Genomic DNA, 72,089 nt, shown 5'->3' on the forward strand with positions numbered 1-72,089 from the left:
ATAACATCATAATATGACACCTGGCTGCTATTACAGATAGGCCCAAGTTCCTGCACTAATCCCTTGACATGTAGAACAGTTACATTTAGTTATGATGTGAATATGAATGCAATGTGGGGATGATGTCAAACTCATAACGTCATAATATGACACCTGGCTGCTATTACAGATAGGGCCTTACTACACTAACCTCTTGACATGTAGAACAGTTATATTTAGTTCCTGGGTTCCCACTAGGTCCAAATAATATGGGGTCCAGGGGTCCAGTTGGACCCCATAATCTGCACAATTTGATGTGAATATGGATGCAATGTGGGGATGATGTCATAGACATTATTCCACTATCGATAAACACCCTGCAGGCACATATGAAACAATCTGAAATGTTGGGGGGGGGGGGGGTGAGAATGAAGGTTTGTGGACTTTCTTGGGGAGACTGAGTGGGTTCTCCCCTTGGAGACTGGAAAATCTTGCAAAATTCTATCTGAGAATTAACATTGCAATTTTTTTTAAAGTTTTTGCTCTACACTGATATCATCAGTGCTACATGCAACCATCCACAGCATTATTGAGGGTAAATAGCTTCAGTGACAAGCAGGTCCTCATACAAAAGTACATTATTATACATAGGCCTACGGCATCAAATATTAAACATTTTTTACAAAATATACAAATTAAAGGCCTATTCAGTGATCCCATTGCAGCGAAAGTGTAAAAAATAACAGTTGTATATAAATTACTTAAAAGTGAAGAATAAGTCATTAAAATCAGGTATTAAAATTGTTAGCAGGTATTTTTGAAATGAGAAAAAAAACTGGCAAAAAAGAAAAAAAACCAGCAGTATTGACAAAGTTGAAGCCCTATTCAAATACATATGTGGCTAATTTCTTTACTTAACGAGAGAAATAATTTTACAGATTCATGTAAAATGTCTTATACATGGCTTTCCGCTTAACCACTTGCTATGTTAGCATATCTATGTCACAAAGAAAGGTACCAAACTCTGAATTTTGATGATTTTTACGATGCTCTGGATCAGCAAATCACTGAATAGGCTTTTAAATAAAATAGGATCAACCAACTTGAAATATAAACAAAAAAAGTAACAGTAACAATATGAAAATGGATTTAATCAAAATACAAGATACATGCTGTGAGATTCCAAGGTCATCGACTTGTAGCCACAGCGCAGCATCAGAGATGTGATGAGTGGGTGTGGGATGGCTTCCCCCTAATTCCCCCTGGACTCATAATTGTAGCATCAGCAAATCACTACACATTTACCAGGAAACATTTTAAAGTGGACAGTTTTATGACCTCTAATTTGTTGTAAAAATTATTATCAACCCCACATATTTGGGACCCCTTTTCTAAAGAAAGCAATCTGAAATGCTGGGGGGGGGGGTGACAATGAAGGTTAATGTGGACTTTCTTGGGGGGGGCTGAGGGTTCTCCCCTTAAAGAATGAAAAACCTTGCAAAATTCTATCTGTGAATTAACAATGCAAGAAAGTATGTGTCCATAATAGTTTTATTTTTTTCTTCAGTGACAAGCCCTCATACAAAGTACATACTATAATATAAACACAGCCAAATTAAAAAGTCTCCACTAGTTCCATCCCCATCTATTCAGAGTCTGATAAGTTTAAGGCAAAATAATTTATACAATAATTTTCTATACACTTTCCTTCGAAGGTTGATACCAAATTTGATATCAAAAGTTTAATAATCATGAGCATAGGAACTGTTCGCGCAATTTAAAAAATGACATAGGGAGTTGTATCACGCAGCTGAGCTAGCGTGAGTGCCAAGAAGTACGTTGCCTGAATAGGCCGACAGGTTAATCGATTATAAATCAGATCTTCTCAACATCTACATATCTACACGCATCTGAGAGGTCTAATTTCATTGTCATTAAAGGTTATACCCATGCATGTCAAAATGCAAATCAAATACCCAGTACTTTTAATTGTGCGCAGGCAAGTGTACAATGAATTCCTGTACGGGTTGCTTTGGGCCGCATAATAAGCTGATACCATGCATTGGCTTCTGCGTTTGCATTTTTAAAATTACACAAATCAGCTGACAAATTTCCAAACAACGGTTCCTATGCTCACGATGATTAAACTTTTGATATCAAATTTGGTATTAATCTTTGAAGTAAAGTGTATGAAAAATTATAATATAAATTATTTTGCCATAAACTCATCAGACTCTGATTCAATGGGGATGGGACTAGTGGCGACTTTTTAATTTGGCTGTGTTTATGTATATATTATATAACATAACATAAATATTAAAAATTAAAGATAATAGGATCAAGCAAAAATACAAGATACATGTGAGATTGCAAAGATCATGATGAACGTACTTGTAGCCATGGTGCAGAATCTGAGATGTGATGGATGGGTGTGGGATTGCACCCCCAAATTTACCCCCCAACTTATAATTATTACATCAGCTACCAGTAATCCCTACACATTACATGAACACATTTGGATACATTTATGACTCCCCAATTTTGTAAAAATTGTGACTCAAATATTTGGGACCCTCTTCCAAAGAAAATGACAGCCCCTTGCACCGCACAATATTGTGCTTGTCATATATCCACATGTAATAATACATGCCAGAAACAACTTGAGAATTAACATGGAAGAATTGTAATAGAGATGAGTCTGAAATTCTACTATTGAAGGGAAATTGGCATAAAATACTGCTGTACTAAGTTAGTTAATGAATCTATAAATTATGGCAATATTTAGCCAAAATTAAGCTGAAATTTACCCCCCTATTATTGCATTGATTTTTTTATTCTCCTTTTTGTGATTTAATTAAAACATTTACCCCACCCCCCCAGATTTTCACACCACCAACAAGGTATTTATAAACACTTATAATATTCTGACCCCCCTATTATTGCATTGGATTTTTTATTACCCTTTTTGTGATTTAAAACATTTTAACCCCCACCCCCAGATTTTCCAACCACCAACAAGGTATTTATAAACACTCATAAGATTCTGCTATCCCCTTTAAAACCATAAAATGCCATGCTGATATACAAGTTAACAGGCCTACTGCAATTTGTATATCCTCACATTATCATCATCAAATTGCCCCACAGCTAATAACCCTTCAGATGTCACTGATAACATCCTGTAACCCACATACCCTAAACCATGAATGATACAACCAGAGTTGATATACTCTGGCTTGCCTTCTCCACCCCATGTGTATTTGTACATACAACCCTTCCTACCCTGATCACAAGCAGCATACACATCCCTATTCTTCCCAAAGGAAACACCCCTGAATTTCCACCCATCAGGACTCATTATTGTACACATCTCCTTACAATCCTTCCTGTCCACACCTACTGACCACACTACAATCTTGTCACCACGCATTACCACCATATATACTCTGCACTCATGGTGATATCCCATGGTATGAAATCCAACTGTACATGGAATTGGTGTGTTAAATCTGACAATTTGCACACTATATATGATTTGACTAGATACATTCCAATAACAGCAACACTGGCATTAGCTGCAATACACCATGGGGATTTACTCTCACTTCCAATCTTGTATTTGTGGTTGTGTTTTCTTGATTCCCTACATGGCATTATATAAATATAAGGAATGCCATCACATATCACCAGCATATCATCTGCCAATGACTTGCTGATGGCTACACCATAGATGTCCCTCCCTCCCCACTCATCAGATTGTAAAGTGTATACCAGCTTAGACGTGTCTTCACCCACCTGGTAAACCTTCACACATCCCTCCAGACACACAGCCAGGTGGCTGTCACTAACCATACGACATGCACGTACATCGCCAGCTGCAGGGTCTACGGTGTGCTTGTATCGCCATGTCATATCTGTATAGGAAACAGATAAATACATGCATTATTTCACATTGATATTTGTATTAAATCATGAAATGTGTCAACTATATATTTTATTATAATACTCCTAAATGATTTTATCAATGAAATCATAATTATTATAATCATAATAACATAATATTAGTAATAAAAACAATGCAATAATAATAAAAACAATGAGATTTACTGGTAATCATTCTGCCATCTCCTTTTTTATTTTATCAGTGCACAGTATATATAGGAATGCAATAACATATTCAATGTAATTCATGAATTAAAAATATAATAACAATAACATCAACATCAACAACAACAACAACAACAACAACAACAACAACAACAACAACAACAACAAGTATATTTTTTTGATTCCAAGGATGATGAGCTGATCATTTGATGTATTGCATTGTGGTCTTGTAGAAATGGCACAACAATAATATATTTATTATAAGGATGATAAGCTAATCATTTGATGTATTGCGCTGTGGTCTTTTAGAAATGGCACTTTATAAATACTATTACAGGGAGTGGTAACTAGGTGAATAAAAAAAAAACGAATTCAAGAAAAGGCGAGTTAAAGAAAAGGCTGAGTTACCCCCACAGAGATTAGGTTTTTGTCAATTACGGCGAGTTACGACAAAGCCATCAAGCGCCACGGGCGAGTTACGACAAAGCCATCAAGCCCCACGGGTGAGTTACCACAAAGCCATCAAGCCCCACAGGCGAGTTACGACAAAGCCATCAAGCCCCGCGGGCGAGTTACGACAAAGCCATCAAGCCCCACAAGCGAGTTTCGAGAGTTACGACAAAGCTATCAAGCTCCACACGCAAGTTACTACAAAGCCATCAAGCCCCACGGGCGAGTTATGACAAAGCCATCAAGCCCCACGGGCGAGTTATGACAAAGCCATCAAGCCCCACGGGCGAGTTATGACAAAGCCATCAAGCCCCACCGGCGAGTTACGGCCACAATATTCTCAGCAGGGGTTACTCTTTATTCTCTGCAGGGGGTAACTTATCTAACTCATTGCTCATGCAGTGTATTATTTACATATCCTCGTTTTGTATTATAAACGCATCCCAAAAAGAAAGTATCCAGTTTGATTTTGGTCCATAAATCAAAGATGGGGTCTCAAATCAAGACCTACCAAAAGTAAGGTATCGATGAATTTATTCCGCACATTTTGATACCTCATTTGTCCAAATCGATGCAGAATTGATGACACAATGATCTTTTAAATGCAATCACCTCAATTTTAAAAGTTGCAGTAATCCCTATGTGTTTTCCTGCTTCTCAAGATTCTTCAACCATAAAGGTACACAATTACAGAGACGGTATAAGACTGTTTGACTTCACTTCATGTGTTTTATTCAATACAGATGCTCTTTTACTCCTTTCTCAATGTTTTACCATTCACTCTTCACAGTCAGTATCTGGTATGTCCTACTGCTGCATCAATGACTGCCAGCCAGACATCTGCGGCGCATGCTCTCAGCGTTACGTCTGATTCGCCCAGGCCTTGATCTATCGCTGCCCATATTGAACGAGTTGAGTAGCAGGACCAAATCAATATAAATTTACTGCAACTTTTTAAATTGAGGCGATTGCATTCAAAAGATCATTGTGTCATCAATTCTGCATTGATTTGGACAAATGAGGTATCAAAATGTGCGGAATAAATGTATCTGTAACATACTTTTGGTAGGTCTTGATTTAAGACCCCACATTTGACTTATGGACCAAAATCGAACTGGATACTTTCTTTTTGGGATGCGTTTAGAATTCTCCGTATTTTTGATTTTGTAATTATTGTCTGATTATAAATTTATATTGTCTGACCTGGAGCTCTTGGGAGATCAGTGCCTATGTATTGGAAGAGCTTGCAGAACAAAGACAGAATGAAAGAATGAATGAATAGAATATTATTGATAAATGTAATCAAACCAACCTGGTGAGGCTGCTGCTGCCATTACTTTGCCCTGATCATAAACACCTGTCAGTGTAGAACCCCCCTGAATCTGGGCCACTAAGCCACTGTCACTTTCCGATGAAGCCACTGTATCCTGAATCTTCTTCTTCCCCATTGGTGTAGCTGTTTTGGTGTTGTCTTTAATACTCAAGGCTTCAAGACTTGCCCAAGCATCACTGCCCATTCCACTATCAGTTGCACCAGAACCTCCGGCTCTTCTGCTTCCTGAAAGAGATATACAAGAAAGGAGTACATGAGATATTGCTGTTCATATCACAGATCTGTATTAACACGGTCAGACCAAACTAGACGGGTACATATAGTCATAAGAGGTACATGCATGACAGCACAATTTCCAATTTCCTATCAGCATGCCTTAACCATTTCTATTGATGATAACTGGGAAAATGTCTCCATCAGCATTATCTTCCCTGCAGAAGCATACATTCCAGCATACTGTAATATTAAAGGTGACTTAGTCACAAACTAGGGCAATTTTATGACAAGTGCTCATTATTCAAAACCAAAAATAATTGTATCTCAAAACGCTGCCTTATGTGATTTTTATCATCATTGTTATATTTCATATTAATACTTTATATTTTAGTCTTCTTTCTTTCTTTCTTTTATGAAAGGACATGAGATTGCAATATTATTGTGATAATACATGTACCTCAAAATAAATAAAGTTAGTTTTACAGTGTACAAATGTATCGCATCACAATTAGTTGACAATAATAAAAAAAAATCATGCCAGGCAGCCTTTTAATATACACCAGTATGTAATGCAGACGACAACTTTTAATGCACAAAAGCAAAAAATCAGACAAGCAGTCCGAATTCCATTCTTCCCGGATGGGAATGTGATGTTTGCCTGTCAATTTTGAAATTAGCAATAAAAATTGATGAATAGGCCTTATTGCACATAAAGATGAATTTTGATAATTTATACAAACCATGCCTGTTTGTTCCTTCTTTGAACAATTGGAATAATCTAAATCATACATCATTTTCTTTGAGTGGATATCATACAGTCTTTTACAAGTGCAGTTTGTCCACATGCTTGTGGTAACAGTAATAATGTCACTTCCAAACTTGAGGTAAAACGAAGTGTCACCTTTTGAATTTTAAATTTCATTGAGTAGGTTTCAAATTCAACATGGGCTGATACAATTTGACATCAGGGTCCTCTATCTATTTTGCTCAAAACTGAAGTGGTTTGAGGAAACAAAAGAGCTACTTCTTCACACCAATGTAAATATCACACTTTATTTTAAATGTCATTAAAGGAGTATTTTGTGATCCTAGCATCCTCTTCTTATGAGATTTTTCAGTAGATATCCACGAAAAAAGCTTGTTCCCAAAATTTCAGTTGATTCCGATTTTGCGTTTGCGAGTTATGCATGATTATGTGTATTTCGCTGCTAATTTCGTTCTGGTATACAACGAAATTCAAATTTCACGATATCTTTGCTAAACGAATTAATCTGCAAGTTTGTACAACATAAACATTATGTAGCCAGAGGTTTCCAGTGATCTAAAATGTCAACTTTTTTGAGAAAAGTGGGAGGATGAGGCTGTGGATCATGAAATGTCCTTTTAAGTGCACATGCTCATCTTTGTTTTTATATTGTTTTTATATTTCTGGATTTTTTTCCCTTGCAAAATGTTTATGAGTTGTTATGTTTTATGTTTTCTGAAAGCAGCTTTATACATACAGATCTTTCTTTGGAAATTTTTTGTTGCCACTTACTTCAACAAGATCCATTTGTTCTAATATTGCTCTGTCTGCTTTACGCAGGCCACGCTCATTATATCTGGCTTCAAACAACTCGGTAACAGATTTCACGACATCTGTAGAATGATAATAAAATAATTGTATGGCATCACACTATAGCATTAAATTTGTTTGGTCTTAAGTTAAGGGCTGGGGTATTAACGTTTGGACAGTATTCATTTTGGAACATTAGAGCACATCAGACATATCGAATTGCATTCTGAATACAAAGAATGTCATTCTGATATCAAATAATTTTGATTTTTTGAAATTCGCAATTTAATACACATTTTATGGCAAATCATTAAAATTGATATTTTGATATTTAACAGTACTTGAAGTAAACTTTATAAATCTGATGATTTATACTTAAAGTGTATGTAGGTGGGATGAAAAGTCGACGATCAATTGAAAATTTTGACCTTTCGTATTGAACACCAAACAAAAATAAGGTCTTTTTGGGAAAAATCCATATCTTCAATATGAAAGGTCAAAATTTTCAATTGACCGTCGGCTTTTCCTCCCTGCTACACACACACTTTAAGAATATATCATTAGATTTATATAATTTACTTCGAGGACTGTTATATATCAAAATTTGAAAAATATCAAATTTTTATAATTTGTCATAAAATTTGTATTATATTGTGATTTTCAAAAATGAAAATTATTTCATATCAGAAAGACATGCTTCGTATTCAGAATGCAATTCGATAGGTCTGAGGTGCTCTCATGTCCCACAAAAAATACTGTCGAAATGCAATAAACGCTCATTTTAGATCCCTTAAGAAAATGGAAAAATCAACATATAGAGTACTTTGCACAACCATTCATCAAAAATGAACATTTTTATAAGCCTTGATGTACATATCAATGTCTTCAAGTATCTACAGTTTGAGACACAACAACATCCCTTAACACTGTGTATACTTTCAGTCATCTGGGATTTGACCAATTAGTAGATAATTAAATCTGGTCAACCAGAAAAACTCACTTTTGGTCAGATGGAATCGATTGACCTCGGATGACCCTAAATCATCCACCCAGCTGAAGGCCAAAGGTTTTGGCCGAAACGTCAGTGATTCCATCTGACCAAAAGTGAGTTTTTCTGGTTGACAAGATTTAATTATCTACTAATTTAACAACATCCCTTGTCTGCTAGATATACCTTGAATGTGCATCTGGAAAAGTTATGCCCTGTCAGATGGGCTTTCCTGCCGCTTGCCGCAGCGGCAATGATAAGCCTTGATTGTATCTGTTTGTCTGCAATGCGTGAAACCAGCATTAACCTCTTGTGTTTTTCATCACAATGAAAATAAAAATAGCATGTGATTTTAGGTTATGTCCTGGATGAAACAGATGGCTGCATTGAGGACACAGTGCATATGTTTAATATTGTATATAGTTACCTTTGAAGCTGGGTCTTTGCTTTGGTTCAGCAACCCAACACTTCTTGATGATATCTACGAGTTCTGATGGGGCTTCAGGATGTATGACTTTCAAGTCTGGACGGTGTCCTTGGAGAACCCATAGGCCAATAAGAGCATCATTGGCAACTGAAAAAGTAACAATTAAAAATGTTAATATCATCCAGGTACTTCTGATGAGTCACCCCGATAATAAAAAAACACACAGTGATTTCATGCATACACACATGTATAAACCCACGAGCACATATACAAGAAATTGGTGACCACGGTGGCCCTAAGACACCCCTTAAAAACCATTTTATCATCAATGCACCTCAATATGCGCCTATATATAACCATCACAACCAGAATCAGCACCCTGAGTTTCTTACAGGTAGACCAGGGCAATTAGCAGTAAGTTCCTTGTCCAGGGGTATTTCAAGCTAGCTCAATTTGTCAAAATATGACACTGTGGGGTGGGGGGGCTCAAACTGTTGTGCCCTTACACACCAGAGTCTAACTGAACTGCTAATACATGTATGCTAAATCCACCACATTTAATATTACAACTTGAACCGCATTGACAGATAAGACCTTATTTGTATGCATTTCTCATTTGTAGCATATGTAGCTGAAATGCGAATTTAAAATGCTATTCAAGGACTGAAAAAAATCAAATTTAATTAATAACTAGAATTACGTGGTTTCTAATTAAGGTGGCCCAAGAACAAAAGTTCATAAATACAAAGATTAAAGAAGTGCAGATAGCATACCAACAGGCAAAGTCCCAGTGCCATGTATGCTGTGAGAATTTCCACATTATGAGGGCCGATCGTTCTATCTACCATGTCTATCACAGTCACATTTATGTGAAAGAGTGTTGCGTACCCTTGCATAAAGCAAAACATGAATTACATGTGGTAATAGGTGCGCAGTGGACATTGCAGTTTCATCTGTCACACCTGATGGAACAATTGGCCCTCAGTCTATATGGTCCTTGAGCACCACCTTTACCTTAAGGTTTACATAGTGTCTTAAAGCTATAATGGATCAGTCCACTTTTGTCATGAAAAGTCTTATATTTTCATTTTCAGTCAATTTTACAAGTTGACCAGAAATGACCTTTGACCTTTATGTGATCTTGAACACTTTCATTACACACAGTCCTTGCCCCATAGCTATGACCCAAGTTGCAACTCTTCACACACACACAAATTGTACGACTTTGGTCTCCCTTTGACGATCTAAAAACAACCCAATATTTAATCAGAATTACTTACATTTTTCCTGCTGCGCCATGCATCACACCCACTGGTAATTTCATATGTAGTAATGGCAAACCTAAAGAAGAAAGTTACATCCAATGTGTAAAAGAACAGCAAGCAAGGGTGAAAATAAGTGGGGACGGGGGCCCTTTAGCCCCCAGAAACCCTGAAATGGCCCCTGGTCTCATCTAAATTTAAGCTGACCAGGGACACTTTTCTTCAGAAACTGGCCCCTGGTCACTACACCCAAAAATCCAATTCCATAGCCATTATGCATGATGAACTTATTCAGAACAAATACTGGGCCCTTGTTGATTAGAAGTGGCCCCTGGTTCCATGTTGAATGAAGTGAACCAGGGGCCATTTTGTGTAAAAAGGAGCCCTGGTTCATCATTTCTTATTTTCACCTGTGACAGCAAGAATGAAATTTTATGGGGAAAAGCTGAAAGTGGCAAGGTTTCCCTGGATAAATGCTTGTTGATTGAAACAGATTTGAAAATTAATTACATGGCTAAAATTGGGGGGGGGTCTCGATTTTGGTTCTGGTAGTGATGTATGGCTGGGATTTCAAAACCATACCCCAAAATATACCATTTATTTTACCAAAATATACAAATTTTCCCTTATTTCTGTTAAAAATTACAGTAAACCCATTTTGCCCAATCCTGGAACATTTATGCAACTTTTGCGGAAGAATCTTCACTTTTTCTCATTTTGGGGGAAATTTTTGGGAAAAACACACCATCTCTCAACCAGTTTTCTGTAAATTGAAACCCAAAGTTATACCAAAATTGCACCCCTAATCTACCGCACATCCCTTGCCACTCTGAACCCCCAGAATTTCTTTGCACATTAATTATTTTTAATATGGTTAATATTAATATTTTCTGTTATTTTTTTTTATGGTGATTAAAAAATGAATGAATGAATGGGGGTCAGTCCATGTCATAACAGACTGAGTGTACACCCACCCTCTTGGATTATGCTCTCCTTTGGCTCAGGGGTACCTTTCATGGACCCCTAGGTGAGGTCACAAGAAAAAATTCAAATTCAATTTCGTTTCGAATGGCGGGCCATCTAAGTTTGGCGACCTTGACCAAAATTGGGAATTTAAGGTGTCCAAATGACAAAGCGCTCTCTTTGAGAGGCATTTTCTTCTTAATTAAATCAGTTGTGACCCTCTTTTTGAATGTGGTCACTCACTGGCTGTGTCTGAAATGCCCAATGCCAAAAAAGATTGATTTGAATTTCGTTGGGATTTCAGAGGGGTCAAAATCAGCACTTCATACTGTTCAATCAAATTATCTTTGATTTTGAAGGACCCATGATAATGCCACAGTGCACTTATAGGTCCTAATTATGTTCAGAATGGATTAACCATGTGCCAATGTCTATGAGCAATTCAAAAAAGAGACATTTCTAGACCCCTACAGAATTTTATGCCCCCTAAAGTGGTTCAGCCACAAATGGCGCTTAAAATCGGCAAATTTTGACACCTAATAACTTTAGGTGTACACCAGATATGAATTTCTAGTCTTTTGCATCTGAAAGAATGTAGTCTAATGTTACTAGGAACATAAGATTTGTTTTGTATTTTTGTGTTTTGATACTTTCAAAAGGTCGTTGACCTATGAACATTTTTCATTCATAGCGCCTCCTGAAAGGTCTGACACATAACAAACTATACATTTTTGGAATCCTCATGACCATACGAGTAATTTGATATATTACTTGACATAATTGGGAGCATTCTGAAAATTTGACCCCATAACCTGTACTTTGCATGTGCATCGTTGCCAGGAAGTGCATTTTGACCCCTTAAAAATCCATACAGAGGATTAGAAAGTAGTTTTTCTTATTACTTGACTCAAGAGCAACTTGAAATATCAGGATAAATAATACAAATGGCTATAAAGTGATCAAAATATAAAAAATATCATACTAAAATTGGCATTTTGTACCGTATCCTGTATGCATGGTATGTTAGGCAAAAATGACTATTTTTGAAGGCGTCAACCTAATACTAAAACACAAAAAATACAAAGCAAATCTTATGTTCCTAGTAACATTAAACTACATTCTTTCAGATGCAAAAGACTAGAAATTCATATCTGGTGTACACCTAAAGTTATTAGGGGTCAAAATTTGCCGACTTTAAGTGCCATTTGTGGCTGAACCACTTTAGGGGTGGCCTAAAATTCTGTAGGGTCTAGAAATTTCTTTTTTAATTGCTCATAGACATTGGCATATGGTTAATCCATTCTGAACATAATTAGGACCTATAAGTGCACTGTGACATTATCATGGGTCCTTCAAAATCAAGATAATTTGATTGAACAGTACGGTGCTGATTTTGACCCCTCTGAAATCCCAAATCGAAATTCAAATCTATCTTTTTGGCATTAGGTATTTCAGACACAGCCAGTGAGTGACCACATTCAAAAAGAGGATCACAACTGATTCAATTAAGAAGAAAGTGCCCTCAAAGAGAGCACTTTGTCATTTGGACCCCTTAAATTCACAATTTTGGTCGAGGTCGCCAAACTTTGATTGCCCGCCATTCAAGAAACGAAATGGAATTTGAATTTTTTCTTGTGACCTCACCTAGGGATCCATGAAAGGTACCCCTGAGCCAAAGGAGAGCAAAATCCAAGAGGGTGGGTGTACACTCAATCTGTTTCGACATGGACTGACCCATGGTCTAACTAGCGGCACTGTATTAGCCAGGACAATGCTAATAGTATTCTGAACAGATTGTTTCTTTAGCATTTTCAAATTCAAAGATCTAAATAAATATTACGGAGCATTCATGCCTCATCATGACATCTCAAAGAAATGATAAAAATAACAAACTGGCAGAAACATTATGATTATCTTACGTGTATATATCCCAGAATTCATCTGGTTCTGTAGCTTTAGGGTTGGAGGCTTCAGGTGGGATGTGAGACCGTGTTCCAGAAACATGTGCCTTTCGAAGGGATGACTTGCTGCTGACTGCTAGGCCCAAGTCTCCAATCTGTTGATGAAATTAAAAGCATACTCAGATCAACCAGGATGTTTCTGTAACAGAAGGATTAGGCCTACAATGAGATATTTGAAGAGCAAGGTGGTCTTTGTAAAAAATCATTTGGGGGCATGCAGGAGCTATTTGAGACAACAGAAAATGTGATATTGTTGACCCAATTTTTTTCCAGCAGTACCGAAAATCTGACAAGGGCCCTAATTGCATTGGTTTGCTAACTTAACCCCCCAAAAAACTAAAACCAACCCCCCCCATGATAAAAACTGTTAATGTGTCTCTTATTATTGAATGTGTTTGTCACTGAGTCCTAAAAATGTTGAATACATGTTTCTGGATACACAAGACATATTGCATTTCTTGCTATCGCACTTGAATAGCATAGCCAGTTGTTGAAGAAAAATTTAAATTGTTGTGCCCCTAACCATCTCTTTAAGGTGGTTCGAAAGGCAAGGTTTAGGGAAATCATGAATTCCAACATTTTTGCAAATATCTCCAAAACCTTTCATGATACAATCTCAAGTTGGCTTCTGACCAATCACATTAAAAGTTGGTTTTTTCGCAAATCACTTCATTTTTCCCAATAGAAGCATACTCACATGTTGAGTCATGTTCCTGCACACCTCCACTGATTTTCCCGTAAAAAAATCCCAGTGGAGGGGGGGGGGGGCTCAAAGTGAAATTTTCGTTTTTTGGCCACAGATTCCATATTACTTACAAACTTTTTACTTACAAACAATAGCGACTGCTTGGTTACCATGGCAACGGTTTTATTACCTTCATAACATGGCCAACATATCCCTACATAAGCACAAACTCACTTGAGATTGTATCATGAAAGGTTTTGGAGATATTTGCAAAAATGTTGGAATTCATGATTTCCCTAAACCTTGCCTTTCGAACCACCTTAATCTATTCTTTTTCAGGTGCTTATGAAAAAGAGTGTTCATTACATAATTATATCATTGTACGTACCTTTGCATCAAATGCGCTGCCCACAAACACATTTTCTAGTTTCAAATCGCGATGTATAATCGGTGGTTTTAGGGTGTGGAGATAATTCATGCCAAATGCTATATCTTCAACCATTTTGATCTTTCTTGCCCAGCAATCACACTTCATGTACTTCTTCTCAAACTCCTTCAGTGAGCCATTCTTGAAGTACTCCATGACGATGCCAACACCTCTAGGATTCTTCATCAAACCCATGACTGTAACCAGATAAGGAGATGACAGCACTCGCAACATCCTATCTGCTTCTTTTTGGATATCAGCTGTAAGGCTGTTTAATATTAAAGAAAACATAAAGATAACCTTTCAATAAGCAAACTTTTACACTATCTTAATCACATAACATAGCACAGTGATGCCACTTGCACACATGCACTCGGGCACATGCATTAACATTAGCCAATGTCTATGGGGTGTTCACAGATTTGGGGTCAAAGGTCATTAAAGGGTCATTTCAGTCTGAAATTTAAAAAAAAATTCAAAAATTAAATTCTGTCTAAAGTTACATAGTACAGCGACGACACTGGCACATAAGCATTGCTATTAGTCAATGTCTATTAGGTGTTAACAAATTTGGGGTCAAAGGTCATTAAGGGGTCACTTCCGTTCCAAGACAAAAAATCTTCAAAATGCTTCTTCTGCCACAAACAACAAAGCAGAGTGATGCCACTTGCACACATGCATTGACATTAGCCAGTGTCTATAGGGTGTTCACAGATTTGGGGTCAAAGGTCATTAAGCCAGGTCATTAAGGGGCCACTTCCGGTCTAAAATAAAATACAGTCAACAATATTTTTAGCCAGGAAAAACATAGCAGAGAGCTGGTATGTTCACACATGAATTGTTGTTATGCAGTGCATATGTCATATTTTCTTATTTGGGGTCAAAGGTTATTAAGGGGTCACTCCCGGTCCGGTCCTTCAAATTGCCACACAGAACATAGCTGACTGTCGCTATTTGCAAACATGTTCACATGTGCATTGACATTAGCCAATGTCTATGGTGTTTTCACATATTTTGGGGTCAAAGGTCATTAAGGGGTCACAACACGGCTGTGTTCGTGGTCTTAGACCACAGCTATGTCTAGTTCATATCTGTTTAGCAGAGTTGATATAGTCATTGTATATACTAGATTATTCATCTTTGGTAATCAACATCTCTTTTAAATGAAAACAACCTGTGTTTCCTGCACTGCTATTGGCTAGAATTCAAATTTATTTGAATACAATTCTCACCATGCAGCCAGAGTGTACCAGTATTAGATTTCTTTTGGACGCTACTTTTAAGCATAATAAAATTATTTGATTTTTTTATAAAGTTATCATACCCTACACAAATATGCATGTATATCATACCCAGTGTTATTTTTTATTATTTTACTTGACAAGAAATTACTTACCTGACTCCTGTCAGTTGCTTCACAGCTACTTTCCCCCAGTTGACATGTCTGGCTAAATACACAGCTCCAAAACCTCCTTGTCCAAGTACCTTGCCAAGGGTGATGTCTTTGTTATCAATAAGGGTCAAACCTGGTCCAGGTGTAGATGCCATTTTGTTTGTTCTGGTCTAAAATAAGACATAAATAAATGATGCATTATTTAATAGTCAACTACACAAATAGAATCAAAGGATCAGACTTTTAGTTGCCATCAGTGTTCCTAAAACTTTCAGTGCCAAAGTGCAGCAAATTGGCTCGCCAGGCCATGTGAAGGACTCACAATTACAGGTAGCCCAATTTTTGAGACTCCAAAAACCACCCAATACTGGATGTTTGGGCAGTTTTACCCAAATCAGAGATGTCACAGGCTGACCCAAAAAAATCCTGAACTTGCGAAGCGTAACGAGCACAGCGAGCGAAGCTCTCGCGCAACACGGCCGGGGGCCCGCTTAATGGCCCCTGGTGGGGTCCAGGGGCGAAGCCCCGGTAGGGGTCGAGGGGGCGAAGGCCCCCGAAGCCAGATGGTTTCTGCACATTTAGCACCACAGTAAAGGCCATTTCAGAGGATAAAAAGAACAGTTCAAAGCTCCTGGCTTGTTCTACACTTTTAATAAAAAGTGCTTCCTTCTTCCAGAAAACATGCTTTAAAGTTTTCAGTTTCCTATACTTTTATGTACAAGTTAAAAAAGTTTTTTGGCTTTATTACATGGACAATATGGCTGATGTTGATATATGTGAAGCAGAGAGATAAGACAATAATTAACCTTTTTTGTGCTTGGCATCCACTGCCTCCCCCACCCCACCCCACCATGGGCCTTGACAGTAGTTAGAATTTCAGGACAACAAACATTGTAGCAGATGTAGCACCCCAAAAGAGACCATTTTTGACATAAAAACCTGTTTTAGACATTTTTTTGAAAAAATGCTTCCTTCACCCTAAAAAGGTGGTTTTAAATGTTCAGTTTCCTATACTTTTGTTTCATGAGAGACATTCTTCAAAGTCTTTTTTCCAGCCATGGCTTAATTCCGAATTGTCACCTAATTTGGGTGTACTTTGTCTTGGGTCCAATCTCTATCATGGAAAGTTTGCTATATCTTTCTAAATATAATGATTGTTTGTTCTAGATTTGTGTTTTAGCGTTTCATATTTGAAAGAACTTATGTTTAATTGCAACATTTCAAACTACAAACCCAAACTGGGTGCTATGATGTACAAGATTGGGCTACGAGTATGCATTTTACCAAGTTAGCAATAGGTATTTCCTTCATGTTGCCAATGCATGACTTTCTTTATTATACTCAAAAATGGATTTTATTATACATGTACTAGAAAGTTGTTTACGTGCATATAGGCTCCTTCACAGTCGGTTTGTGTTGTGTATGTTTACAACTGAGCCACATATAGACTGGGTTGCCGGGACTACCAGACAAAGAATCTGTTTTTGAGTTTCAGTTTTACTGATAAGATGGCTAATTGAAAATAAACACTTATTTTGTAAACAGATAATGCTCTGTGGTTATTTATGGATGGAAACTTAGGAAATTGCTATTAATGAAATAATTAATATATTAAACATACATTTTGCTTTGTTAACGATTAAAATCTGCTCAGAAATAAGGTTTTAGAACATTTTGAACAATTTTGCTCTATGAAAAAGGATACAATTGCACCCCTGCTGATCTGACTACTGATAAGCTGTCAACAAGCATTGACAAGTAAATTATGACCACTAATTAAACAATAATAATGAGCATTATCTGACCATTCCCTGATCTGACCAGAGCTGGGTATAAATAGTGCACTACTACCAACACTAATTGATGTTGGGAGTGACACTAGTCGTCGAGGGGGTGGGGGTACCAGTAATTGGGGTAGATAGTGGCTTTGGTTTTATACATTTTTAGTACGTGTAGAGCAACCGGAATCCCTGGGATTGAGAAATCAGTCTTTTTGATCAGGCCAATGAAAGTCGATTTTGAGTTTCCCGTCACCGCCCTCACTTCATTTTCTGACCCTCATTTGAATTCATTATTGTGACTATTTTTAATATACTGTACTTTTGAATCTCATTAGGGCTAAACATCCATCTTCAAGTGAGTGAGTGGCAAATAACAACACATTTTACATTCGTGTTAGTCATATAACGAAAGGCAGAAAAATAATGAATAATGAAAAAGTTACCTCACTTGTTTTCAGAAATTATGTGACGGGAAACTCAAAATTGACTGTTAGTGGCCTTATGATGTGATTGTAACTACCAGTAAACTATACATTGCGAATAAATATATCTGAAATTAATTACCATGCTTCAATATCAAGGTTAACAGTTACTGATAATAGATAATTGGACTGTCATGAAATGTGGTTGATATGAAATCCCTTAATTAAGCAGCAAACATTCTTAAGGTTATCTGAATATAGATTGTTGGATTGTTGTAAAACAAGTATGAATTAAATGTAGACCAATTTAGCACACATTTTCCAATTTAGCTTTCGACATGAAAATTTTGAGTATTCCTAGTATGTCATTGGTGGTATTTACCAATAAATGCCAATATTTCGCACCCGTTAGTTGTGCCAAACATTCAAATTTACTAGCTTTCCAAGTACTTGCAATGCAAAATTATGAAACATGATCTTCATCCATGGCGTTGTCTTTTTAAAGACATTTCTTGTTTGGACTAATAACATGGCCTACATGACCGAAATTGATATATATAATGCGCAATTTAAAAACAATGATTCATTAAATTTTTGACCCCCCTCAACTTCGAGTGTGTGGGAGGGGGCCACATGGGGGGGAGGGGGGGTACTAGTGTGCATGAAGAATACATTTTATGATAAGAGTAATTTGTTAAACATATAGAGTGATGTCACTAGCACTACAAATTGGGACTAAAATAGTAGGCCTATCCCAAGGGAAATACATAGGTCTACACACACTCACCCACCCCAACCAACCTCCCCCCCAAGTCCACCCGACAGCCACTTAAAGCCAAAGGATACAGCTAAAAGGTTCATATCAAACCTGTTGACCCAAGTTTGCTTCCATTTAAACTTAAACATGACTAGACTTGATATTAGAGTATACATAGGCCTATACGATCAGTCCAGCATCATCTCAAACGTCATCGTTCATTACTACACATTACATACTTCTTACTTGGGTAATATTTATTGAGGAAAAAGAGATGAGTTTTTGAACGCAAAACCCAACACAATCAGTATAGCCTGCTGGTCCGATAATGGACTAAAATTCATCAATTTTGGGCATGAAAAGGTGTTCTCAATAATGTAAATCATCCAGTCAGGGTTCTAAGGAATTTTCATTTTAAAATTGGAGATTTTCTCATATCCGAAACTGAAAATTCCGAAATGTGACATCTCTGTTAAGCATTTAGCTCTTGGTCCAGGGCCACTCCAAAATTTAAAAAAAAAAAAATTAAAAAAAAAAAAAAAAAAAAAAAAAAAAAAAAAAAAAAAAAAAAAATCCGAATTTTTTTTAATCCCTAAAATCCGAAATCCGGATAAATCCGGAAATGTGACATCTCTGCCAAATTTAGAAGGTAATCAGCCAATTAGGCGAAAAAGCACCAGCTTGACTGATAAAACTTCCGGGACTTAATGGGAAGTTACAGACCGATCAATATAAAATGGTCACAAAACCCATTATTATTGCAATTGGAACTTCAGAGCAAAATTTAAAAGAAAACACATCAAATTACTGCCGCACATGAAATTTGCAAAAGTAGCCCAATTTCAGGCAAGTAGGGGCATTTGAGTAGGGGGAAAGTGATCGCCAAGTAGCCCAATTAAGTGCCGAGTTGGAATCACTGGTTGCCTTTTGATTTTACTGATAGCACACTACAGCACATGTATGCTTGGTTAAGTAGATAAAATGTGAATTGTTACAATTCTTCAGTCATGAGTTTCAGAGTTCATATGATTCACAATTTACTGTTTTTTTTAATGTTAATAAATAAGTCTGATGACTCTGATCCTTTAATTTTGTTCTCATCTCTGATGCTGCATGATCAGGATTTTACAAAAACTACATTTCCTTAATATGTGCCTAACAATTGTTTGAAATGTTATGACATATGACCATACGGGGATGTGCCGCAAACATGGGTAGCATTTTCAGTCTTTTGGTATACCAATGGCTCCCTTTTAGCCAATTCTGGTATTCGGGTTGGTCCTTTTTTCAGAATGTTTTCATTTTTTCCCAGAAAATAGCACAATTTTGCCTCACTGTAGCTTAAAGTTTAGAATAGTTTAGTATATTCGATGGGTTCAAATTTCTTGAAAAATTAGTATACCGATGGGTCCACTCTCAAATTCTCAGCGCCACCCCCCTACCCAAACCAAACTTGAGTACCATCCTTTGGCCCTAATGATGAGTGCATGCACATGTGCTTATATTTATGAAACAAATCATAGTGGGGTGCACTGTTTAGGTTTTTCAATCACCCATTCATAACAATGAGCTTGAAGTTGACACTCACGCCAAGGTCTTAGCCAGCCATGCATCCACCCGTCTTTAAGACGGGCTAATCTAATTTTAGACAGGTGGATTTAGAATGGCATGCACGCAGTTGGGCGCAATGCTTGCACTAGTTGTGCGTTGTGTAATGCGTGACTGGCGCATGGCCGCATGCTTATGTGAATTTACGCGAGTGTGAGTTTGGACTTTATTGATGCGCGTAGTAACAAAAGCCGAATAATTTTCGCCTTATAAGCCGACCAAACTTAGTGCTTGACACGCAAGTGGTCTCAGGTTCAAATCCCCACCAAAAGCATACAACTTCATTCCTTTGCATATTTTCCTTTCAATCGCTAAAAAGCCCTTGGGATGCTAGGGTTAGCACTTACTGTCCTTACAATGATTTTAAGGACAGAAACCCAGAAAATGGAAAATTACTTACCACTTTGGTTCTATGTTATGTTAGGAATGTTGCACAGCCAATATATCCAGTATAACTATGAAGTCAAACTGCAGATGGTAACAAAGAAACAAGAGAGCAAAATTTATTAATATGAATCAGTTATCATCTTATCTTTCATTACTGTGCTACTCGGATGCAGTGGCGTAGCGTCATAGGGGCACGGTGGGGGGGTGGGGTTGGCAATCGATGAGTTTGGACAAGTTTTAAGTTTTCACTATTATTGTTTAAATTATTGCTTTAAACATATAGTGTTGGGTGTCCAAATCAGAAGCGAGGGGGGGTATTTATCTATACACGGGGGGGTGGAAAATTTTGCAAAATGAAGGTCCATTTACAATTACCTAAAATTTGTAGGTCTTTGGGGGAAAAATGTGTACCTTCAAAATGAAAGGTCAAAATTTTTAAATGCTTGTCATCTTTTCCTCCAAGCTGCATACACTTTCAAGTACATATCATTAGATTAATAAATTAAGTTTCCTTTGAGGACTGTTAAATATCAAAAATAAAAAATATATCAAATTTTAATAATTTGCCAATGCCATAAAATTTGTATTATATAATTCCAAAAAATAAATCAAAATTATTTGATATCAGAAGGACATTCCTCGTATTCAAAATATAATTTGATGTCTGATGTGCTCTTATGTCCCAGAAAAATACTGTACAAAATGTTGTTATTTCAAACACATGCTGTCACCCAAAGACCCATTACTTGTCCACTCCACCTGTCACACAAAGACCCTTATTTTTCAATTTGAACAGCAACTTTTATTTTATGACTGATTTTGTTACATATATTGAAATAACTAAGCCATTTGATACCATTTACAACTAGAAAATAGAAATTCAATGTTAAAGGCTTCTTTCTTACTGCCCCTTACTGTCAAAATATTAGCCCTACACCTGTATCCATTTTATATTGAAGTGAGCCCCCCCCCCCTTTTATTTGGCTCTCACCAAATGCCCCTTACTGTCAAAGTGTCAGCCCTACAGTTATATCCATTTTATATTTTCTATAACCTGTAAATACAACAAGATTACACCCGTAAGTGCATCATCAAGCAAGAATCTGGTGAAATTCTAGCATAATTAGGCAATGAAATGGATGGAAGTATTTAGTCATAATAGGTTTTGTCCATGAAATTTAGCGATCGTCACTGCATGACTGACATGACTGATGCACAAGTTTTAAGCTTACTCACACGATATGCATTTTTATCAATTTTTCACTGAAATATTGGAGGGGGCGTTTATTAGAGGGGGAGCGTTTATTACAAACAATACGGTACTATGACAACCATATGTCTGATTTGCAAATACTACCATACTTGAGTGTTTAAAGGCCCCTCCTCGAAGGCTGGAATAGAAATATTTGTCTGAAATGAACAGTTAACATTAGTACTGAAGGAAAGTTAAGATTTTTTCCATCATAAAAAAACGTGTTTATTACACCCATCAAACAACCTAACCTTATCATAAATCCATCATTTGCGTTCATTTTAATGATAAAATTTTTACCCCAGGACCAGAAATAAAAAATTACCAGGGGGGTTGGTGAGGCCCACCATTGGTTTCTACAGTAAAATCCATGATTTTCATTTTGCTCTTGTAAAATTATTCCAAGAGCTACTAACTTTGTTACCATTAGTTAGGCTGAAATAGTCATTTCCTTTTATATTTAGGAGAAAATTTGGTGAAAATTACATATTCGTAGAATTTTTAGCCGAAAATCAATTTTGCCTATATACTTTTGTACATAGCCAGAATTTCCTAAATTTGCATGGAAGTGCTTACATTATCATTATGACATCATAGCGACATTATGTGGGGAATGTTTGTACTTATTTTGGTACCACTGGATAGAGGAGACCCATAGCTATAAATTGGTGCTAAAAACGGTATATGACGCTTATAATTAGAAAATGGGGGGGGGGGGTGAAATAAAAATAAAAATAAATAATCCCCCTCTCCGTTGTCTGTGTTACAAAATAAACTACATTTGCGGCAGCTCTGCAACATGTGAACCATGTTCATGGTTTTGTTCACATATGAATCACACTCATATCCCCGCACCCGTATATCATTTGGCTCACTGTCCAAAAAGTTACAGAAAAGTTTTGTTAAATAAATCCATAAATTTAACAGAAATCATGAATGTGATTTATTCATGTCAAGTCCATACTTTTGCATATTTTGGGGTTTACTTTTCATCACATTTTGTATCGGGGTGACATTTCAGATTCCCAGCTTCACACTTCTCTACTAAACCAATATCAAGATTCCCCATCGTCCAAGGTATATACCGATAATACTGTTTGTAAAATTTTAAACTTACAGGCCTATGTAGTAGGGTTTGAGTTTTGAAAATACCAGGTGTGCTACAAATCACACTCCTTGAAATGTTAAGGGGAGCTGTGAGGTGTGCTATAAATTGCACGTGTGAAGAAGCTAAGGCTCTAGCAGATTTGTAAGGTGAGCTATAAATCACACTCGGATAGGTGATTTAAGGTGTGCCCTGCGTGTGCGTTGCATTTACATGCCTTAAAACTCAAAGCTTGCCTATGATCCTAGCGAAAGTGTAAACAAAATTAAAATTGTGTAAATAACATATGGAAAACAGCACAAAGTTGAAGCCCCAAATACATGTAGCTAATAAAACTACTAATTTCTATACTTATGTAAAGAAATTGCAGATCCATGTAAAATATCTTATTTTGTCTATTAAAAGGGCATTTCGTGATCCACAGCCTCATCCCCCCACTTTTCTCAAAAAAAGTTGAGATTTTTATATCACTGCAGAGTGCAGACCTCTGGCTACATAATGTTTATGTACAAAATATTTCTTGCAGATTAATTCGTTTAGCAAAGATATCGTGAAATTTGAATTTCGTTCTGGTGCACCAGAACGAAATTACAACGCATTGTCTATGGAGCAGTGTAATACACATAATCATGCATAACTCATGAACGCAAAATCGGAATCAACTGAAATTTTGGGAACAGGTTTTTTTCGTGGATATCTAATGAAAAATGACATAAATAGAGGATGCAAGGATCACGAAATACTCCTTTAATACACAGCTTTCGGCTTAACTGTTAGCAGGCTATGTTAGCACAACTATAGCATTAACAAGGATGTCAAAATTTGAATTTGTATGATTTTTACATTCTCCGGATGATCAAATCACTGAATACGCCTTTAACTTACCTGCATGTGCACTCTCTTTCTCAATGATCCAAACAATTAGGACATGCGAGCAAGTGTTTCCAACTGAATATGATCCCCTCTGTTGCACCTTAAGTATCTCAGCTCTCTTCAGGATCTGTGGTCAATTCAAGTGTTTCAAAATATAATCTCAGTTGAAAGAAGGTTAGACAGTTTCTTTTGCTGCTGCAATTTCACAATAATAAATTATTAGAAAGCTGTGCATGAAAGACAACTGGAGAGTTGTTGGTTCTGCTACTTCTTCCTGGTAATGGCCTAGTTTGATATGTGGCATCATCCCACCCTTATGGTTACTTTATTATAAGGCACATGAATTGATCACAATCAGACTGCGTGATACTAGCCTAGATCTACATCTGCTAAGCAATTACGTACATGTAGTTCACTGTCTGACTGTTGGATGTTAATCATATAAAGGGAACCCGGGAAAGGGACTCAGCCTATGTATGATATTAAATCCAAATTCCCTTGATATCCATATCTATACTTGTTTGTTTTTGAACCATTGTTTCATCATGCTTGATCATATCTAGTATTTACATTATTTTGAATTGTAATTGATAATAAAATCACCCGATGTCGAGCGTAAGTTTGTACAAGGGTCAATTAGTTACAGTGCACAGTCACCTCGAGAGATAGCATTCACCTTCTTGATTCTTGCTAAAGAATATATAAAATGAATACTTCATAAACAAACAAAATATAACCGGCTTGATTTTGTTTGTAGACAACCTCTCAAACATGATAATTATTATTAATATTAAAATCTAAACTCACATGACAATTCCACATCATTATGCGCAGGCACCATATTTAGCATTAGGTTTGGATTTAAGCCAGGTGGAAAATCAAGAAAATATTTAAATATCCAAACCTAACGCTAAATATGGCGCCTCCGCCTACTGATTGTCGTGTAGGAATGTGCACATCTTACCATTAGTAGAAGACCGTAGTGTAGAGTTCGTGACCAACTCATAGAACAAAGATATGAAAGTTATTTTGGGATCTTTGATTGATTCTGAATCAATTTACCTTGGGCTCATCAATTTTACATGGGGTCAAATTTTCAGAATGCTCCAATTATGTCAAGTAATATATCAAATTACTCGTGTGGTCATGAGGATTCCAAAAATGTATAGTTTGTTATGTGTCAGACATTTCAAGAGGGCGCTATGACGAAAAATGTTCATAGGTCAACAACCTTTTTGAATTCTGACCATAGTAAACAACGTCCGATTTCGGTGATTTTGGTGTCTAATTATATGTTTTCTTGCATCAGAAATACAACTAAGCAAATTACCCCCCCCCCCCACTGGCTACGCCACTGCATGTACCATGAATAACAAAAGTGCACTTCATCATATAACTACCGGTAATTGCCTGATGAAGTGCTAATTAAAACTATTGCCTGTACATATTTTTTCAAATTTGCAGAACCAAATACTAATAAGAACGGGTGGCAGGTGTCGCAATCAAAGACAGATCTTCTCCAAGCTCTCGCATATATCAGAAATGATCACAGATGCTTGTAACAAAAACAAAACTGAAAAAAAACCCACCAAAAACAAAACAAAAAACCAAAAACAAACCTTACAACTTGATATTGATAGTTACTACTATTATTTTGTCCTCTTCTTTTTAAAAACAAAATATTGGTCAGATCAATCCTCCGATCCGAGCAGGGTCAGAATTTTGGCGTGAATCAGAGAATCGATTCTCGCAAAGATTCTCGCAATTAGATTTGCGTGAATCAAATTTGATTCCCGCAAACATTTGTAGTTTACACAGAAGTTGATTCGCGAAAATCAAATGATTCCAGCAAATTGATTCTACAAGAATCAAGATTGATTTTTGCACTGTGAAACAAAATTCTGACCCTGCCGAGCCGTGGCTATTCACCTGTTTTCGAGAATTAACCCAAGGGAGATAGGCAGCTGTAGTAATTTTAACTACAAATTTCGAACGTTTGAGTTGAGGACTTGTTCTCAAGTAGTAGGTGCCATAGGGTGTCTTTAGTGTTAATTGTTTTCATTATAAATGTTGCAAAATATAAATTTATATTGACAATAATTAACAACCTGTAGCTGTTTGACTTCTCCATATAATATATTCATACACTGCTCACCTGTGTTTTCACATCATATTTTGTAGTGAAAATGTAATACAAATGTGTAATTTGCAAAAAATATGGAGCGACTAAGTATGTGTGTGACTGTGAATCAGGGTTGTAGCTAGGCCAATTTCTATGCCAGGTGGCAAATTATTATGGCCGAGCGCCAGTGCGCGTGGGAGCTCTCGCACTTACGGCCGGGGTCCAGGGGCCCGCTTAAGGGTATCACCCCCTAAAAAAAAAATTTTTTGCTCCTCTTATGATGAAAAAATCATTTATTAAAAAAAAAAAAAAAAAAAAAAAAAAATTTTTTTTTTGGTGCCGGGTGCCGGGCGGCCCCGCCCGGCGTAGCTACAACCCTGCTGTGAATGCACATTAAACACACAAACACATCCGTGAGTTTCAGTTATTGGAACTGGTTCTGTGGTGAACTATATACATTAGCTCGAGATACTCTAGCTAAAATACAGGTTTACATTTACAACCTTACATTAATATCTTGCTGTATTTCAGCTAGAGCGCCAAACAACAAGCTTCCAGGTTGTTGTTTTTTTGAGAACAATACTGTTACGTAAGACGAAGAAGAAACCCGCCCCGGAGCCCGCCCTACTCATTATTTCATGGACTTATTGCAATTTATCTCCACACATTACGTAATCAACACACTGCTTTTGCGAGGACAAGTGAATGGTGAATGGATAAGAAATTGACAGCGGAGAATACGAACGACAGGCTATCTTTTACAATACCCTACCATTTTTAACATTCACAATGTATGTGTATGGGTCGTTCATAAAAGACTCCCATTGAAAATCTACAGTGGTAGGGTATTCTAAAAGAAATCCGAACGACACGCTGATTTATAGTTGTCAATCATGAATTGACGCAAGGTTTTTGTATTTTACTGCATGACATGTCGCAAGCACCAGGACAAATTATGCCGTATATTTTTCCAAAGATCATCTCATATGAAGTACATGTAAGCTGAATGCGATCTGTACTTTTGTAACATTCCGATCGCTTTTGATCACCTATTTAAGGCCCCTTACAGTCAATTTTGAGTTTCTCGTCACATAATTTCTGAAAAGAAGCGAGGTAACTTTTTCATTTTTCAGTATTCATTATTTTTCTGCCTTTCATTATATGACCAACACGCATGTAAAATGTGTTGTTATTTGCCGCTCAGTCACTTGAAGATGGATGTTTAGCCCAAATGAGATTCAAAAGTATATTAAAAAGAGTCTGCAAGGTTGACAGCAAAATGCATGTACCGTATTTAGATTTTGATTTCTGCACAAAAAATAAAGGGATATTCATAATTTTTTTTGCAAATATAACCAGTTTTTATCGGTATTTTTTGGAAAATCACAATAATGAATTCAAGTGAGGGTCAGAAAACGAAGTGATGGCGGGTGACGGGAAACTCAAAATCGACTTTCCTTGGCCTAAATGTGCTTGAAAACATGTGAGTTCATGTTGTGTAAACAGTCATAATTAGCATCAGTTCCAATAATCGAAACTCCCGGCTCCGACCGGGAGTTCCAACAGGTGCTGTGTATGTGTTTGTATGTGTTTAATGTGCATTCACATACACACTTAGCCGTCGGTTCGAAGAAATCGCTGCTCCAAAAATGATTGCAAATTACACATTTGTAATCATTTTTCACCACAAACTATGATATGAAAACACAGGTGAGCAATGTATGAATATATGGAGAGGTGAAACAGGTTATTAATTATTGTCAATATTAATATTTTAAGACATTTATAATGAAAATAAATAACACTCCAGCCACCCTATGGCACCTTCTACAACTTGAGAACAAGTCCTCAAACGTTCGAAATTTGTAGTTACTACAACTGAATTAGCATGGACACAAATGAAATTACGATGCAATACAATGCAATTTGAATGCGCAGCCGATCTATAGAAATAAGGCTGCCCGGTTTTATGCAGAATTAGACCACGTCTGATATAGGTATAATACAAAAAAAATTGAACTTTTTTTGATTCTCATCAAAGTAATCTCATATTAAAGAGGTAAATGAAAGAAAACTGATGAGGCATAAATGAATGTCATACGACATGTGGTTGCGGAGATGTAATTTGAATGTCTCAATTTTTCAGCCAATTTCCTGTACAAACTTTTTGTGCATGCACATATTAAAATGCTTATAGGCCTATAGGCCTACTGTGCATTAATGAGTACACATTTTAAGAAACAAGCACTTGCTATTTACCGGTACTGAACTGTAAATGTAATCCTAGATTGATTGAATTTGAATTGATGTGAACATAAGGGCCTATCATTTTCTTTGTAAGGGGGGAGGGGTCCCAAATATACAGGGGGGGTAAACATTTTTTGGAAAGAAAAATAGGGGGTCATAAAATTTTGATGACCAAAATGTAGGGAGTCGCAAGATGACCACAGATAGTGTGTTTATCTTATTCAAAAAGACTGAATACAATTTTAGCCTCTTCAGGGGGTACATGACTTGTAAGGTGTATCAGTGGGTGGTGGGGAGGGGTCATAAAAGTTTGTTGGCGAAATAGGGGGTCGCAATTTTATTGATACTGACTTTTTGGAAATTTGGGAGCCCTGCAGAAAATGATAGCCAAATGAACATGTATGAGTAACATTTTGTTTTATTTCTGATTTCTGATGCAGATTCCAGCTTTGACAGAGGATGGAAACCAGGGACTGTCTTTTGGAATTTGCAGGAGAGCATTACATAGCTCTTCTAGAGCCTTCAAGAGCTGTTTAGAACATTTATAATAAAATGTAATGAGAGAATGGTCAACTAAGGAAAGCTAAAAATCACTCTCCGATTTAATCCTCAAAAGGCAGTCCCTGGGAAACCACAGTGAGGGCCAACAGCATATTATATATATGCAAAAATAAAGAAAAACTTATTCAAAAAAATGAAATTTGTGTTGAAGTGTCTTATTATTTTTTTGTCATTGAAAAACTCACGGTTTTGATACTACCCACCCGAGTACACCTTTTCACTGATACAAGGGGGGGGGGGGTTAATTTGTTTGAGGGGGCACCCTTTAAAATGTTAATTATTAATTATTATAAGCACTAGTTGATGCATTCACCCCCTCCCCAGGAAAATGTTTTTGAGCAGGCACCCTTTGGAGCACTGGCTGGCTCCCTATTCCGAAGATCATTGCGGAAACTCGAGGGCCAGTTCACTTGATCATCAGAATGGGGTCACTCCTGCTCAAGTATGACCCCCCTTCCCCCAGCTTAAGTTTTGTCTTTGAGCAGGCACCCTTTGGAGCACTGGCTGGCGATGCTCCCTATTCCGAAGATCATTATGAAACTCGAGGGCCAGTTCACTTGATCAACAGAATGGGGTCACTCCTGCTCAAGTATGAACCCCCCCCCCCCCTTCCCCCAGCTTAAGTTTTGTGTTTGAGCAGGCACCCTTTGGAGCACTGGCTGGCGCATGCTCCCTATTCCAAAGATCATTGCGGAAACTCGAGGGCCAGTTCACTTGATCATTAGAATGGGGTCACTCCTGCTCAAGTTACCCCCCCCCATGATGTAGCGTCATAGGACTACGTCCCCCCACCCCATCAATTTGAACATTTAGAAAATCAAATAGGAAAATGGCCAAAAAACGGCCTGTATCCCATAATAATCCCCGCCATCATACCCGATGTGCCCAGTCATTCATCATGCGTCTATCATAGCAAAAATCTGATAGCGCTATGCATGATGGGATAGGAATAGAAAAGGTCCAAATTTGCTTCTTCCCCCAACTCATAGTCGGCACAGAATGAGAATCTATCCCAGCATCCACCCCGGGGCATCCACAGCATGAGCCCATTCAATTAGTATACGCAAACCATGCCGGGTTAAACATGTTCACTCACTGGCAAAAGTCGCCGAATTCGTACTACACAAAGTCCCCAGTTCACTCACTTTTAGCGCAAGGCATCCATCCAATCTCATCAAACCAAACATTTTTATGTACAAAAAACTACCTTTATTCACCGCGTGCTCCATTTAACTTACCGCTCAACTCCGTTATTTAGATATTTGGAGAGTAATTTCCGAAAAAAAGTAGATCGAAATCGTCACTTTCAAACCCACTAGAAAGTCGCCAAAATTTGCCGCGACCACGTGCGAATCATCTGACCTCTTCCGGGTTATGATCAAGTTCAACCTTTTGACTTGACCTTGTAAGCTTTGGAACTGTTTTTAACTCGATCTAATTCCCCCAAAAATTTTTTTCAAAAACATCGCCGTAAAATTTACTACCGGTAATGAATTTCCAAAATGGCGCCGGGTGCGCGATTTCCCTATGCTGAGAGAGGCTGAATATTGCGCATGCTCAGGTAAGGAATGCTCACATACCTATCTGATACAATCATATTTATCATACATGTATGGATTGCATGATGCAAAATTCGACAGGGTTGTAAAATATTACATGTATGTGCATGTTTTGTTTACCTTTTAATAATCGTTGACTCAAGGTCTTGAAAGTTGAAATGTCAATGATTCTTACATTACAATGTACATACATGACATACTTACTTACAGAAACTCTTTCGGTCATATTGTTCAGTCTTTGTCAACAATAATAGTTTTGTATCGAGTTGAATTTTCATGGGCTGCCTGATAACTGATTATATTTATTACGCATGTGCAATGCTACAGATAGCTCGTAGCTCATATCTAAATTGTGATTGGCTAACGCCTGATGAGGGGGCACTCCACTAAATAAAGCCAATTTCAATAGGAATATTAATTTTAACTGTGGATTTTGTTCATTGAACAATTCCAAAGAAACATTACGATGTTTAACTCTCATTTTAGTGACTTTTCACCGCCACACTAGTGGTTTCAATTTCATCAGTGGGAATGGAACAAGCTGATGGACATGAAGACCAAAGAAGCCAAGTCATCAGAAGCAACTGAAGTCACCAAAACAAGCAAAGCAGAAATCAAAGCAACTGAAGTAACCAAAACAAGCAAAGAAGAAACCAAAGCAACTGAAGTAACCAAAACAAGCAAATCAGAAATCAAAGCAACTGAAGTGACCAAGGCAAGCAAAGCATAAACCAAAGCAACTGAAGTAACCAAGGCAAGCAAAGCAGAAATCAAAGCAACTGAAGCAACCAAGACAAACAAAGCAGAAATCAAAGCAACTGAAGTGACCACGGCAAGCAAAGCAGAACCCAAAGCAACTGAAGTAACCAAAACAAGCAAAGCAGAAATCAAAGCAACTGAAGTAACCAAGACAAGCAAAGCAGAAATCAAAGCAACTGAAGTAACCAAGACAAGCAAAGCAGAAACCAAAGCAACTGAAGTAACCAAGACAAGCAAATCAGAAATCAAAGCAACTGAAGTAACCAAAACAAACAAAGCAGAAATCAAAGCAACTGAAGTAACCAAGACAAGCAAAGCAGAAATCAAAGCAACTGAAGTAACCAAGACAAGCAAAGCAGAAATCAAAGCAACTGAAGTAACCAAGACAAACAAAGCAGAAATCAAAGCAACTGAAGTGACCACGGCAAGCAAAGCAGAACCCAAAGCAACTGAAGTAACCAAAACAAGCAAAGCAGAAATCAAAGCAACTGAAGTAACCAAGACAAGCAAAGCAGAAATCAAAGCAACTGAAGTAACCAAGACAAGCAAAGCAGAAATTAAAGCAACTGAAGTAACCAAAACAAACAAAGCAGAAATCAACTTAAGTGACCAAGGCAAGCAAAGCATAAACCAAAGCAACTGAAGTAACCAAGACAACCAAAGCAGAAATCAAAGCAACTGAAGTAACCAAAACAAGCAAAGCAGAAATCAAAGCAACTGAAGTAACCAAGACAAGCAAAGCAGAAATCAAAGCAACTGAAGTAACCAAAACAAGCAAAGCAGAAATCAAAGCAACTGAAGTAACCAAGACAAGCAAAGCAGAAATCAAAGCAACTGAAGTAACCAAGACAAGCAAAGCAGAAATCAAAGCAACTGAAGTAACAAGACAAGCAAAGCAGAAATCAAAGCAACTGAAGTAACCAAGACAACCAAATCAGAAATCAAAGCAACTGAAGTAACCAAAACAACTTAGCAAAGCAGAAATCAAAGCAACTGAAGTAACCAAGACAAGCAAAGCAGAAATCAAAGCAACTGAAGTAACAAGACAAGCAAAGCAGACATCAAAGCAACTGAAGTAACCAAGGCAAGCAAAGCAGAAACCAAAGCAACTGAAGTAACCAAGGCAGGCAAAGCAGAAATCAAAGCAACTGAAGTAACCAAAACAACCAAAGCAGAATTCAAAGCAACTGAAGTAACCAAGACAAGCAAAGCAGAAATCAAAGCAACTGAAGTATCCAAGACAAGCAAAGCAGAAATCAACGCAACTGAAGTAATCAAAACAACCAAATCAGAAATCAAAGCAACTGAAGTAACCAAGACAAGCAAAGCAGAAACCAAAGCAACTGTAGTAACCAAGACAAGCAATTAAGCAGAAATCAAAGCAACTGAAGTAACCAAGACAAGCAAAGCAGAAATCAAAGCAACTGAAGTAACCAAAACAAGCAAAGCAGAAATCAAAGCAACTGAAGTAACCAAGACAAGCAAATCAGAAATCAAAGCAACTGAAGTAACCAAGACAAGCAAAGCAGAAATCAAAGCAACTGAAGTAACCAAGGCAAGCAAAGCAGAAATCAAAGCAACTGAAGTAACAAGACAAGCAAAGCAGAAACCAAAGCAACTGAAGTAACCAAGATAAGCAAAGCAGATACCAAAGCAACTGAAGTAAATAAGACAAGCAAAGCAGAAATCAAAGCAACTGAAGTAACCAAGTCAAGCAAAGCAGACATCAAAGCAACTGAAGTAACCAAGACAAGCAAAGCAGAAATCAAAGCAACTGAAGTAACCAAGACAGGCAAAGCAGAAACCAAAGCAACTGAAGTAACCAAGGCAGGCAAAGCAGAAACCAAAGCAACTGAAGTAACCAAAACAAGCAAAGCAGAAATCAAAGCAACTGTAGTAACCAAGACAAGCAAAGCAGAAATCAAAGCAACTGAAGTAACCAAAACAAGCAAATCAGAAATCAAAGCAACTGAAGTAACCAAGACAAGCAAATCAGAAATCAAAGCAACTGTAGTAACCATGACAAGCAAATCAGAAATCAAAGCAACTGAAGTAACCAAGACAAGCAAAGCAGAAATCAAAGCAACTGAAGTAACCAAAACAACCAAATCAGAAATCAAAGCAACTGAAGTAACCAAGACAAGCAAAGCAGAAATCAAAGCAACTGAAGTAACCAAAACAATCAAAGCAGAAATCAAAGCAACTGAAGTAACCAAAACAAGCAAAGCAGAAATCAAAGCAACTGTAGTAACCAAGACAAGCAAAGCAGAAATCAAAGCAACTGAAGTAACCAAGACAGGCAAAGCAGAAACCAAAGCAACTGAAGTAACCAAGACAAGCAAAGCAGAAATCAAAGCAACTGAAGTAACCAAGACAAGCAAAGCAGAAATCAAAGCAACTGAAGTAACCAAAACAAACAAAGCAGAAATTAAAGCAACTGACTGAGTACCGTAAAATGGGGTAACTTCGGTCAACTGATGATGTATTGTAGCTATCTACAGCTCATATCGGTGTTGATGAAGTAGTATAATATCTATCTACTAACTGATATTGGTGCTGATGAAATATAGTGTAGCTATCTACTACTGATGATGAATTGTAGCTATCATCTGCTGATATCGGTGTTAATGAAGTAGTATAGCTATCTACTGCTGATATCGGTATTGATGAAGTAGTATACCGGGTAGCTATCTACTGCTGATATCGGTGTTGATGAAGTAGTATAGCTATCTACTGCTGATATCGGTGTTGATGAAGTAGTATAGCTATCTACTGTTGATATCGGTGTTGATGAAGTAGTATACCGGGTAGCTATCTACTGCTGATATCGGTGTTGATGAAGTAGTATAGCTATCTACTGCTGATATCGGTGTTGATGAAGTAGTATAGCTATCTACTACTGATAGTGATGTTGATGAAGTAGTGTAGCTATCTACTGCTGATATTGGTGTTCATAAAGCAGTACAGCTATCTCTACTGCTGATATTGGTGTTGATGAAGTAGTGTAGCAATCTACTGCTGATATTGGTGTTCATAAAGTAGTACAGCCATATCTACTGCTGATATTGGTGTTGATGAAGTAGTATAGCTATATACTGCTGATATTGGTGTTGATGATGTAGTATAGCTATCTACTACTAATATTGGTGTTGATGAAGTAGTGTAGCTAGCTATCTACTGCCGATATCGGTGTTGATGAAGTAGTATAGCTATCTACTGCTGATATCGGTGTTGATGAAGTAGTATAGCTATCTACTGCTGACTGATATCGGTGTTGATGAAGTAGTATAGCTATCTAATACTGATATTGGTGTTGATGAAAGGGTGAAGCTATCTACTACTGATGATGTATTGAAGCTATCATCTGCTGATATCGGTGTTGATGAAGTAGTATAGCTATCTACTGCAGATATCGGTGTTGATGAAGTAGTATAGCTATCTAATACTGATATTGGATTTGATGAAGTAGTGTAGCTATATGCAGCTGATGATGTATTGTAGCTATTTATAGCTCATATCGGTGTTGATGAAGTAGTATAATAGCTATTTACTACTGATATTGGTGCTGATGAAAGAGTGAAGCTATCTACTACTGATGATGTATTGAAGCTATCATCTGCTGATATCGGTGTTGATGAAGTAGTATAGTTATCTACTGCTGATATTGGTGTTGATGAAGTAGTATAGCTAACTACTAATGGCATTGGTGTTGATGAAGTATTGTAGCTATCTACTGCTGATGGTGTATTGTAGCAATCTACTACCGTATTAGCCTGATATCGGTGTTGATGAAGTAGTGTACCTATCTACTGCTGATATTGGTGTTTGATGAAGCTCGATTGTTGGAGGGAAGACTCTGTCATGCAAGACCAGGGCTTTGAACTCTGACCCTCAAGGCTCAAGGTTAAGGCCAAGGCTTTGACCATCAAGGTACATCAGGTCAAGGCTTTGACCATCAATACCAAGGGCTTTTGACTGTAATAAAAGATGACTATAATCCATGGGTGATGGGGGATGCTCAAGGAGAGGGGATGGTTCCTTTAACCATCCCCAATATTATGCAATTTGAATGTATCTAACCAAATTTAGCCTCATATTTTTTTAAAACATTTCAGCTTTAAATATGCAAATTTCTGCTTCGTACATTTTGGTTTTAACATCACATTCTACCATTCGAGCTTTAGAATGGCATATTTTGCCTGTTTTACGGACAATTAATTGTTCCAGGCAGCGTTATCATGGTTATGGTAAAGCAAAACTCTACTTTTTTGCTCCTATTTAAGGATTTTACATGCCTATGACCTCCACCCCATCCTCCTTATTAACAAAAAGAAACATTTTGCAACTGACTTATTATAAAACGAGTCGCTGGTACTAAACATTAAAGAAACCTATATAGGATAGACCTAAGTGAGACATTATAAATGTGATCCACAGCCTCATCTCCCAAACCTTTTTAGTTGCAATACCGGAATAATTTCACATGTGAAAATTATCAGCTAGGAGGCCTAAATCGCACAGGAACAAATGGCGATCACGACCAAATTTCTAGTCACAATATAATGAAAAATACCTTGGAAAAAGCTTGAAATTATGCTAAATTTAGACCGATGATTACAAATCTTGCTCAATTTTGACCGATTACTAAGTTTTGATTTAAGAATCTGCTAAAATCTCAGTAAAGTTGGGTCAACCACTGGGTCAAAATATCCGACACGGTTGACCAAAAATAACATTGAAAGCATGACGATCTTGGTTGGTACACCACTGAATATGGCAACCTGTTGAAACACAAGCAAGTCTTTGAAAAGATTTTAATGACTCTGTTATTGTATTTGTATTGTTAATTTGGAAGTAGGCATACTGATGTGCAAATGGCGCATAGCTAAAGCGACGCAATTGTCCAGAATCCACCTTTTAAACTAAAAAATGGCTTTTATCGTAATCGTTATGGTTTAAGGGGTGGGGTATGAACGTTTGGACAGTATTTATTGTGGGACATTAGAGCACATCAGACATATCGAATTGCATTCTGAATACGAAGAATGTCCTTCTGATATCAAATAATTTTGATTTTTGAAATTCGCAATGTAATAGGCCTACACATTTTATGGCAAATCATTAAAAATGGATATTTTTGATATTTAACAGTACTCGAAGTAAACTATATAAATCTGATGATTTATACTTAAAGTGTATGTAGGTGGGATGAAAAGCCGACGATCAATTGAAAATTTTGACCTTTCGTATTGAAGATATGGATTTCCCCCCCCAAAACACCAACAAAAATTTGGTCTTTTGGGGAAAAAAATCCATATCTTCAATATGAAATTTTCAGTTGATCGTCGGCTTTTTCTCCCAGCTTTTTCTCCCATACACTTTAAGAATATATTACATTTATAAAATTTACTTTGAGGACTGTTATATATCAAAAATGTGAAAAATATCAAATTTTAATAATTTGTCATAAAATTTGTATTATATCGAGAATTTCAAAAAATGAAAATTATTTGATATCAGAAAGACATTCTTCGTATTCAGAATGCAATTCGATATGTCTGATGCGCTCTCATGTCCCACAAAAAATACTATCGAAACGCTCAAAACGCTCATTCCAGATCCCTTAATCAGATTGAAATATAGTTGTTAACTGGGTCAAATAAGTTTAAGACATACTATGAGTGAGTTTTAAAATTTACAATGAAGATGGAGGGGGTCAAAAGGGATGCTGGTTTGCAAAGGGGGTTAAATGGTTTTCATATGACCCACTCGCACCAATGTTTTTCTTTCTTGTCACTTCTTTATAGACACGATGTCACAACCTTTTATTATAGGGTCTTCTAAATTCTTCCAATCAATCGTACATTAGTATTCGTCAGCGAAGTGGTTACGTAACTCCCTGGTAACTGGATCACGCACATTTTGGAATTGATAGTACATGCCATAGACTTTGTGTTACAATCATTTCGATCGTGGTGTGGAACTCAAAAGCGTGATCCAGTTGACATGGTGATAATCGGATTACACGTAACACTTCGCTGGCGAATTCGCTGTCGAATTGACGTAATTAATCGGATTAACTACCATGGCAATGGATGAATACAATTTTGAATACATCGCCCTGCACTACATCATGCGTTCACGCATCAGTACCTATGCAGGGACCTTGTATGGAGGGACTGGAAACGCCTTCCATCCATTGTACCCAAGGATTATTAAATCAGGATGTGACACTTCCTAATTTGCATGTGTCCAATTCATATGTTAATAGCATATTGTTATTAAAATGATGGTCTGACCTGGCCAGAGGGCGTTAATATAATAGACGTTTGATCAAGGGACAGAGTATTTTCCGTTTGTAGTGGCTACCGAACGAAACATAATTATTATGCACATTCCGACCCCGGGTTCCGACCAGACTAGCTTTGCCAGGCAGAGTAGGCCATGACGCGAAGGCCTATGTGCCGAACGTACATTTGAACAAAAACAATATTATTTGAAGTTTTAATTAAAAAATTACCCTATTTTATTAAATTACCATGTAAATTAACCGGTAATTTACCCACTCACAACACTGACATGAATACAAGTTTTAGTATTATTTAATAATATTATTTCCGCTATCGTTTGCTGTACAATGGTACAGATTGGGGGGGTAAAATAGTTGTACTTTTAAATATTAAAATATGAGGGTGGGGGCCATAACAGTTTTAGGTGGTCAACAAAGTTTTTGGTTCACGAAAAGGGGATGGGGGGTTAAAAATTTGTAACACAAAAAATATTATTGTCACCCCACCAAAGTATTTCTGAACAGTGAACACTCCCTAAACTTAGTTTGATTTTTCAGCAAATGTTATTTTTCAGTGAGTTTTGCTTTTATTCTGTGTTATATTATGGCAAACGGAAACAATCAAAATATGATGTAGCTAGGAAACAAATATTATAATCGCTCCTGGGTGTCACCACCCATGCATACTTTTTAATGTAGGCCTACCGGTAGGGGCCTATTGCCAATCACAAAGTTTGAAATTGTTATTGTTTATTAGGCTACTCCCTAACAAAATACGTTTATAGGCACGCTGGCGAAGTGACGTACTTAAATCGGATTAACTACCATAACAATAGATGAATACACTTTTGACTATATCAGCCTTATATCGCCCGCACTCACGTTCATGCAGTAGGACCTACCGATGCATTGAACCATAGATGTCAAAGAAATGCTAATCACTTGCTTGCACCTGTAGTCTCTTTGAAAAGAACGGTATTGTATTCAATCTATATATGATTGAAAACAGGTGTACAGACGGCTTGACGTGAGCCTATGATTCTTTTCTGGGGTCTTGTGGTGTACGCTGGTTATCATCGATGTTGAGGTGCCTATAATAGTTCAATGTAAGAAAATGAGCCAATAGACGTGATGAATAAAGATCGGATTTTGGGATTATTGAGGCGGTATACAATTAAATGTCAAAATTACGGTGCTATTCTACTTTTCAACAATAATTCATACTGGCAGGCTACACCAATAAGTGTATTAGTGCAGATTTATATTTTTCGGGATACTTTTCCACAGGGAGGAAGCACATGGCAAAAACTATTGCCCCGGGTGCCATTTTGGAAGGTCACGTGAAGTGTCAAATGATTTTTTGACTTCAAATACTCACTGTATTTCATATTTTATGCTTGTCGTATATTTCCTTTCTATTATCGATAGTTAGTTTCAATTTCGACATTACTATATCAACAAGACATTCCCTTATCAAATTAAAAGACTTTCTTGCAGAAACAAATCACTGTGGCCTGATGGGATCATAGTAGTTGACCCACTTCCGCCCGGTCTAACCTTGCTTGGGGCGCTTTTTACTATCTTCAACAGGTTCGATTCGCTAAACTTACGACACCTTTATGTGGTGACCTCAATCACATGGGCTGAGTAAGAGTTGATGTGAATTATTCATAACCGATCGATACCTTGCCTCACTTTGTTGAGAGCAAGCCAACAAAATTTGCCATAGGTTTGCGTGGCTAAACAAAAGCCGTGAATTTAGTGTCACCCCCCTGATTGTACCATGCGAGTTGCTGGTTTACAAATTATCCTCAGTTGAGCAAGCACAGTTACAACACTGCGCTTCGCTTGTCTTGTACATTGCGAAATGAGCCTACATGTTTGCTAGTATAATGACAGACTCTAGAAATGCCAACGTAAATCTTCAAAGAACATCATCTTAAGAATTATTTCAGTATCGAAATCAGTAGGAATACCAAGCGTACGGTGTACACATTCCAGAAAAAATATAATTGTGTTTGTTCTAGTAGCATTCTGTATCTCCACAAAATTATCACATTTTGTCTCCAAAATCCTATGTAAATGATTCTCGATGCTACACAGAAATTATATATTTTCGACAAAGGATAGACATTTTACACAATTTACTTAAAAAGATATTGGAATACTTTGATGTGCTTTTGATATTTTGTAGAGCAACATGAGTAAATAATAGAATTCAAACATCGCGCCCTCGGATACGTGTGAACAATGGTACCACTTTACACATGACTGCCCTCACACATGACTGTATTGTGGTCACTTATTGATACTCGCCTGTTGTGTAGAGCGTTAATATGATGCCGGATCAGTGACCAATTTAATGGCGGAACCCCTTTGTTCGAAACAATGGTACCACTTTTATGAATAGCCTGTCGCAACTTCTAATCGGCATCAAACGAACAAAGCATTATATAATCTATTGCGACTCTATTTCTATTAAAAGTTCTTTGCTCGCACCTATAAGATGAGTATCTTTGAAAAGAGCGGTATTGTATACAATGATTTTCAATATATGTTTGGTGATATACACAGGTGTTAAGTCTGCTTGAAGTACAGGGAGATCTATTCAAAAATTGTATTCATCCATTGCTATGGTAGTTAATACGATTATTACGTCACTTCGACAGCGAATTCGCCAGGGAAGTAGTTACGTAACTCCCTGGTAACTGGATCACGCACCTTTTGGAATTATAGTACATGCCATAAATTTTGTGTTGCGATCATTTCGATCGTGGTGCAAAACTCAAAAGCGTGATACAGTTGACATAGTGATAATCGGATTACACGTAACACTTCTCTGGCGAATTCTGTGTATAAGCATCATTCACAGTCTGGCTAATGTGACCTGTATGCTACCTACAGTATGCTACCTGTACCCCTGACCTGTACAATTACGTTTAATGCTGCCCTCTATTAACTATCATATTGCATAATTGCTTAACAATAAAAATGAGGGCGTTTAGGGTTTAGCAGAAAATGAAAAGAAAAAAAACTGACAAAAGAGTGCTGGGAATAAAACAACGTAAGTTCCATTGCATCCACCTCCTCTAAATATATAGGACAATAATGTCTTTGAATATTATCATGTATTTTCCTCAAATACCTATGGTTTTACATAATATGCTTTGCTTTGTTATAACCATTAGCTACCATTAACTTTACATCTAGACTAGGCCTATAATTGGAAGGTATTGCAAAATCCGAATCCTTATCGTTAATGGCAATGCCAGTCAAATTTAATATGGAAGGGTCAAAACACACGCATAGGCGTAGATCCGGGGAGGGGGAGGGATGGGTGATTTATCCCCAATATTTTGCCAGGGGATGGTCCATACAATCATCCGCCAATGTTGACGCCTGATAATGGGTTTCTGACCAAATTAACCTCATATTTGCCCATTTTAGCACCAAAAGTGCAAATTTTCGCGCGCATTTATTCTACTTTGAATATTTCATCAGTTTAGCTTTAAATATTTTTCGCGCGCTTCGCGCGCAATTTTACCATAAACTCTTCTGTCGCCCAAAAGGTGCTGGATTGACTATACTTCAAGAATTTTTTCCAACTCCACCCCCCCATGTCAAAAAAAAATCTACGCCACTGAACACACGTTTTTCATTGTAAGACTAATTTCAAGTTATGCATTCTTATTTTTTGGAAAACACATTTTCTTTATCATAATTATCTATTTATCCAGAAATAACAAAAAATTGAAATTATGAGCCTAATCTCTTTATAGCCAGAATTTGAATGCTTAGGCTTGTGCCAAGTCTTAGAATTTTGTGATCATTGAATTCTATAGGGCAAAGTGGGGCATTAGGACCACCATTTTTAGTTTTCATCATACCTGACTTTTATTTAATTCTTGTTTCTGTTTTTAATGGTTTCACTTGATAAACCTGTTATTCAGCTATGTACCGCAGGAAAAAATCTGCCAAAAATGCGTTCATTTTTAAACACCATGCATTTATTTACAGTGATGTCAAGTGGTCCTTATTGCCTCGATGGTGGGGCATTACTCATTAGGTACCACCAACTACATGTAGCACCATGTTTTTTTTTTTTTGTTGAGACCTTTAATCGTTCTTAAGAGTTTCTTTTTAAAGGTCTTATATCAGTATGGTGTTTATTTTATGTGAGGTACCTGCCCCTAGGGCGAACTCTCCCCGCTCTCCCTATTATTTTTAGAAGACCACTTTGAGAATTCACCACCCCGTACACATAGGCTAATTATTGCACATAGGGAGTGTAGGCCTATAGATTTCAACTGGAGTAGCATGTGCTGTTAGCCAGGCTAATATCGTCGCCCCGGGGGGGGGGTCTTCGAAAAAAAAATTACGGGGACGGTGCCACGCAGACTTTCGGATGCTGACTTTCTCTATACCTACTTTTTACTATTTTTGCCACCCATCAGTATACCAATTTTGCACAAAAAAACCCCAAAAAGCACCCAAATTTGCCCTAATTGGGCGCTTTTAGGGGCACTTTTTCCAAAATGCGCCCAATTGGGCGCATTGATCTCCACTGAAAACCCACCCATCGATATACCAAAATTGCTGAAAAGGTACCCCAAAACCGTGGCACATCCCCGTCACAGTCATTGGCACAAGCTTCCGTACTTACCGGTACTCAGAAGAGATACCTTGCACTTCCCACGATACATTTCTTCCATTTCAATTAGCTTCAATTTTCTGTACTGATTTGATATCTAGTGCAACATGGTTCGTTATAGTGACAAAATGAACAAACCACAATCCAGATCTTGCAAATTAGGTTTATTTTTTTAGTATCGACCCATGTTTTTACTCAAAATGAAAACGAAGGAAACTGGTACAAAGTAATGGGGCTGAAGACGTAGGCCTACGTCCAAGAGAATTCAGGGGATGATCATGAATGATATGAAAGCTTCCTCTCGGTAAGCAATCATAGTTTGTGAGAAATAAGAAGAAATTAATCATAATGGAAGTGTCATTAGTTGAAATGAGCGAATGATAATAACTTGAGAAGTATAAAGACCCATCATGATGCAGTCATGGTCCATGGCAAAGGCGATTCGACCTTTGTGGCATTAAACCCAGTTAACAGGAAATTAATCCAGTAAATCGATTCAGTAAAGCAAATAAGCTCATGCATTCGATCACTAACGGCAACCAACTTCGGTCGATTACCCCAGCTGCAGCGTGTGTAAACTCTAATTTGCATAGAGGCTGTACGTGAAATTATTGATTGGCTCCAAACAAAGGATTTGAACCGGTGCACGTAATCATGGCGCAGTGCAGTCCATTCAATCAAATGTTGTCATCAACCTATTTGATCGCAGTGCATTGTTATGTGTGTGAGACGAACTGTCGCGGTTGATTGCAATCAAACAAACGATGTCTTACGTATTACTTTGTTCCGTGATGAAAATCGTGATGTTTTATTTAATCACTCTCGAAAAATGTATTTCTTTTGTAGGTCTATTACTTTGTTTTGTGATGAAAATCGTGATGTTTTATTTCATCACGCTTTAAAACAAACGATTTCTCATGTATTACTTTGTTTCGTGATGACAATTTTGATGTTTTATTTCATCACTCACGAAAAATTGATTTCTTATGTATTACTTTGTTTCGGGATGAAAATCGTGATGTTTTATTTCATCATCACGCTCTAAAACAAACGATTTCTTATGCATTATATTTGTTTTGTGATGAAAATCGTGATGTTTTATTTCATCACGCTCTAAACAATAATTATAGTTACATGCATTTCAAGAAAAAATCTTATTAAAACGGTAGGCCCTATGTTGTTTAGAAAAAATGTAGAAAGTGATGATGATGATGATGTCGATGATGATGATGATGATGATGACGATGATGATGATGATGATGATGATGTCTCCAAAAGTGTCCCGGTTTGTTTTTCTTGCCCTAAATCGTGCGTATCTATTAATAAGGCACTTCAATAATCAATAATCAGTCCGTGACGGCCTCCACTAACTAGCTACTAACTTGGGTTTATGGGCGCTGATATTTCATGTTCACTGTCACTTATTTATCAGAAAAGTGCGACCCTTTGTCAATCACCTACAGTACCCAATTTCGGCATACTATATAAGACACTCATCATGATGATTGCCAGAGAATAGTTCAGATGTAGCTTGTACCGTTTTTTTGTGGCATCCTTCAGAAGTGAGCAGTCCGATACCAATATTTTCGGTCAAATCTCCATTCAATTAACACGGGGAGTTGGCTAGCTATGCCTTGCCCTCACTCATATTTTACAAAAGTGCGACTATTTCTGAACATCTAACCTAGCTGTAATTTTAGGTCATGTTAGAGAAATATATTTGCTAGAAGTTTGGAGAATACCTAACATATTGGCTGGTTATTTTTCACACAGTGATGTTAACTAGGCAAGTGCCCATTCTTGCAACGTACATCATTTGTAGGGGTCACGCGTCAATGGTGAGAGCACTGTGTATTGTGTATAGGAAAACGGACAGTAACTGCAGTATGTTCAGTGGGCTGCTCATCCGGACGATTGAATGTAATTATCTGTAAAGTTTTGTTGTAATTGGTTGTTGTTGTATCATGTTGCAAAGGATTCTGGGAAAGTTATCTTCTGTCGTGCTTACCCATAGGAATCTTGGGCATACTGCAGTTACTGTCCGTTTTCCTATACACAATACACAGTGCTCTCACCATTGACGCGTGACCCCTACAAATGATCTACGTTGGAAGAATGGGCACTTGCCTAGTTAACATCACTGTGTGAAAAATAACCAGCCAATATGTTAGCTATTCTCCAAACTTCTAGCAAATATATTTCTCTAACATGACCTAAAATTACAGCTAGGTTAGATGTTCAGAAATAGTCGCACTTTTGTAAAATATGAGTGAGGGCAAGGCATAGCTAGCCAACTCCCCGTGTTAATTGAATGGAGATTTGACCGAAAATATTGGTATCGGACCGCTCACTTCTGAAGGATGCCACAAAAAACGGTACAAGCTACATTTTAACTATTCTCTGGCAATCATCATGATGAGTTTCTTATATAGTATGCCGAAATTGGGTACTGTAGGTGATTGACAAATGGTCGCACTTTTCTGATAAATAAGTGACAGTGAACATGAAATATCAGCGCCCATAAACCCAAGTTAGTAGCTAGTTAGTGGAGGCCGTCACGGGACTGATTATTGATTATTGAAGTGCCTTATTAATAGATACGCACGATTTTGGGCAAGAAAAACAAACCGGGACACTTTTGGAGACATCATCATCATCATCATCATCATCATCATCATCATCATCATCATCATCATCATCGACATCATCATCATCATCACTTTCTACATTTTTTCTAAACAACATAGGGCCTACCGTTTTAATAAGATTTTTTTCTTGAAATGCATGTAACTATAATTATTGTTTAGAGCGTGATGAAATAAAACATCACGATTTTCATCACAAAACAAATATAATGCATAAGAAATCGTTTGTTTTAGAGCGTGATGATGAAATAAAACATCACGATTTTGATCCCGAAACAAAGTAATATAAGAAATCAATTTTTCGTGAGTGATGAAATAAAACATCAAAATTGTCATCACGAAACAAAGTAATACATGAGAAATCGTTTGTTTTAAAGCGTGATGAAATAAAACATCACGATTTTCATCACAAAACAAAGTAATAGGCCTACAAAAGAAATAAATTTTTCAAGAGTGATTGAATAAAACATCACGATTTTCATCACGGAACAAAGTAATACATAAGACATCGTTTGTTTGATTGCAATCAACCGCGACAGTTCGTCTCACACACATAACAATGCACTACGATCAAATAGGTTGATGACAACATTTGATTGAATGGACTGCACTGCGCGGGAGTATATAAAACGGGGACCCCGAAAACGGGGACCCCAAAAACGGGGACCCCGAAAACGGGGACCCCCTAAAATCACCCCATAAAGCTACTGACAAATTTCTAGGGGTCCCTTTTTTCATCTTTGGGGTCCCTGTTTTACAGATTGACCCAGGGTAATCTGTAAAACGGGGACCCCAAAAACGGGGACCCCTATTTTTCACTCTATTTTAGGACTGATGAGTCTCCAAATCTCGACAAAATATTCACCATGGATATACTAATATTACAAATGTAATTTATGAAAGTAGTAAGCACTTATTATATAATTGTCCAATATACAAAATTTTGGGGTCCCCGTTTTTAGGGTCCCCGTTTTACAGATTGACCTAGGGTAATCTGTAAAACGGGGACCCCAAAAACGGGGACCCCTTAAAATCACCCCATAAAGCTTCTGACAAATTTCTAGGGGTCCTTTTTTGGGGTCCCTGTTTTACAGATTGACCCAGGGTAATCTATAAAACGGGGACCCCAAAACGGGGACCCCTATTTTTTCACTCTATTTTAGGACTGATGAGTCTCCAAATCTCGACAAAATATTCACCATGGATATACTAATGTTACAAATGTAATTTATGAAAGTAGTAAGCACTTCTTATATAATTGTCCAATATACAAAATTTGGGGTCCCCGTTTTAGGGTCCCTGTTTTACAGATTGACCTAGGGTAATCTGTAAAACGGGGACCCCAAAAAACGGGGGACCCCTTAAAATCACCCCATAAAGCTTCTGACAAATTTCTAGGGGTCCCCGTTTTTGGGGTCCCCGTTTTACAGATTGACCCAGGGTAATCTATAAAACGGGGACCCCAAAACGGGGACCCCTATTTTTTCACTCTATTTTAGGACTGATGAGTCTCCAAATCTCGACAAAATATTCACCATGGATATACTAATATTACAAATGTAATTTATGAAAGTAGTAAGCACTTCTTATATAATTGTCCAATATACACACTTTTGGGGTCCCCGTTTTACAGATTGACCTAGGGTAATCTGTAAAACGGGGACCCCAAAACGGGGACCCCTTAAAATCACCCCATAAAGCTTCTGACAAATTTCTAGAGGGTCCCCGTTTTTGGGGTCCCCGTTTTACAGATTGACCCAGGGTAATCTATAAAACGGGGACCCAAAAAACGGGGACCCCTATTTTTTCACTCTATTTTAGGACTGATGAGTCTCCAAATCTCGACAAAATATTCACCATGGATATACTAATATTACAAATGTAATTTATGAAAGTAGTAAGCACTTCTTATATAATTGTCCAATATACAACATTTTGGGGTCCCCGTTTTTAGGGTCCCCGTTTTACAGATTGACCTAGGTAATCTGTAAAACGGGGACCCCAAAAAGGGGACCCCTTAAAATCACCCCATAAAGCTTCTGACAAATTTCTAGGGGTCCCCGTTTTTGGGGTCCCCGTTTTACAGATTGACCCAGGGTAATCTATAAAACGGGGCCCCCAAAAACGGGGACCTCTATTTTTTCACTCTATTTTAGAACTGATGAGTCTCCAAATCTCGACAAAATATTCACCATGGATATACTAATATATATTACAAATGTAATTTATGAAAGTAGTAAGCACTTCTTATATAATTGTCCAATATACACAATTTTAGGGTCCCCGTGTTTAGGGTCCTCGTTTTACAGATGAACCTAGGGTAATCAGTAAAACGGGGTCCCCAAAAACGGGGACCCCTTAAAATCACCCCATAAAACTTTTGACAAATTTCTAGGGGTCCCCGTTTTTGGGGTCCCCGTTTTACAGATTGACCCAGGGTAATCTGTAAACGGGGACCCCAAAAACGGGGGACCCCTGTTTTTCTCTCTATTTTAGGACTGATGAGTCTCCAAATGTCGCCAATATATTCACCATGGATATACTAATACTACAAATGTGAGTTGGGGATCGGAAGACCCTGGCGCCCCACACATCCACGTGGCCACACCCACAATTAATTCACACAAGGCCCGTGACCTCACCACGTACATATTGCACCACTTTGAATTAGATCTACGTCATGATTAGATCAATTTTGATTTATTACAGTAGTAAGGATTTCATATATTTTTGTCCAACATACAAAACTTTGGGGTCCCCGTTTTTTGGGGTCCCCGTTTTACAGATCGACCTAGGGTAATCTGTAAAACGGGGACCCCAAAAACGGGGACCCCTTAAAATCACCCCATAAAGCTTCTGACAAATTTCTAGGGGTCCCCGTTTTGGGGTCCCTGTTTTACAGATCGACCTAGGGTAATCTGTAAAACGGGGACCCCAAAAACGGGGACCCCTTAAATCACCCCATAAAGCTTCTGACAAATTTCTAGGGGTCCCAGTTTTTGGGGTCCCTGTTTTACAGATCGACCTAGGGTAATCTGTAAAACGGGGACCCCAAAAACGGGGACCCCTTAAAATCACCCCATAAAGCTTCTGACAAATTTCTAGAGGTCCCCAGTTTTTGGGGTCCCCGTTTTACAGATTGACCCAGGGTAATCTATAAAACGGGGACCCCAAAAACGGGGACCCCTATTTTTTCACTCTATTTTAGGACTGATGAGTCTCCAAATCTCGACAAAATATTCACCATGGATATACTAATATTACAAATGTAATTTATGAAAGTAGTAAGCACTTCTTATATAATTGTCCAATATACAAAATTTGGGGGTCCCCGTTTTTAGGGTCCCCGTTTTACAGATTGACCTAGGGTAATCTGTAAAACGGGGACCCCAAAAACGGGGACCCCTTAAAATCACCCCATAAAGCTTCTGACAAATTTCTAGTCCCCGTTTTTGGGTCCCCGTTTTACAGATTGACCCAGGGTAATCTATAAAACGGGGACCCCAAAAACGGGACCCCTATTTTTCACTCTATTTTAGAACTGATGAGTCTCCAAATCTCGACAAAATATTCACCATGGATATACTAATATATATTACAAATGTAATTTATGAAAGTAGTAAGCACTTCTTATATAATTGTCCAATATACACAATTTTAGGGTCCTTGTTTTAGGGTCCCCGTTTTACAGATTGACCTAGGGTAATCTGTAAAACGGGGACCCCAAAAACGGGGACCCCTTAAAATCACCCCATAAAACTTTTGACAAATTTCTAGGGGTCCCCGTTTTTGGGGTCCCCGTTTTACAGATTGACCCAGGGTAATCTGTAAACGGGGACCCTGGAAAACGGGGACCCCTGTTTTTCTCTCTATTTTAGGACTGATGAGTCTCCAAATGTCGCCAATATATTCACCATGGATATACTAATACTACAAATGTGAGTTGGGGATCGGAAGACCCTGGCGCCCCACACATCCACGTGGCCACACCCACAATTAATTCACACAAGGCCCGTGACCTCACCACGTACATATTGCACCACTTTGAATTAGATCTACGTCATGATTAGATCAATTTTGATTTATTACAGTAGTAAGGATTTCATATATTTTGTCCAACATACAAAACTTTGGGGTCCCTGTTTTAGGGTCCCCGTTTTACAGATCGACCTAGGGTAATCTGTAAAACGGGGCCCCAAAAACGGGGACCCCCTAAAATCACCCCATAAAGCTTCTGACAAATTTCTAGGGGGTCCCCGTTTTTGGGGTCCCCGTTTTACAGATCGACCTAGGGTAATCTGTAAAACGGGACCCCAAAAACGGGGACCCTTAAAATCACCCCATAAAGCTTCTGACAAATTTCTAGGGGTCCCCGTTTTTGGGTCCCCGTTTTACAGATCGACCTAGGGTAATCTGTAAAACGGGGACCCCAAAAACGGGACCCCTTAAAATCACCCCATAAAGCTTCTGACAAATTTCTAGGGGGTCCCTGTTTTTGGGGTCCCCGTTTTACAGATACATACCGAATCCTCCCCAAACCATTATAGTCTTTTAGTATGCTCTATTTAAGAAATATTTATTCCATGGTGTCATTTCAGCACTTTATAGGAGTCAAAGGACCATGCATGTAGGGCATACCTTCGACAAGGGTGTGTACAGTGACGGGGTCTTCTAATGAGTATGTTGTACTCCTCAGAAAAAGGTGATGAAGAGGTGATCTAGCGAGTATCAAAGCCGTGAGAACACATCATCACTTTAAAATTAATTAATTAATTCCCGAATGAATTACATTCACAATACGCGGACATTGCTTACAGTCTAGGTTAGTAGAAGGAATGCCCGCCTTACGAAAGGTGCACCACTGAAGAACATGGCCAGTATACGAAAGAGTTTAAAACAATCAAAGTTAGTTCACAGTTTCTAGGAGCTTGTAAGAAATGATTCCACAAATCAACAACACAATCAATTCTTATGCATTGTACATTCTCGATGTAGGCCTAAATGTATCTAATTGTGGACTAGAAATTTTCGATAAAACCAGCAACGCCAACCGGGCAACGCCTATACGCCTATGAATGTTTCTTTCTAGGAGTGTTCATAAATACTTTTGTAGGGGGGCTGGAAAATATGTAGTGGGTCATAAAATTTTAGGAGTTCTGAATAGGGGGGGGGGGGTAAACAAGTTTTGGGTGTATGAACAGGTGGGGGGGGGGAGTTTTTGGGCACGTAGAGGGCCAAGGGGGTGTAAAATCTTAAGCAACATTAGTCCTGAAGCAAAAAAATACCAAATAGCCTGAAATTTTTTCGAACGCTACGCGCGCAAATGTTCCGATAAAACCATAACAAAAGTACATTCCAGATTAGGGTATTTGATCAGGCATGTCAGGTGCTTTATTTTGATAAGTCATATAAAGTATGAAGTGTTAAAAATTGTCTTGTTGTCTATAACTTAATTTTGAGGTTTGTGTCAGTTCCTTCTGGTCTGCTCTTTAAATCTCTAAAAAGCTGCAATATCTTTGCTCTAATTCTTTAGTGTTGACAATTTTTACAATAATGTTTCATGCAGTACAGATTATTAATTTATTATCACTATTTCTATTTCTCTTTCTTAAATTTTATATTCATAGATGTAAATTTCAACAGGTGGATCCTTCTCTTCAGAATTCCCGCAATTTTGTTAAACTTAACAACATTGAGTACAAAATTGCTGAAAAAATGGCAATCTTGGCAAGCACTTTTCTTTTCTTTCGACAGTAATTTGATTGCCTCTTATAATATGTATAGCCTATATCATGGCTAGATTGTGTAAGTGTGTGAGTATAATATGAATCGTTTTTCTTGTTTGTCGTCTGTCTTTTTGTATGTTTTGTATGAGTGAGAGTGATCGTTGTCTTCGTCAATAGTCTTTGTCTCGTCTCTCTTTGTACCTGTTGCTCAAAAAGATTTTAGGATTATATGTAATTGTTCATGATTGTTGGGAACTGATGCCTCATTATGTATGTCTTTTCTCCTTCCATCAGTTCCAAGCACAGGGAATAAAAAAAATATTATCACTAATATATACATGTACAACTAAATCATGTTGCATTACAATTATAGACTGAGGAAGCTTGGAGAACAGGGGTAGGCCTACACGTTTCCACCCCCTACTTTTTCCAATGGGGACATCCCCCTAAAAATCCTATTAGGATAAAAAAAAAAAAAAAAGCAATAATTGCCCTATGCAACTTTTTAGCACATCGAAAAGCATTGTGTTCTGGGCCCAAATAGGTCAAAATTGCACAAATTTGCGCTTCGCGATCCTGCGAATTTGAAATTAAAAATAAAAAAACACCATTTCGGCAGTAGTATAGCCACTGGGCATGGGGAAAGCACGGTGGCGTAACTAGGGTCGGTAGCGCCCGGGGCAAAAACAAAATTGGCGCCCCTACCCCCTTGAGAATTTCAGTTAATTCTGAAAATTTTGGACAAATAAGGCCTACCACCAATTAATTTGGGTTACTAGAAGTTGAATATCGGTCTTAAAGTGTTCTTTCAATTGATTTTGTGTTGAAAATTTTGACTTTCATCACTTGGAGGGGCGCAGAATCGATGCTGGCCCTGCCTGAATTGGTCAATTTGGCGCCCCCTAGCGATAGCGCCCGGGGCATGTTGCTCCAGCCCCTCCCCACCAAAGTATTTATGAACACTCCTTATTAAGCACCAGCTAGCATTCACTACAACAGCATACGCCATAGGCCAAGTGTTTTTAAAATGCGTAAAAAACAACTTGATTTTAATGCTAATTTATTGCCCATGATGAGGAAGTCTGATTACCTTTTTGAAATAACCCAGAAGTAATTAAGAAATAATTAAGAAATAGCACACACTGCTGTGTGTAGGTAAGCACAAAAGTGGTCAAATTCTTATGTGTATGCCTATTGTGATTGTGCAAGCGTGACCTTGTGTGCAGATACACACTAAGGGCGAATTTCTCGACGGGTGGCTTAGCAATTGGCTTGTCTAGCCTCAAGGCTTAAGAGGTCGTAAGACCAGGCTTAACTGAAAACCTATTTCCCGAAGCACGGCTACCATAGCCTCGAGGCTTCGTTAGCAATGGTTAGCCCGTGGGCCAGGCTTGTAGGATTAGCCCCAGGCTTCAGTAAAATTTGCATTTCTCGAAATCAGTCTTCTGTAGCCGTAGTCACGCAAGCCTGTTAGACCAGGCTTACAGCGGCTTTTCTTGGCCCTGCCCCAGAGCAGGTCTTAGGCCTTGGTCTATTTCAATTTACAAATTATTTAAATTGTAACGAAAAGTTTATCTTTCATATTTTTGACGGTCTTTCAATTACCATGAGTAAGCAGTCGCGTAACTGGGGGGGGGGGGGCGGAGGAGCTCTTGCACCCCCCAATGAAAAGGTAAATTAGGCCTACTTCTGAGAGTTATTAATTAAGCTCATATTTGGTCATTTTAACCTTAAAAACTCAATTTATAAGGTTAAATAAATTGCATTTATCCCACTTTTGTACCATTGGTCCATATGTCACCAGCTTTAATAGCTAAAATATGGCATTTGTACCATATTTTTTTTTCAATCCCACCCCCACCCCCTCCATGTCAAAAAGAAATCTACGCCAATGTTCCGGGGACACATTCCAAGCAGATCCCATAACTCCTCAGACCCACTCCACCCCTTACAAACCCAAACAGCATGAACGATGCCTGCCCCTCATTTATTATGTTTGCCCCCGCTTTCCCCCACCCCACTCCAAATGAAAATGTCTAGTTACGCCACTGTGGGTAAGTAAGGGAGCGATCGTTATTTATGGCAGGGGGAATGGGTAAATTTGTGGTCTTGAGGGGGGAACCTGAAATTTTAGTTGAACCAGGAGGGGGATTGTTAAATTTTAAATGGAGAAAATTGGGAAAACAAGGGGAACGCGAAAAAATTTTAACAACGAATATAATTTAAAAATTCTTTCATCATCATCATGATCATCATGATCATCATCATAATCATCATCATCATCATCATCATCATCATCATCATCATCATCATCATCATCATCATCTTCATCATCATCATCATCATCATCATCATGAAGACCTATATGATACCACCTGTCCCTATCCAAGCCTTAATAGTTTGATACTCGTACTTTTCATAAGTAGGCCTATTACAATATTATTTTGGAGTGCCTATATTGGCTTTTGACTAACACACGCGTCGCGTCACGTCACGTCACGTCACGTCACGTCGCGTCACGTCGCGTCACGTCACGTCACGTTGATATCTTCTTAAAAGTTACAAACAAACCTTGACCTCTATCAAGCTGGGGGCATTGGGTGAATGCACCGAGGTGGGCCACATAACACCCTCGCCCAACGAACTGGGTACCGTTGGGTCCCTCAATTCTCTGTTTTCAACTCCTATTTTCCTATTTTATTTTTATTTGATAAAAACTTTCCCGGAAACTTTTTTCCCTTCGCCACTTAGTTTGTATTTCTTTTGCCAATTGAGAATGCTTGACAACCACCTGTATTTACTGCCTTTTTGACAACCCGATCCAATCACCCAAAACAAGCCAGAACTCAACATGACCCTTGTTTGCACCCCAATCAATGTTTCGCTTAGCACATACCATGAACATGCACTAGGAACTTCCATTGAAAAGACCCGATATGAATGCATGGGATACGCGTGGCTATTTTAAACTGTGGAAAATACCCCGGGCCGTATTCTCGCAAAGGGGCTAACACCCGTCCCAGGACACACCCCGGCCCCGCAGAAAACCCGCAGACGCCACGAAAAATGAACAACACAACCGCGCAATAACATGACCCAGCCGGTGACATCCCGCTATCTCTAAGGTCCGCTATCTCTAAGGTTCGCTATCTCTAAGGTTCGCTATCACTAACGTGTAAAGTCTATGGAGATCAGAATCCCGCTATCTCTAATAGAGAAAAGGTTCGCTATACCTAAAAAAAGGTCCGCTACTTCTAAGGTTCGATATCACTAATTTAGAATAAGGTTCGCTAGTTCTAAGGTTCGATATCACTAATTTTAAATAAGGTTCGCTATCACTAATTTAAAATAAGGTTCGCTATCACTAATTTTGAATAAGGTCCGCTATCACTAATTTATTGAAGGTTCGCTATCTCTAAGGTTCGTTATCACTAATTCCAATAAAGGTCCGCTATACCTAAGGTTCTGCTATCACTAATTTTGTTTAAGGTTCGCTATCCCTAATTAATTAAGGTTCGCTATCTCTAAGGTTCGTTATCACTAATTTCGATTAAGGTTCGCTATGCCTAAGGTTCGTTATCACTAATCTTAAATAAGGTCCACTATCTCTAATTTTAAATAAGGTCCGCTATCTCTAATTTCAAATAAGGTCCGCTATTTCTAATTTTAAATAAGGACCGCTATAGCAAACCTTATTTGAAATTAGAGATAGCGAACCTTATTTAAAATTAGAGATAGCGAACCTTATTTGAAATTAGTGATAGCGAACCTTAGAGATAGCGAACCTTAGAGATAGCGAACCTTATAGATAGCGGACCTTATTTAAAATTAGAGATAGCGAACCTTAGGGATACCAGGATTGTGAAAATTAGAGATAGCGGACCTTATTTTAAATTAGTGATAGCGAACCTTAGAGATAGCGAACCTTCAATAAATTAGTGATAGCGGACCTTATTTAAAATTAGAGATAGCGAACCTTATTTAAAATTAGTGATATCGAACCTTAGAAATACCGAACCTTTTTCAAAATTAGTGATATCGAACCTTAGGTATAGCGGACCTATTTCGTAATTAGTGATAACGAACCTTAGAGATAGCGAACCTTAGAGATAGCGAACCTTAGAGATAGCGAACCGTAACCACCCAGCCCACCCCACTTGACATGGCCAAAGAGCCTCCCAGGCCTAAGGTTGACCCGTCTTCAAGAATACGACCTCAGAGTTTTCAATGGAAAATTCCATACAGCTGTGTTTGTTTTACTTGGTCACGTTGTTGCACACGTGTTTTCCATGGCCTGCTCTATTCAGTATCGAAGTTACGTAATGTTACTATGTCAACGGGATCACGCGCTTGAGTTATGAACCACGATCGAAACAATCACCACACAAAGTATGTGGCACTTGAAGGCATATCAAAATAGCGTGATCCGGTAACCAAGAGAATTACGTAACCACTTCGATGCTGAATTGCATATGATACACACATGCTGATATCGACAGCGAACGAACTTGCACCCGCTGGGCCTGTTGAAATCAAAACAAATCTTTGCCGGGGGGTCCTCTCTTGCAGTAGATGGGGCACTTGGGGTTCTTTTTAGACGGTATTGGGGGAGCCTCCGTGAGGGTAATTTGTGGAGTTTCCTGGGCCTGATTGAGTGGGATTTTTGATCCCAGAGAAGCCATTAAATGGGGTCGGATTTGACATGAACATTACTGCAAGAGTGGACCCCCCGGCAAAGATTTGTTTTGATTTCAACAGGCCCAGCGGGTGCAAGTTCGTTCGCTCATGAAGATATCAACGTGACGTGACGTGACGTGACGCGACGTGACGCGACGTGACATGACGTGACGCGACGCGTGTGTTAGTCAAAAGCCCCTATATTATACCAGGTTGGACATCAATTTAATACAATAGAAGATGAAGGACAAAATTGGTAAAGATTTTGTAAATATTTGACACGAAACAATAATGCATGCAGTATTAAAACTGAATTTACGGATAAGATGCATATAATATTGCTATATCTTCTACTTAAATAATTATAAATATTGTACCAACAGATAACTTCATGTGAGATCTGAGAAGACTACTGATATCAGCAGTAGATATCACGTTGGTTGCTTTCCTTTTTAGGGGAATCACAGATTCCTTTCCATAGGCTTACAGTTTTACCCTTTTTGGGATGCAAAGAAAAAATCACGAGTATAAAGCATAGACGTATCATTCATACAAGTTGGACTCATAAAAAGTCAAGTGGAAATAAAATAATACATAAAAGACACAAAACAGACACAATATTCTTGCATCAAGTTGTGTATACGGTATAAGCCCAAGCACAAGACCGCGGGCCCAGGCTAGTCTTTGCGCCGGGAACATTGCGATAATGAGACGGCAACCTTGTTAGTACGGTAAACCGTGAGGACCACAGCTTATGTACATCTACCTCCAACAGCCTATACAATTAAGTCGCTGGTTGAAAGGGACGAGGTTGTCAAGCGTTAAGCCTAAGACAAGGTTGAATTTGCGTTGAAGAAATCCGGCTAGAGTTAAGACACTGCAATTTCAGCTTTTCCATCTATATCTATTATGAAGAAATCTATATTTTGCTATCATGAAACCCTAGAATCGACATTGAAACTTAAATGTCATTTAAAAGATTCATAATGACAACATTTAACATAATAAATCCCCGGAATAAATCTGATGAAATATAATGTAGGCCTATAATACTATACATGTTAACTATAGAAATCAAAGTGTATTACATGCTTTGTCTATTGGTCCATTGTTAAATATCTCTGAACAAGCATCTTGGAAAATGGACTGATCTGGTAAAAATGGTCTCAAAATTGTTGGAAAGAGCTATCCACTTTGTTTTTTCAGCACTTACTGCCAATCCCATGTTCATTAATATGTAAAAGTGTTTTTAAAAAATAAAAATAAAAAACAGTGCCAAAATACTGTTACTACAGGGGCAATTTAAGCAGAAACTTGGCTTGTAATCACTGTTGAAGTCAACCTTGAGTAGTGGACTGATCATGGAAATCATCTCACTCTGAACTCCTGGTGCATTTTTTGTCATCCTAGAGATGTTTATTTTGAACTTTATCATTTGTTCATTTCATATGATAGCGTTTTGGCCGATTTTTTCACACTTTTCACATCCATGCGTGCGTTTAACAAACTTTCACTCACTCTCATAGGAAACCATTATACATAACATTACTCAACAACAAAAACTTGATTCACAAAAAATAGATCCTTACACAACTTAATCGATGCCTCAGCGACATTGCTTAGAGTCTGGGCTTTTCTGTGATACCCTATTTCAGTTTTGTATTTGTTGGAATTATCTTCAAATTCTCTTAGAAAATTTAAAATAGGTGAGGCTGCATGAGCTCCCGGAGGGGCCACTTACATTATGTGATGGACACCATGCTCATGACAGTATGGACTCTCGAAACGCACCCTAAACGAGTATTACTCAGCGCGTGCAAAACATACCCTAAACAAGTATTTTGCCATTTTTTTAACACTATAAAGTAAAAATTCATGTTCATACTTTTGTTTAATATAAGTAGTTTGATGTTCCTTAATGTTTTACCCTACGATTTGTTCTGATAGAAGCCAAACATAGCCTATTTCACCCTTTTTTATTTTGCCATTAAACTTTGGTACCCTAAAAAGCCAAGTATTTTGCATGGAAAAGTATACCCTTTTTTCCCGATTTTGGCAATTCTGGCACCCTTTGCACTGTACGCGCGTACATCGCCCGTTCGTGAAAAACTACCCTTTTTACGCGTTTTTGTACACGAGCATGGTGTCCACCTTGTAATGGCAGTGCCCCCCCGGGCATGAGTTCGGTTGTTACGCATTACAGGCCCATATGAGCGCTTCGTTAAGAAATTAAGTGCTAATTAAACAGCTAATTAAGAATTCTGTTTTTGTTTTTTTTGGCATATATATTTGAAATATATACCTTAATATCTTATTAATAAATAGAAACAATTAGATCGATGTTAATAATAGTTTAGACTGAATTCTACCAATTAAAAGATCAGTGGTGGGTACATAATGCAATTGGTAGGTCTAATGTTGCTTATGACCTTATAAAAACATCGAACCTGAGACCATAATACCTAAATAATAATAATAATAATAATAATAATAATACACATATTTAGAGAGCGCTTTTTAAATGAAGAAACAAAGCGCTATGGAAAAGGAAAAATGCAAGAGGGAGGAAACATTAGGTGAAAAGGTGAGTTTTTAGGTTCTTTTTGAAAGTTTGGACATTGGGAGAGTCACGAATGTGGGAAGGCAAGCCATTCCATAGAACAGGGGCAATGATGGAAAATGCTCTGTCACCAGCCAACTTGTGGGATCTTGGAATGGAAAGACAAGTGGCAGCAGTAGAGCGCAAAGAGTACCCAGAATGACGGGTGTGAAGGATGGCGGACAGGTAATTAGGTGTAGATGAAGCAAGAACCTTATAAACATGGACGAGAGTGCGGAACTGGACACGTTTAGCAACTGGAAGCCAGTGCAGACTATGAAGCAAAGGAGAAGTATGCGTATATTTTGGTTCTCTGAAAATGAGTCTGGCGCACTTGTTCTGGAGAAGCTGTAGGCGGGTGAGGTTTTTCTGGGAGATGCCATTAAGCAAGGAGGAGCAGTAATCAATCTTGGACAGGACAAGAGTCCTAACCGCATTGGTACACGCATCAAAACTTAGGAATCGCCTAATCCTCCAAATATTGCCAATCTGCCAGTTCAAAGTTTTGGACAAATGTGCAACATAACTGGACATCTTCATGTCATGGTCAAAAATGACCCCTAAATTCTTTATGGATGAAGATACAGAGATCTCCAACCCATCCAAATAAAGGGTGAGATGCTTGAGATTAATGTAGTGATAATCAGAAGAGGCAGTAAAAGACTCAGTCTTCGCCATATTGAGCTTGAGCTTGTTACTGGTGAGCCAAGTTTGTAGCTCATGGATGCAGTTGGAAAGTTTGAACAAGGCACAAGCTGCATCACCCGGGATGGCAGGATTAAAGGTGATAATCAGCTGAACATCATCAGCATAGAGGTGATATTGGAGGCCATGATTACGAATAATGTTCCCAATGGCATGAGTGTAATAGGTGAACAATATCGGGCCAATGACCTCCGGATAATAATGGTGATGATAATGAGGAGGAGGAGTGACAGACAGGCCTACAGGAAAAGGAGGGGGATGATGATCATCATCATGATGATGGCGACGATGATGACATGGATATATTGGCCTATAAATATAAATGTTAGTTCTTCCGCTTGTTTTTGAGATTTTTTATTTAGCCCAGCCAATCATGGTTACAAGGGGGGGGGGTGATGATGATGATGATGATGATGATGATGATGATGATGATGATGATGATGATGATGATGATGATGATGATGATGATGATGATGATGATGATGATGATGATGATGATGATGATGATGATGAAGATGATGATAGGGCGATTTCACGAAAGGTCATTAGTTCAATCTGCAAACATTTTGCTCAAAATTAATTTGATTACGCGATTGCCTGTTGCAACATGGTTTGATTACACCACACAGTGATTACACCATAAGATTCACGTCTTGGTGAATATTTCTACATATCTCTCCTTTTCAAGTTTGCCGCGTGTGTCATGTCTGCATGTTTGTTTACATTTTTGAGCAACTTTATGAATGAAACAAATTTCCAGGCGCAGACCGCGACCGTGCAGCTCAACATGAGCAAGATTGCGTGTTAAGCAGTATACAGATTTTTATTGTACGTACAATATTGTATGTACAATATGTACGTTATTTAATCTATTGTTATTTATTTCCAGTAATGTTTGTTCTAACGAATGTTTGATGACGTAAAATCGATAATATATTTCTTCTAGATATTGTATGTAACATATTATCGATTTTTCGTCATCAAACATTCGTTAGAACTTAAACATTACTGGAAATAGAATGGCAATTTATTAAATAACGTACATATTGTACATACAATATTGTACGTACAATACTCGGAGTCTGAAGCTCGCTTTACTGTGGTGAGGTCACGGGCCTTGTGTGAATTAATTGTGGGTGTGGCCACGTGGATGTGTGGTGCGCCAGGGTCCTCCGATCCCCAACGCACATTTGTAATAGGGCCTATTAGTATATCCATGGTAAATATATTGGCGACATTTGGAGACTCATCAGTCCTAAAATAGAGAGAAAAATAGGGGTCCCAGTTTTCCGGGGTCCCCGTTTTACAGATTACCCTGGGTCAATCTGTAAAACGGGGACCCCAAAACGGGGACCCCTAGAAATTTGTCAGAAGCTTTATGGTGTGATTTTAGGGGTCCCCGTTTTACAGATTACCCTAGGTCGATCTGTAAAACGGGGACCCTAAAAACGGGGACCCCAAAGTTTTATATGTTGGACAAAAATATATGAAGTCCTTACTACTTTCATAAATCAAAATTGATCTGTCATGACGTAGATCTAATTCAAAGTGGTGTAATATGTGGTGAGGTCACGGGCCTTGCGTGAATTAATTGTGGGTGTGGCCACATAGATGTGTGGTGCGCCAGTGTCTTCCGATCCCCAACTCACATTTGTAATATTAGTATATCCATGGTGAATATATTGGCGACATTTGGAGACTCATCAGTCCTAAAATAGAGAGAAAAACAGGGGTCCTCAGTTGGGGTCCCTGTTTTACAGATTACCCTGGGTCAATCTGTAAAACGGGGACCCCAAAAACGGGGACCCCTAGAAATTTGTCAAAAGCTTTATGGGTGATTTTAGGGGTCCCAGTTTTTGGGGTCCCTGTTTTACAGATTACCCTAGGTCGATCTGTAAAACGGGGACCCTAAAAACGGGGACCCCAAAGTTTTGTATGTTGGACAAAAATATATGAAATCCTTACTACTTTAATAAATCAAAATTGATCTAATCATGACGTAGATCTAATTTAAAGTGGTGCAATATGTACGTGGTGAGGTCACGGGCCTTGTGTGAATTAATTGTGGGTGTGGCCACGTGGATGTGTGGAGCGCCAGGGTCTTCCGATCCCCAACTCACATTTGTAATATTAGTATATCCATGGTGAATATAATGGCGAGATTTGGAGACTCATCAGTCCTAAAATAGAGAGAAAAATAGGGGTCCCCAGTTTTCCAGGGGTCCCCGTTTTACAGATTACCCTGGGTCAATCTGTAAAACGGGGACCCCAAAAACGGGGACCCCTAGAAATTTGTCAGAAGCTTTATAGGGTGATTTTAGGGGTCCCCGTTTTTCAGGGTCCCCGTTTTACAGATTACCCTAGGTCGATCTGTAAAACGGGGACCATGAAAACGGGGACCCCAAAGTTTTGTATGTTGGACAAAAATATATGAAATCCTTACTACTGTAATAAATCAAAATTGATCTAATCATGACGTAGATCTAATTCAAAGTGGTGCAATATGTACGTGGTGAGGTCACGGGCCTTGTGTGAATTAATTGTGGGTGTGGCCACGTGGATGTGTGGGCGCCAGGGTCTTCCGATCCCCAACTCACATTTGTAGTATTAGTATATCCATGTTGAATATATTGGCGACATTTGGAGACTCATCAGTCCTAAAATAGAGAGAAAAAAGGGGTCCCCGTTTTCCGGGTCCCTGTTTTACAGATTACCCTGGGTCAATCTGTAAAACGGGGACCCCAAAAACGGGGACCCCTAGAAATTTGTCAAAAGTTTTATGGGTGATTTTAAGGGGTCCCCGTTTTAGGGTCCCCGTTTTACAGATTACCCTAGGTCGATCTGTAAAACGGGGACCCTAAAAACGGGGACCCCAAAGTTTTGTATGTTGGACAAAAATATATGAAATCCTTACTACTTTAATAAATCAAAATTGATCTAATCATGACGTAGATTTAATTTAAAGTGGTGCAATATGTACGTGGTGAGGTCACGGGCCTTGTGTGAATTAATTGTGGGTGTGGCCACGTGGATGTGTGGAGCGCCAGGGTCTTCCGATCCCCAACTCACATTTGTAATATTAGTATATCCATGGTGAATATAATGGCGACATTTGGAGACTCATCAGTCCTAAAATAGAGAGAAATAGGGGTCCTTGAGTTTTCCAGGGGTCCCCGTTTTACAGATTACCCTGGGTCAATCTGTAAAACGGGGACCCCAAAAACGGGGACCCCTAGAAAGTTGTCAAAAGCTTTATGGGGTGATTTTAAGGGGGTCCTCAGTTTTTGGTCCCCGTTTTACAGATTACCCTAGGTCGATCTGTAAAACGGGGACCCTAAAAACGGGGACCCCAAAGTTTTGTACGTTGGACAAAAATATATGAAGTCCTTACTACTTTCATAAATCAAAATTGATCTAATCATGACGTATATAGATCTAATTCAAAGTGGTGTAATATGTGTTGAGGTCACGGGCCTTGTGTGAATTAATTGTGGGTGTGGCCACGTGGATGTGTGTGTGGTGCGTCAGGGTCTTCCGATCCCCAACTCACATTTGTAATATTAGTATATCTATGGTGAATATATTGGCGACATTTGGAGACTCATCAGTCCTAAAATAGAGAGAAAAATAGGTCCCCAGTTTTCAGGGTCCCTGTTTTACAGATTACCCTGGGTCAATCTGTAAAACGGGGACCCCAAAACGGGGACCCCTAGAAATTTGTCAGAAGCTTTATGGGTGATTTTAGGGGTCCCCGTTTTTGGGGTCCCCGTTTTACAGATTACCCTAGGTCAATCTGTAAAACGGGGACCCTAAAACGGGGACCCCAAAATTGTGTATATTGGACAATTATATAAGAAGTGCTTACTACTTTCATAAATTACATTTGTAATATTAGTATATCCATGGTGAATATTTTGTCGAGATTTGGAGACTCATCAGTCCTAAAATAGAGTGAAAAATAGGGGTCCTCCGTTTTTGGGGTCCCTGTTTTATAGATTACCCTGGGTCAATCTGTAAAACGGGGACCCCAAAAACGGGGACCCCTAGAAATTTGTCAGAAGCTTTATGGGGTGATTTAGGGGTCCCCAGTTTTGGGGTCCCCGTTTTACAGATTACCCTAGGTCAATCTGTAAACCGGAGACACTAAAACCGGGGACCCCCAAATTTTGTATATTGGACAATTATATAAGAAGTGTTTACTACTTTCATAAATTACATTTGTAACATTAGTATATCCATGGTGAATATTTTGTCGAGATTTGGAGACTCATCAGTCCTAAAATAGAGTGAAAAATAGGGGTCCCCGTTTTTTGGGGTCCCCGTTTTATAGATTACCCTGGGTCAATCTGTAAAACGGGGACCCCAAAAACGGGGACCCCTAGAAATTTGTCAGAAGCTTTATGGGGTGATTTTAGGGGTCCCCGTTTTTTGGGGTCCCCGTTTTACAGATTACCCTAGGTCAATCTGTAAAACGGGGACCCTAAAACGGGGACCCCAAAATTTTGTATATTGGACAATTATATAATAAGTGCTTACTACTTTCATAAATTACATTTGTAATATTAGTATATCCATGGTGAATATTTTGTCGAGATTTGGAGACTCATCAGTCCTAAAATAGAGTGAAAAATCCTTGGTCCCCGTTTTTGGGGTCCCCGTTTTATAGATTACCCTGGGTCAATCTGTAAAACGGGGACCCAAAAAACGGGGACCCTCTAGAAATTTGTCAGAAGCTTTATGGGGTGATTTTAAGGTCCTCGTTTTTGGGGTCCCTGTTTTACAGATTACCCTAGGTCAATCTGTAAAACGGGGACCCTAAAAACGGGGACCCCAAAATTGTGTATATTGGACAATTATATAAGAAGTGCTTACTACTTTCATAAATTACATTTGTAATATTAGTAGATCCATGGTGAATATTTTGTCGAGATTTGGAGACTCATCAGTCCTAAAATAGAGTGAAAAATAGGGGTCCCCGTTTTGGGGTCCCCGTTTTATAGATTACCCTGGGTCAATCTGTAAAACGGGGACCCCAAAAAACGGGGACCCTCTAGAAATCTGTCAGAAGCTTTATGGGGTGATTTTAAGGGGTCCCCGTTTTTGGGGTCCCCGTTTTACAGATTACCCTAGGTCAATCTGTAAAACGGGGACCCTAAAAACGGGGACCCCAAAATTGTGTATATTGGACAATTATATAAGAAGTGCTTACTACTTTCATAAATTACATTTGTAATATTAGTATATCCATGGTGAATATTTTGTCGAGATTTGGAGACTCATCAGTCCTAAAATAGAGTGAAAAAATAGGGGTCCCCGTTTTTGGGGTCCCCGTTTTATAGATTACCCTGGGTCAATCTGTAAAACGGGGACCCCAAAAACGGGGACCCCCTAGAAATTTGTCAGAAGCTTTATGGGGTGATTTTAAGGGGTCCCCAGCTTTGGGGTCCCCGTTTTACAGATTACCCTAGGTCAATCTGTAAAACGGAGACCCTAAAAACGGGGACCCCCAAATTTTGTATATTGGACAATTATATAAGAAGTGCTTACTACTTTCATAAATTACATTTGTAACATTAGTATATCCATGGTGAATATTTTGTCGAGATTTGGAGACTCATCAGTCCTAAAATAGAGTGAAAAATAGGGGTCCCCGTTTTTGGGGTCCCCGTTTTATAGATTACCCTGGGTCAATCTGTAAAACGGGGACCCCAAAAACGGGGACCCCTTAGAAATTCCTCAAAAGCTTTATGGGGTGATTTTAGGGGGTCCCCGTTTTTGGGGTCCCCGTTTTACAGATTACCCTAGGTCAATCTGTAAAACGGGGACCCTAAAAACGGGGACCCCAAAATTGTGTATATTGGACAATTATATAAGAATTGCTTACTACTTTCATAAATTACATTTGTAATATTAGTATATCCATGGTGAATATTTTGTCGAGATTTGGAGACTCATCAGTCCTAAAATAGAGTGAAAAAAATAGGGGTCCCCGTTTTTGGGGTCCCCGTTTTATAGATTACCCTGGGTCAATCTGTAAAACGGGGACCCCAAAAACGGGGACCCCTAGAAATTTGTCAGAAGCTTTATGGGGTGATTTTAAGGGGTCCCCGTTTTTGGGGTCCCCGTTTTACAGATTACCCTAGGTCAATCTGTAAAACGGGGACCCTAAAACGGGGACCCCCAAATTTTGTATATTGGACAATTATATAAGAAGTGCTTACTACTTTCATAAATTACATTTGTAACATTAGTATATCCATGGTGAATATTTTGTCGAGATTTGGAGACTCATCAGTCCTAAAATAGAGTGAAAAATAGGGGTCCCCGTTTTTGGGGTCCCCGTTTTATAGATTACCCTGGGTCAATCTGTAAAACGGGGACCCCAAAAACGGGGACCCCTAGAAATTTGTCAGAAGCTTGATGGGGTGATTTTAAGGGGTCCTCGTTTTTGGGGTCCCCGTTTTACAGATTACCCTAGGTCAATCTGTAAAACGGGGACCCTAAAACGGGGACCCCAAAATTTTGTATATTGGACAATTATATAATAAGTGCTTACTACTTTCATAAATTACATTTGTAATATTAGTATATCCATGGTGAATATTTTGTCGAGATTTGGAGACTCATCAGTCCTAAAATAGAGTGAAAAAATAGGGGTCCCCGTTTTGGGGTCCCCGTTTTATAGATTACCCTGGGTCAATCTGTAAAACAGGGACCCCAAAAACGGGGACCTCTAGAAATTTGTCAGAAGCTTTATGGGGTGATTTTAAGGGGTCCCCGTTTTGGGGTCCCCGTTTTACAGATTACCCTGGGTCAATCTGTAAAACGGGGACCCCAAAAACGGGGACCCCTAGAAAGTTGTCAAAAGCTTTATGGGGTGATTTTAAGGGGTCCCCGTTTTTGGGGTCCCCGTTTTACAGATACCCTAGGTCGATCTGTAAAACGGGGACCCTAAAACGGGGACCCCAAAGTTTTGTACGTTGGACAAAAATATATGAAGTCCTTACTACTTTCATAAATCAAAATTGATCTAATCATGACGTATATAGATCTAATTCAAAGTGGTGTAATATGTGTTGAGGTCACGGGCCTTGTGTGAATTAATTGTGGGTGTGGCCACGTGGATGTGTGTGTGGTGCGTCAGGGTCTTCCGATCCCCAACTCACATTTGTAATATTAGTATATCTATGGTGAATATATTGGCGACATTTGGAGACTCATCAGTCCTAAAATAGAGAGAAAAAATAGGGGTCCCCGTTTTTCAGTCCCCGTTTTACAGATTACCCTGGGTCAATCTGTAAAACGGGGACCCCAAAAACGGGGACCCCTAGAAATTTGTCAGAAGCTTTATGGGGTGATTTTAGGGGTCCCCGTTTTGGGGTCCCCGTTTTACAGATTACCCTAGGTCAATCTGTAAAACGGGACCCTAAAACAAGGACCCCAAAATTGTGTATATTGGACAATTATATTAAGAAGTGCTTACTACTTTCATAAATTACATTTGTAATATTAGTATATCCATGGTGAATATTTTGTCGAGATTTGGAGACTCATCAGTCCTAAAATAGAGTGAAAAAATAGGGGTCCCCGTTTTTTGGGGTCCCCGTTTTATAGATTACCCTGGGTCAATCTGTAAAACGGGGACCCCAAAAAACGGGGACCCCCTAGAAATTTGTCAGAAGCTTTATGGGGTGATTTTAAGGGGTCCCCGTTTTTGGGGTCCCCGTTTTACAGATTACCCTAGGTCAATCTGTAAAACGGGGACTCTAAAACGGGGACCCCCAAATTTTGTATATTGGACAATTATATAAGAAGTGCTTACTACTTTCATAAATTACATTTGTAACATTAGTATATCCATGGTGAATATTTTGTCGAGATTTGGAGACTCATCAGTCCTAAAATAGAGTGAAAAAATAGGGGTCCCCGTTTTTGGGGTCCCCGTTTTATAGATTACCCTGGGTCAATCTGTAAAACGGGGACCCCAAAAACGGGGACCCCTAAAATTGTCAGAAGCTTTATGGGGTGATTTTAGGGGGTCCCCGTTTTGGGGTCCCCGTTTTACAGATTACCCTAGGTCAATCTGTAAAACGGGGACCCTAAAAACAAGGACCCCAAAATTTTGTATATTGGACAATTATATAATAAGTGCTTACTACTTTCATAAATTACATTTGTAATATTAGTATATCCATGGTGAATATTTTGTCGAGATTTGGAGACTCATCAGTCCTAAAATAGAGTGAAAAATAGGGGTCCCCGTTTTTGGGGTCCCCGTTTTATAGATTACCCTGGGTCAATCTGTAAAACGGGGACCCCAAAAACTGGGGACCCTAGAAATTTGTCAGAAGCTTTATGGGGTGATTTTAAGGGGTCCCCGTTTTGGGGTCCCCGTTTTACAGATTACCCTAGGTCAATCTGTAAAACGGGGACCCTAAAAACGGGGACCCCAAAATTGTGTATATTGGACAATTATATAAGAAGTGCTTACTACTTTCATAAATTACATTTGTAATATTAGTATATCCATGGTGAATATTTTGTCGAGATTTGGAGACTCATCAGTCCTAAAATAGAGTGAAAAAATAGGGGTCCCCGTTTTTGGGGTCCCCGTTTTATAGATTACCCTGGGTCAATCTGTAAAACGGGGATCCCAAAAAACGGGGGCCCCCTAGAAATTTGTCAGAAGCTTTATGGGGTGATTTTAAGGGGTCCCCGTTTTTGGGGTCCCCGTTTTACAGATTACCCTAGGTCAATCTGTAAAACGGGGACCCTAAAAACAAGGGGACCCCAAAATTGTGTATATTGGACAATTATATAAGAAGTGCTTACTACTTTCATAAATTACATTTGTAATATTAGTATATCCATGGTGAATATTTTGTCGAGATTTGGAGACTCATCAGTCCTAAAATAGAGTGAAAAATAGGGGTCCCCGTTTTGGGGTCCCCGTTTTATAGATTACCCTGGGTCAATCTGTAAAACGGGGACCCCAAAAACGGGGACCCCTAAAATTTTTCAGAAGCTTTATGGGGTGATTTTAGGGGTCCCCGTTTTTGGGGTCCCCGTTTTACAGATTACCCTAGGTCAATCTGTAAAACGGAGACCCTAATATCGGAGAACCCAACATTGTGTATATTGGACAATTATATAAGAAGTGCTTACTTCTTGCATAACTTACATTGGTAATATTAGTATATCCATGGTGAATATTTTGTCGAGATTTGGAGACTCATCAGTCCTAAAATAGAGTGAAAAATAGGGGTCCCCGTTTTTGGGGTCCCCGTTTTATAGATTACCCTGGGTCAATCTGTAAAACGGGGACCCCAAAAACTGGGACCCCTAAAATTTGTCAGAAGCTTTATGGGGTGATTTTAAGGGTCCCCGTTTTTGGGGTCCCCGTTTTACAGATTACCCTAGGTCAATCTGTAAAACAGGGGACCCTAAAACGGGGACCCCAAAATTGTGTATATTGGACAATTATATAAGAAGTGCTTACTACTTTCATAAATTACATTTGTAATATTAGTATATCCATGGTGAATATTTTGTCGAGATTTGGAGACTCATCAGTCCTAAAATAGAGTGAAAAATAGGGGTCCCCGTTTTGGGGTCCCCGTTTTATAGATTACCCTGGGTCAATCTGTAAAACAGGGACCCCAAAAACTGGACCCCTAAAATTTGTCAGAAGCTTTATGGGGTGATTTTAAGGGGTCCCCGTTTTGGGGTCCCCGTTTTACAGATTACCCTAGGTCAATCTGTAAAACGGGGACCCTAAAACAAGGACCCCAAATTTTGTATATTGGACAATTATATAAGAAGTGCTTACTACTTTCATAAATTACATTTGTAACATTAGTATATCCATGGTGAATATTTTGTCGAGATTTGGAGACTCATCAGTCCTAAAATAGAGTGAAAAAATAGGGGTCCCCGTTTTTGGGGTCCCCGTTTTATAGATTACCCTGGGTCAATCTGTAAAACGGGGACCCCCAAAACGGGGACCCCCTAGAAATTTGTCAGAAGCTTGATGGGGTGATTTTAAGGGGTCCCCGTTTTGGGGTCCCCGTTTTACAGATTACCCTAGGTCAATCTGTAAAACGGGGACCCTAAAAACGGGACCCCAAAATTTTGTGTATATTGGACAATTATATAATAAGTGCTTACTACTTTCATAAATTACATTTGTAATATTAGTATATCCATGGTGAATATTTTGTCGAGATTTGGAGACTCATCAGTCCTAAAATAGAGTGAAAAAATAGGGGTCCCCGTTTTTGGGGTCCCCGTTTTATAGATTACCCTGGGTCAATCTGTAAAACGGGGACCCCAAAAACTGGGACCTAAAAATTGTCAGAAGCTTTATGGGGTGATTTTAAGGGGTCCCCGTTTTTGGGGTCCCCGTTTTACAGATTACCCTAGGTCAATCTGTAAAACGGGGACCCTAAAACAAGGACCCCAAAATAATATATTGGACAATTATATAAGAAGTGCTTACTACTTTCATAAATTACATTTGTAACATTAGTATATCCATGGTGAATATTTTGTCGAGATTTGGAGACTCATCAGTCCTAAAATAGAGTGAAAAAATAGGGGTCCCCGTTTTTGGGGTCCCCGTTTTATAGATTACCCTGGGTCAATCTGTAAAACGGGGACCCCAAAAACGGGGACCCCCTAGAAATTTGTCAGAAGCTTTATGGGGTGATTTTAAGGGGTCCCCGTTTTTGGGGTCCCCTTTTTACAGATTACCCTAGGTCAATCTGTAAAACGGGGACCCTAAAACAAGGACCCCAAAATTGTAATATATTGGACAATTATATAAGAAGTGCTTACTACTTTCATAAATTACATTTGTAATATTAGTATATCCATGGTGAATATTTTGTCGAGATTTGGAGACTCATCAGTCCTAAAATAGAGTGAAAAATAGGGGTCCCCGTTTTTGGGGTCCCCGTTTTATAGATTACCCTGGGTCAATCTGTAAAACGGGGACCCCAAAAACGGGGACCCTCTAGAAATTTGTCAGAAGCTTTATGGGGTGATTTTAAGGGGTCCCCGTTTTTAGGTCCCCGTTTTACAGATTACCCTAGGTCAATCTGTAAAACAGGGGACCCTAAAAACGGGGACCCCAAATTTTGTATATTGGACAATTATATAAGAAGTGCTTACTACTTTCATAAATTACATTTGTAACATTAGTATATCCATGGTGAATATTTTGTCGAGATTTGGAGACTCATCAGTCCTAAAATAGAGGGAAAAAATAGGGGGCCCCGTTTTTGGGGTCCCCGTTTTATAGATTACCCTGGGTCAATCTGTAAAACAGGGACCCCAAAAACGGGGACCCCTAAAATTTGTCAGAAGCTTGATGGGGTGATTTTAAGGGGTCCCCGTTTTGGGGTCCCCGTTTTACAGATTACCCTAGGTCAATCTGTAAAACAGGGACCCTAAAAACGGGACCCCAAAATTTTGTATATTGGACAATTATATAATAAGTGCTTACTACTTTCATAAATTACATTTGTAATATTAGTATATCCATGGTGAATATTTTGTCGAGATTTGGAGACTCATCAGTCCTAAAATAGAGTGAAAAAATAGGGGTCCCCGTTTTGGGGTCCCCGTTTTATAGATTACCCTGGGTCAATCTGTAAAACAGGGACCCCAAAACGGGACCTAGAAATTTGTCAGAAGCTTTATGGGGTGATTTTAAGGGGTCCCCGTTTTTGGGGTCCCCGTTTTACAGATTACCCTAGGTCAATCTGTAAAACGGGGACCCCAAAATTGTGTATATTGGACAATTATATAAGAAGTGCTTACTACTTTCATAAATTACATTTGTAATATTAGTATATCCATGGTGAATATTTTGTCGAGATTTGGAGACTCATCAGTCCTAAAATAGAGTGAAAAAATAGGGGTCCCCGTTTTTTGGGGTCCCCGTGTTACAGATACCCTGGGTCAATCTGTAAAACGGGGACCCCAAAACTGAGACCCTCTAGAAATTTGTCAGAAGCTTTATGGGGTGATTTTAAGGGGTCCCCGTTTTTGGGGTCCCCGTTTTACAGATTACCCTAGGTCAATCTGTAAAACGGGGACCCTAAAAACGGGGCCCCCAAAATTGTGTATATTGGACAATTATATAAGAAGTGCTTACTACTTTCATAAATTACATTTGTAATATTCGTATATCCATGGTGAATATTTTGTCGAGATTTGGAGACTCATCAGTCCTAAAATAGAGTGAAAAATATGGGTCCCCGTTTTTGGGGTCCCCGTTTTATAGATTACCCTGGGTCAATCTGTAAAACGGGGACCCCAAAACGGGGACTCCCTAGAAATTTGTCAGAAGCTTTATGGGGTGATTTTAAGGGGTCCCCGTTTTTGGGGTCCCCGTTTTACAGATTACCCTAGGTCAATCTGTAAAACGGAGACCCTAAAACAGGGACCCCCAAATTTAATATTGGACAATTATATAAGAAGTGCTTACTACTTTCATAAATTACATTTGTAACATTAGTATATCCATGGTGAATATTTTGTCGAGATTTGGAGACTCATCAGTCCTAAAATAGAGTGAAAAATAGGGGTCCCCGTTTTTGGGGTCCCCGTTTTATAGATTACCCTGGGTCAATCTGTAAAACGGGGACCCCAAAAACTGGGACCCCTAAAATTTGTCAGAAGCTTTATGGGGTGATTTTAAGGGGTCCCCGTTTTTGGGGTCCCCGTTTTACAGATACCCTAGGTCAATCTGTAAAACAGGGACCCTAAAACAAGGACCCCAAAATTTTGTATATTGGACAATTATATAATAAGTGCTTACTACTTTCATAAATTACATTTGTAATATTAGTATATCCATGGTGAATATTTTGTCGAGATTTGGAGACTCATCAGTCCTAAAATAGAGTGGAATAATAGGGGTCCCCGTTTTTGGGGTCCCCGTTTTATAGATTACCCTGGGTCAATCTGTAAAACAGGGACCCCAAAAACTGGACCCTAGAAATTTGTCAGAAGCTTTATGGGGTGATTTTAAGGGTCCCCGTTTTGGGGTCCCCGTTTTACAGATTACCCTAGGTCAATCTGTAAAACGGGGACCCTAAAACGGGGACCCCAAAATTGTGTATATTGGACAATTATATAAGAAGTGCTTACTACTTTCATAAATTACATTTGTAATATTAGTATATCCATGGTGAATATTTTGTCGAGATTTGGAGACTCATCAGTCCTAAAATAGAGTGAAAAATAGGGTCCCCGTTTTTGGGTCCCCGTTTTATAGATTACCCTGGGTCAATCTGTAAAACAGGGACCCCAAAACAAGGACCCTCTAGAAATTTGTCAGAAGCTTTATGGGGTGATTTTAAGGGGTCCCCGTTTTTGGGGTCCCCGTTTTACAGATTACCCTAGGTCAATCTGTAAAACGGGGACCCTAAAACGGGGACCCCAAAATAGTGTATATTGGACAATTATATAAGAAGTGCTTACTACTTTCATAAATTACATTTGTAATATTAGTATATCCATGGTGAATATTTTGTCGAGATTTGGAGACTCATCAGTCCTAAAATAGAGTGAAAAAATAGGGGTCCCCGTTTTTGGGGTCCCCGTTTTA

General features: G+C 38.5%; 1 protein-coding gene and 1 long non-coding RNA gene across 2 annotated transcripts; both read right to left on the bottom strand.

Annotated features, from left to right (window-relative positions):
* Window positions 1-2,873: 2,873 nt before the first annotated feature.
* On the bottom strand, window positions 2,874-15,906 carry LOC140170986 (probable serine/threonine-protein kinase DDB_G0282963). The gene is made up of 8 exons (XM_072194174.1): window positions 15,750-15,906; window positions 14,315-14,621; window positions 13,200-13,336; window positions 10,332-10,396; window positions 9,056-9,202; window positions 7,616-7,723; window positions 5,849-6,094; window positions 2,874-3,893 (listed from the first exon to the last, which is right to left on the bottom strand). The coding sequence occupies exons 1-8, from the start codon at window positions 15,899-15,901 to the stop codon at window positions 3,409-3,411; spliced, it is 1,647 nt and encodes a 548-aa protein (XP_072050275.1). The 5' UTR covers window positions 15,902-15,906; the 3' UTR covers window positions 2,874-3,408.
* A 4,808-nt stretch (window positions 15,907-20,714) lies between these two features.
* Window positions 20,715-27,220, bottom strand: LOC140172228 (uncharacterized). The gene is made up of 3 exons (XR_011861709.1): window positions 27,172-27,220; window positions 23,944-24,058; window positions 20,715-20,782 (listed from the first exon to the last, which is right to left on the bottom strand). It is a non-coding gene; the product is annotated as an uncharacterized lncRNA (long non-coding RNA).
* Between the last annotated feature and the right edge of the window lie 44,869 nt (window positions 27,221-72,089).

This window comes from Amphiura filiformis, chromosome 15 (assembly GCF_039555335.1).
Source record: "Amphiura filiformis chromosome 15, Afil_fr2py, whole genome shotgun sequence".
Classification (NCBI taxonomy): Eukaryota; Metazoa; Echinodermata; class Ophiuroidea; order Amphilepidida; family Amphiuridae; genus Amphiura; species Amphiura filiformis.

Bases quoted from the DNA above. Each gene is read 5' to 3' on its own strand.
- LOC140170986 (XM_072194174.1), bottom strand. From the start codon at position 15,901: ATGGCATCTACACCTGGACCAGGTTTGACCCTTATTGATAACAAAGAC. The intron at 10,397-13,199 runs GTAAGATAATCA...TTTCTTCTTTAG, and splicing joins GAATTCTGGGATATATACAC to GTTTGCCATTACTACATATG. The intron at 6,095-7,615 runs GCAACAAAAAAT...TATCTCTTTCAG, and splicing joins GGATCTTGTTGAAGTAAGTG to GAAGCAGAAGAGCCGGAGGT.